The sequence below is a fragment of the Pelodiscus sinensis genome, chromosome 30 (genome assembly GCF_049634645.1).
Source record: "Pelodiscus sinensis isolate JC-2024 chromosome 30, ASM4963464v1, whole genome shotgun sequence".
Classification (NCBI taxonomy): Eukaryota; Metazoa; Chordata; order Testudines; family Trionychidae; genus Pelodiscus; species Pelodiscus sinensis.
In genome coordinates this window covers 11,360,665-11,431,537 of record NC_134740.1, presented here as the reverse complement: position 1 = coordinate 11,431,537, position 70,873 = coordinate 11,360,665, and the positions used below count along the sequence as shown (strand labels likewise).

Here is a 70,873-nt window from a genome sequence, read left to right as displayed (position 1 = left end):
GCCACAGGGCCCACAAGCATCAAGTATCGTGGTTCTAATCTTTCTTGTCTACTTGAAAATTCAAAAGGGTCCTTTCTTACCCCCTCCCTTGCTCCTTCCCTCCATGAGGACAGCCAGACAAGGCCAGAGCAAAGGTCCATCTAGCCCAGGGTCCTGTCTGCCCATGGTGGCTAATACCAGAAGCCCCAGAGAGAGTGAACAGAAGAGGGAAACATCAAATGAACCCTCCTCTCTCACCCTTTTCCAGCCCCTGACAAGCAAAGGTGAGGGAACCATCCCTGCCCATCCTAACAAGAGAAGCAATCACTGGTGTTGCAAAGTTCACTGCACAGAACACTTGAAAACACCTGTGAATAATATTCCCTAAATCCGGAGACCTGGAGGAGAGGTGGGAATTCCTCTGCCTCTCTGAAGAGCGACCTTGGGGAACCTGCACTGGCATTTGCGAAGACTTTCCTCAGCACACCCAGGGCAGGGGAAGCAGGGCTGGCTGGGAGATGGTGTTTCTGTCTCAGGGCAAATCCCGACAGGCGTTTTCACCAGAGTGAACCCGAAACATTCAAATAGCAAAAACCTGAATTGTAACTTAGAAGAGTTAATAAGAAATCAAATGGGAAATTGAAAGATGCCGTCACCATCCCTGTTTTCTCATGGAGGACATCAGTGCCCATGAAATCATCGGCCCCGAAGGGATTTTGATTGATTTCTGTATTTTTACCTGACAGTCAGACAGGTTCTGTACCAATGGAGCCATTTACTCACCATTCGCAAGAAGGTCTCTAGAGGTGCGTTTGGGTTGCGATACAGCAACGTCTTCAGTGCTCGTCAAGGCATCTGGACTCTCCATTTACATGCAGGAGATCATGGAAGCGACTAAATAAACACACGTTCTGTGGAGAGAGGGGAACGGAGCTAGAAGAAACCCACAAGTATCTGTAGGGCACCACGAGCAGAACATTGCCTGTGGTCAGATTCCAGGGTAGATAGATAGATAGATAGATAGATAGATAGATAGATAGATAGATAGATAGATAGATAGATAGATAGATAGATAGATAGATAGATAGGTGAACACACACTCAGCCCATGTGTCAGACACACACAAAGTTCTCTACACACGTACGGGAAATTCCGATGAAGAAACGGGCGCGTGATTTCCCGTAACTGCAGACCTGGGCATGACGCCGATTGGCTTCACTGGGCAGATGGCCGGGGACCGTAGTCACTGATTTCTACCCTACCTTGTGTACGAAGGGTGGTTCCCTCTGCTCGTGGCAGGCGCTGGACTTGCAGAAGGAAACAGGGGTTTTTATTTCCTTCCCTGGCTTTTGGGACCACGTCCCTGTGGAAATGTTGCATCATGTTCCTCGGAGGTAGAACAGCCCTGCCTGTTAGTGCAACAAAACAACAGTCACTTGGTCAGTCGTTGCATAGGAAGTTGTAGCAACATCATCTTCCTTGTCATGGGGTCTGCTCTGTGGAGGAAAATCACCACAGGATTTACTGACTGTGGTAAATTTTGTCTCCCAGCAACACACCACACAGAGTGAGGGGCAGGGACAACCCCCAGGGCTCTTGACTCCAGGTCCCCGATGCTCGGACACTGGGCCCCGCTCTTGTCTGAGAACCATGATGGGAACCCAGGAGTTCTGACACTTGCTTTAACCATTACGCCCCACTGCTCTGTCAGGGCTGGGCACAGAACTCTGATGCGATGGTGCCTGGTGCAGATTAAGCTGAGCTTTCTACCCTACTTGTCATTCATCACACATATGTGGACACAAACACACACTGCGTGGGCTGCACACACACACAAACGCACACACACACACACGCAGATACAGACACAGTCTAGCGTTGCCATACGGTTTCACCAAGAATACTGGACACTCTTGACATTCCATCACAAGCGACGTTAAATCCTGTTTAGAAAATACCGGGCATTTCTATTTTCTCAATTTGTTTCCCAAACAGAAAGCTCAAATACTGGACTGTCTGGTTCAATAACAGACACATGGCAAGTCTAACACACACACAGGCACACACACACACACACACACACACGCACACACACACAGAGTTTGTATGTTGCATAAATTGTTCTTTATTGCCTTTCATGTTGGTTTCTCAGCGTTGCATGACATGGTCCATTCCGCCTCCCAGACCTGCCCCCTTCCCATTGCTCCATGACTCGGCCCACTAAGGACGTTTCTCTTTTCTGTCCAGGCTGAAATAGTCCCCAGGCCTGTGCGATGCGAGTTAACATGATGTGACCCAGAGCTGGCTGGACGGGATGACCCAGAGACCTTTGACCTTCCCTGCCCTGCCTCTTGGCCAATAGGCCATGAGACGCGCCTGTCAGTGCTCAGGGTGAGGCAGCCACCCAGCTGGGAGACGAAAATCTCACAGACAAACACGCAGCATCTTGAGGTGCCAAACGGCCTCTGGCGTGGTGCAGGGAAGGTTTCCTTTGTTCCAGGGACACCGACACCAGCTCAGGAGGGAAACGTTGTCGATGGCGTAAAAACGGTTGCGTTATCCTTGTTGCTTTGTAGGAAATGTCTCTGCTGGAACCCAGGAAGGGCCGGTTCTGCCCCGCCGGGGAACAGTTTGTGTCCTTCTTCCCCAGCCACCGATCAAATCTACAGGTCTGACTCCCAGCAACCCCTGAGACTCGCGTCCTGCCCGTCCAGGGGGTTGGTAACCTCTCTGCGAGTCCTGGAGTCCTGGAGGCCATAGTCTTCCAATTGGGGTGGGAGCCAAAGCCCGGAGGAGGGGAGTGGAAGGCCAGTCTGTGAGGGGCCTCCCGCTGGCACTGTTTTCGGTCAGGGAAGCTACTTACCTGCTCCATTATAAAGCCTCATCCCCAGCTGGCCAGTTTGTTTCTCATGCGGCTCCCCCCAGTGGTCACTCTGCAGTATCACTGCCCCCACACTCGCTGCCCCCAGTGGTGACTGTGAGTATGGCAACCCTCCTCTCTCTGCCCCCTCCTTTTCCCTGTTCTGGAAACCAGTCCCATTCTTGGCACCTCCTGATTCCCTGCCACAAGCATACCCTGACCAAGGTTTATGTTAGGGTAAGAGGAGGCAGCTTGCCATATTTGGTGGCCCTGACTCTCACGGTTTAAGAAGGGTTCCTGTGAATCTTTGTTAAATTCATCTCTCACATGGAAAATTTACACATTTCGGGTAGGAGGAACTCATGTGTTAAAACTCTTCACCTGTTAGGCTAACACAGCCGGTCTGCTCATCTCTGTTCCTTAATATCTTATTCTGAGCCTTTACCTTCCTAATCTTTATTTGGGATGTAGGATTGCAGGCCCTGGTCCAGGAACTTTCTCTGCAAGTGGGTGCTAAGTCATACACTTAAAGCCTCTTGACTTGGACAGGTTTTGTATCCGTTTGTGATACAGCGTAAGTGATAGGAGATAGTGGGGATCTAGGGTAGGAAGAGGGAATGAGCCACGAAGAAATAACATGTGTTAACACAGCTTGTGTAACTGCCAGGTATTCATAGCATGGCTTACAAACTACCCAAACACCTCTGTCTTCGCTGGAATGTCAAGGATAGTTGCTTTGCTTATTGCTACACAAGTGTGACACCCATAGTTATCACAGCTTAAATGCGAGAGAGTGTCCATTCAGTGTGGACGCTCACTTTCGAAAAAGCAGATCACTTTTTCGACGAGCTCTCTTTTGAAAGAAGTATTTTTTCGGAAGATCTCTATGGAAAAAGCTTCCTCCAAAAGAAGCCTGTTGTCTAGAGCTAGCCTCAGAGAAAGGGGATTTTTGATTTGTTCCTCAATATGTCTGTAGCGCATACTTATGTTTTGCAATGCGATACGATAACGTACCTTGTCCCCGAAATCGTTTTCAACAGTCTGCCTTGTCGATTCCAAATCTTCCTATGGGATCTTCAGCAGCCACTTCCGCTCCGTGATAACAACACCTGTTGCTAGCGGTGAACTCCACTGCCCAGGGTGCAGCTGGACAGGAAGCCCCTCCTCCCAAAATTTCCTTTCTTGGTGGCCCAAATGATAAGGACACTTTGTTGCTCTCCATTATTGAGTGTAACTGCCCTGTTGACTACACGTCCCACGCACTCCAGACACACTGCTGCTGGCAGCAATGGCTTACAGGGGCCCTTTTAGATTATCCAGGCCCCTGAGCAATTGTCTCTTTTGCTCCTACCGTCAGCAGGCCTGGCAGGGGATCCCCTTGGAGACCAGCTAGAGGGAGACAAAGGCAGACGAGACGAGCCCAGGGTAGAAGCAGGAAGTAGAGCAGATGTTTGTGTTTCTCCAACAGCAAATTGAGAGACTGCAGAGAATGGTGTGGCTGACGGTAACAACAAACCCTTTCTGGCCTCCTGCTGCAACCCATGAAAACCTCAATTTCGGGAACCCCCACCTCTCCCTATCAAAACCCCACATGGTATCTGTCCTCAGCTCACTGCCAGTGCTGCTCCACCTGTGGGGATGTTAAAACCCCGCATCACATACTGTGTCCTGAGACAGACTCTGTTGATGCACATGTACCAGGAAGGCAACGTTTCCCTGTTTTAATTTTGAAGATAACGACACGAGTTTGACAAAATCTTCTCGTTTGATGAATGAATGTTTTTAAAGAGGTGAAAGGCCCCAACTACGATATTTTCAGGTAAATGAAGAAAGTGAAATGTCGAGAATCTTTTTAATAACAACCATTTATCTTTTCAATATCCTGGCAAATTGAGAAGAGATCAAAGCCTTCCAAGTGACAACATTTGAATAAAAGTACAGAGAGACGTTGTGAGAGATATAACAAAATATTTGTCAGTTTTCCTTAATCCCCCCTTTGTGACGCACTTTACTTTTCATACTCTAATTTCTCTGGTTGTGAACAAAGATGCTCCTCACTACGGTTTTTCTCAAGGCTCCCTTCACCTCTTTGTTCCTCAGTGTGTATATCATGGGGTTCAACATGGGGGCCACAATGGTGTTCATGAGAGAAATCATTTGATCGCTCTCTATGGTGGATTCAGACTTGGGCACCAAGTAGGTGAAAAGGGCCATTCCGTAGAACAGAGTCACCACCATAAGGTGGGAGGAGCAGGTGGAGAAGGCTTTACGCCTTCCCTCTGCCGATGGCAGCTTGAGGATGGTGGAGATAATGCAGACGTAGGACAGGAGAATAAACAGAAATGGGCTCATGACAAATAGCCCTGTCAAAATGAACCCTACGATCCTAATGTTTGTTGTGTCGGTGCACACCATCTTCATCACTGGTGCAATGTCACAGAAGAAGTGTTGGATGCGGTGGGAGCCACAGAAGGGCAGGCTGAAGAGCCACGTTGTATGAGCTATGGCCAAGGAGATACAGATGATCCATGAAGCCCCCGCGAGCCGTGCACATGTCCGTCCGCTCATGATGGTTGTGTAGTGCAAGGGGCAGCAGATGGCCACATAGCGGTCGTAGGACATGGCCGTGAGGAGGCACTGTTCCGTGAAGCCCATGATGGAGTAGACGTACATCTGGGCCATACATCCCTCAATAGAGATGGTCTTTTCATTCACCAGGAGCTGAACCAGCAGGTGAGGGACCACGCTGGTGGTGAAACAGATGTCCAGGAAGGACAGGTTGACCAGGAAGAAATACATGGGACTGTGGAGGGTAGAATTTAGCATTATCAGAAGGATAACGAGCAGGTTCCCCATAAGGGTAAGTAAGTAGACGACCAGCAGCAGCAGGAACAGAAGGATATGAATCTCATGAAGGTAGGAAAACTCCACCAGGATGAACCCGGCATAGATGGTCTTGTTCTCTCCAGGGTCGCTCTCAGAATAGGTCATCTGCAAAGGTGACAGAGAGACACTTGAACGGAATCTAGTAAATACCAAACATGGGGATGTGGCTCCCACAATTCCTTCTGGTTTCCTTTCTGCTGGGCGTGTTCTGGATAAAACCTGGGGCAAATCTGCACAAAGACAAGTAGCCGGGCCCAGTCACTATCAGGTGTAAGCTGTTGTCACAGTTTGGATGCGTGGATCACCCGGGGAGATGACTCCTTGGACACCAGTGGAACTAGGGCTGATTTACAACCGATGAGGGTCGGATAAACTGACCCTAAAGGAGCTACATTGGTTTGTCCGAGCAATGGAGGCTGGGACAGACCTAAACCAGCAGCCTGCCACAGTCTGGTGGAAGGGAGGTATACAGGGCACTGGATAAGGGGTTTTCTCTTCCCAGCGTGATAACTACTGGGGTCTGCTGCAATAAAAGGAAGGCAGGAAAACACCTGGGGCTAATTAACTATTCAAGTCTCTCCTCACCAGCAGCCAATGAAGGTCTTTGATGCCGCTTTAACAAGCCTCCCCCCAGCAAAGAAGGGGGAAGTCATAGAGTGAGGAACCGGAGGGAGAAAGAGAGGAAGAAAAAGAGGTTGTGTGTGAACTGAGAGCTGGTTAACAGATCCCACAGGAAGACATTTTGCGGGGGTTGTTTGGTGATGTGGCCCAAAGGAAAAGCTGCCAAGTCGGAAGGAAAAACAACCTTGATGGCTCCTGCTACTTCAGGGGCTCTGGCCTGGAACCTGCAGTAGGTCCCCCAAAACCTTCCCCCATCAATACAGAACCTGTCTCAAGAAGGGAGACCAGGACTATCGGGGGGTTTCACCCCAAAACCAAGGACTAGCTTGTGAAGAGCATGGCTCACTGGACTTCAGACGCTGGCTCCTCTTTGGCTATTGGACCACTGCAAATCTCTGAGACTAACATTATCTGCCAGCAGCGAGAGATGCAGGTGGCATGGCCAGAACTTTGCCACAGGGCCCACAAGCATCCAGTATCGTGGTTCTAATCCTTTTTGTGTACTTGAAAATTCAAAAGGGTCCTTTCTTACCCCCTCCCTTGCTTCCTCCTTTCATAAGAAAGGTAGAGCAAAGGTCCATCTAGCCTAGGGGCCTGTCTGCCCACGGTGGCTAATGCCAGAAGCCCCAGAGGGAGTGAACAGAAGAGGGAACCATCAATTGATCCCTCCCCTCTCATCCTTTTCCAGCCCCTGAAAAACAGAGGCAAGGGAACCATCTCTGCCCATCCAACTTAATAATCTTTGAGGGACAAATCCTCTATGAATTTATCTTGCTCTTTTCAGCACCCTGTTAAAGTCCTGGCCTTCTCAACATCATCTGGCAAGAAGTTCCACAGGTTGACTGTGCACTGAGTAGAGAAAAAATTCCTTTGGTTTGTTTTAAACCAGCTACCTATTCATTTCATTGGGTGACCCCTAGTTCTTATATGATGGGAACATGTAAGTAATTTTTCCCTATTCACTTTTTCAGTCATGATTTTATAGGGCTCTGTCCTATCCCCCCTTGGTCTCCTCTTTTTGAAGCTTTTTTTAAGCTCTTTTCATGGGGGACCCGTTTCAAACCTCTAATAATTTTTGTTGCCCTTCTCTGAACGTTTTCCGATGCCAAGAGATCTTTTTTGAGACGAGGCGACCACATCTGTACTCAATATTCAAGATGTAAATGTACCATGCTTGTGTAGAGAGGCAATAAGATATTTTTTGTCTTATCCTGCCCCATGAGGGCAGGGGACTGGACTCGATGACCTCTCGAGGTCCCTTCCAGTCCTTGTATTCTATGATTCCATGATTCTATGATCCTCCCTCCCTTTTTAAGTGATTCTTAACATCCCATTTGCTTTTTTGACTGTAGCTGCACAGGGGATGGATGTTTTCAGAGAACTATCCACAATGACTCCAAGATCTCTCTCTTGAGCAGTTGTAGTTAAATTAGTCCCCACCATATTATATGTATAGTTGTGGTTATTTTTTCCAGTGTACTTTACTATATATTTATCCACATTACATTTCATTTGCCATTTTGTTGCCCAATCATTTTGGGTATGTCTACACTACCCCGCTAGTTCGAACTAGCGGGGTAATGTAGGCATACCGCACTTGCAAATGAAGCCCGGGATTTGAATTTCCCGGGCTTCATTTGCATAAGCGGGGAGCCGCCATTTTTAAATCCCCGCTGCTTCGAACGCCGTGCAGCGCGGCTACACGGGGCTCGAACTAGGTAGTTCGGACTAGGGTGCCTACTCCGAACTACCGGTACACCTCATTTCACGAGGAGTAACGGGAGTTCGGAATAGGAACCTAGTCCGAACTACCTAGTTCGAGCCCCGTGTAGCCGCGCTGCACGGCGTTCGAAGCAGCGGGGATTTAAAAATGGCGGCTCCCCGCTTATGCAAATGAAGCCCGGGAAATTCAAATCCTGGGCTTCATTTGCAAGTGCGGTATGCCTACATTACCCTCCTAGTTCGAACTAGGAGGGTAGTGTAGACATACCCTTAGTCTGGTGAGAACTTTTTAAAGCTCTTCATGGTCTTCTCTGGTCTTGAGCAGTTTGGTATCATCTGCAAATTTTGCCACCTCGCTGGTTACTCCTTTCTCTAGATCGTTTATGAATAGGTTGAATAGGACGGGTCCCAGGACAGAACCTTGGGGGACCCCACTAGTTACCTCTCTCCACTTGGAACACGGACCGTTTATTCCATGACTTTTGTCGACAAAACTATACCTGCGTCTTCACTATGGCAGTAAGAAAACAGCAGTTTTGAAGACAGTGGTAAACCTCATTCTACGAGGAATAACGCCTTTTGTCAATAGAACTCTGTCAACAGAAGGCGTTATTGCATTTACATTGTCCTTTGCATCTAGACCCTCATGTCAACAAAGCGGCTTGCTTTGTCGACAGAACTGGCTGTAGTCTTGATGCTCTTTGTCGACAGAAGCTTTGTCGACAGTATCTGTTGACTAAACCTATGTCAACAAAAGCCTGTAGTCTAGATGTACCCTGCGTCTGCATTTCCAGACATGGAGACTGAGTTCTCCTGAGACCTGAATTTCTGTATAATCGCACGACCATTCCCCTTGAAAATCTCTCTCTCTCTCTCTGCTCTCTCTTGACAGCATGACAAATCGAACAAGAGAAGCAATCACTGGTGTTGTAAAGTGCACTGCACAGAACACATGAAAACACCTGTGAATAATATTCCCTAAATCCGGAGACCTGGAGGAGAGGTGGGAATTCCTCTGCCTCTCTGAAGAGCGATCTTGGGGAACCTGCACTGGCATTTGCGAAGACTTTCCTCAGCACACGCAGTGCAGGGGAAGCAGGGCTGGCTGGGAGATGGTGTTTCTGTCTCAGGGCAAATCCCAACAGGCGTTTTCACCCAGAGTGAACACGAAACATTCAAATAGCGAAAGCCCGAATAGTGATTCAGAAGAGTTAATAAGAAATCAAAAGGGAAATTGAAAGCTGCTGTTGACTTCCATGTTTTCTCATGGAGAACATGAGTGCCCATGAAATCATCGGCCCCGAAGAGATTTTGATTGATTTCTGTATTTTTGCCTGACATTTTGTACCAATGGAGCCATTTACTCACCTTTAGAAAGAAGGTCTCTAGAGGTGCGTTTGGGTGGCGGTACAGCGACGTCTTCAGTGCTCGTCAAGGCATCTGGACTCTCCATTTACATGCAGGAGGACATGGACGTGAACACATGTTCTGTGGAGAGAAGGGAGAGGGGAATATAGCTAGAAGAGACCCACAAGTACCTGTTGGGCACCACGAGCAGAGCATTGCTCGTCATCAGATCCCAGGGTAAATCCCCGATAGATAGATAGATAGATAGATAGATAGATAGATAGATAGATAGATAGATAGATAGATAGATAGATAGATAGATAGATAGATAGATGAACACACACTCAGCCCATGTGTCAGACACACACAGAGTTCTCTACATACATATGGGAAATTCCGGTGAAGAAAGGGGTGACGTGATTTGTCGTAACTGCAGACCTGGGCATGACGCCGATGGGCTTCACTGGGTGGATGTCTGAGGACCATAGTCACTGATTTCTACCCTACCTTGTGTACGAAGGGTGGTTCCCTCTGCTCGCAGCAGGAACTGGCTTCTGGGACCACGTCCTTGGGGGAATTGTCTCATAATGTTTCTCAAAGGTAGAACAGCCCTGCTTAGAAGTGCAACTAAACAACAGTCACTTGGTCAGTCGTTGCGCAGGAAGTTGTACCAACGTCATCTTCCCTGTCATGGGGTGTGCTCTGTGGAGGAAAATCACCATGGGATTTATTGACAGTGGTAAATTGGGCAATACTTTTTTCTCCCAGCAACACACCACACAGAGTGAGGGGCAGGTACAACCCCCAGGGCTCTTGTCTCCAGGTCCCTGATGCTCGGACTCTGGTCCGCACTCTTGTCCGTGAACCGTGATGGGAACTCAGGAGTTCTGACTCCCCGTGACACTTGCTCTAACCATTACGCCCCACTGCCCTGTCACGGCTGGCCACAGAACCCTGATGCGATGGTACCTGGTGTAGATTACGCTGAGCTTGCCACCCTACCTGTCATTCATCACACACATGTGGACACACACACACACACACACTGCATGGGCTGCACACACACGTATAGAAAGACACACATACACGCAGCGTTGCCAGATGGTTTCACCAAAAATACTGGGCATACTCAACATTCCATCACAAGCTACATTACATCCTATTTAGAAAATACCGGACACTTCTATTTTCTCAATTTGTTTCCCGAAAAGAAAGCTCAAATACTAGACTGTCTGGTTCAATACCAGACACCTGGAAAGCCTAACACACACACACACACACACACACACACACACACACACACACACACACACACACACACACACACACACACACACACACACACACACACAGTTTGTATGTTGAACAAATTGTTCTTTATTGCCTTTCATGTTGGTTTCTCAGGGTTCCATGACATGGTCCATTCCGCCTCCCAGACCTGCCCCCTTCCCATTTTTCATGGACTGGGCCGATTAAGGGTTTTTCTCTTTTAGGCCCAGGCTGAAATAGTCCCCGGGCCTGTGTGATGAGAGTTAACATCACAGCTCAGCAGCGACAGGTTGCTGGCGACAGCGTAAAGACGGTTGCGTCATCCTTGTTGCTGTGCAGGAAATGTCTCTGCCGGGGCCCAGGAAGGGCCGGTTCTGCCCCTGTTGGGGGATAGTTTGTGTTCTTCTTCTCTGGTCACCGATCGGATGTTTGGTCTGACTCCCAGCAACCCCGGAGATCCGCATCTCTCCTGGAGCCCCTGAGCCCTCAGCCCCTTCCCAAAACGAGCCCAGGGTGAGCAGTGTGGGGTGGGAAATGGGCACAGGCCAGGCCAAGCCCAGACCTTGCTCCTGCGCTGGCCCCACGCACAAGGCACAGGCCCCAACAAACCCACAGGAAAGACACCCTGTTGCCGGAAGAATTCCCTTGGGATTCATGAATCCTCCGAGCTGCTCTGAGGCTGGGGATTGCCTCTGACAACAGGGGAACACGATGTGTGTGGGGATAACACAGCCTAATGGGGAAGACACTGAAGAATCAAAGTCTTCGGCATCCTGTTTGATACTGCCTCGTTCTGGAGGCTGCCTGCTGCCTCCACTGGCCCCCTCATGGCCTTCAGCCTGTCCAGGGGGTTGGGAACCTCTCTGGGAGTCCTGGAGGCCACGGTCTTCCAGGTGGGGTGGGAGCCAGGGCCGGGTGGGAGGGGAAGGCCGGGCTGTCAGGGGCTTCCGCCGGCTCTGTTTTAGGTCAGGGAGGCCACTGACCTGCTCCGTTATAAAGACCCATCCCCAACTGGCCAGGCTGTTTCTGGTGCAGCTCCCCCAGTGGTCACTCTGCAGTATCACTGCCCCACACTCGCTGCCCCCAGTGGTGACTGTGAGTATGGCAACCCTCCTCTCTCTGCCCCCTCCCTTCCCCTGTTCTGGAAACCAGTCCCATTCCTGGCACCTCCTGATTCCCTGGCACAACCACACTCTGACCTAGGTTTAAGTTAGGGTACGAGGAATCTGCCTGCAAAATTTGGTGGCCTGGCTCTACGGTTTAGGAGGAATTATTGTGAATTTCTTTGTTAGATTCATCTCATGAGCAGTGAATTTACACATTTTGGGCAAGAGTAACTCTAGTGACAAAGCTCTTCACATGTCTTCACAATCCAACCTGTCTGCTCATCTCTGTTCCTGAATGTCTTATTCTGAGCCTTTACCTTCCTTATCCTCATTTGGAACACACAGTTGCAGGCCCTGATCCATGAACTGCAAGCGGGTGCTAAGCCATAGAATTAAAGCCTCTTGACGTTAACAAGTTTTGTATCCGTTTGGGATAAAGCATAAGTGATATTATAGGAGGATAGTGGGGGATCTAGGATAGGAAGAGGGAACAAACCATGTGCTAATGCAGCTTGTGTAACGGCCAGCTATTCATAACATGACTTATATACTGACCCAACACCTATGTGTTTGCTGAAATGTCAAGGACTATTGCTTTGATCATTCCTCCGTGAGTGTCACATTTTTGCAGGAATTGATGTGCAATGTAGTGTGGGATTTGCTCTGTTATATAAAATTTTGTGAATGGTCATTGGGTATGTATGAGGGGAAACTGAGTCACACATCCCACATTATGGCTTAACCAGTGTTGGCTTTATTCAGTACGATTACAGACAGAATTATTGTCACCTATAGGCTACGTCTACACTGGCATGATTTTCCGGAAATGCTTTTAACGGAAAAGTTTTCCGTTAAAAGCATTTTTGGAAAAATTGAGATTAGATTGGCAGGACGCTTTTCTGCAAAAGCACGTTTTGCGGAAAAGTGTCCGTGGCCAATCTAGACGCAGTTTTGCGAAAAAAAGCCCTGATCGCCATTTTAGCCATCGGGACTTTTTTACGCAAAACAGTCCTGTGCTGTTTCCACTGGCCCCCTTGCGCAAATCATTTGCGCAAGAGGGCTTTTGCCCAAACGGGAGCAGCACAGTATTTCCGCAAGAACTCTGACGATCTTACATGAGATCATCAGTTTTCTTGTGGAAATTCAAGCTGCCAGTGTAGACAGCTGGCAAGTTTTTCTGTAAAATCATCTGATTTTGCAGAAAAACTTGCCAGTCTAGACACAGCCATAGTGTCCGGACAAATTTCTGCCTGATAAGTAACAACAGGTAAGACAGAGTAGGTATGTGGGCCCAATTTACCACATTCAAGGAACACGTCCTTCCTTTTTCCATGATGGTTTTCACTTCCTTGGGTCTTCTGGTTTTGTCCATTTGTCTTCGCCGTTGGCTTCTGGTTGAGCATTTCTCCAGCCTTGGGCCTCTTTTTTATATGTATTCTCCTACATTTTCTTATTGTCATCTGCTTAACATCCCCCCCCATATTCACCCAATACATTATCTATTACATTTTACATTTCCCAAGAGTTATGCAAAAGTTTTGCCCGAATTTCCAGTTTCCGTGTCATGTTGCCCTGCTCTCTTGCTAAGTTTCTCAGAGAAAGGGGATTTTTGATGTTGAATGTCTGTAGCGCATACTTTCGTCTTGCAACTCGAGATGTTAAGACACCTAATCCCCGATATCATTTTCAACATTCTGCCTTGTCGATTCCAAAACTTTCGATGGGATCCTCAGCACCCACTTCCTCTCCACACCTGGTACTAGTGCCCGGTGACACATCTGGTCCAACCTTTCCGGTTACCTCACTCAACCTCCCTGTTGTTGGTCTCAGAGTTAGAACGCTTCAGACATTGGAGGCTGCTATTTGTGTTTCTCCAACAGCAAACGGAGAGGCTGTAGAGGCTGGTGGGCCTGGCCTTAACAACAAACCCTTTCTCACTTCCTCCTGCAGCCCATCAACACCTCAACATTGGGAACCCCCTGCCCATCTCTCCCTGTAAACACCCCACATGGCTTCGGTACCCAGTTCATTGCCAGTGCTGCTCCGATGGGGGGTGTCAAAGAGAACAACAACATCACATAGTCAATCCCATGACAGACACAGCTTGTGCACCTGTACCAAGAAGACAAAGTTTCCCTTCTTAATTTCATTGCAAATTTTGAAGATCACGACGCACTTTTGACTCAATCGTCTCCTTTGAGGAATGAATTTAGTTAAAGAGGTAAAAGGCTCCAACTATGATATTTGCACATAAATTAAGAAATGTAAATGTCTAGATTCTTTTTCAGAACTACGGCTTCTCTTTTCATGATCCCGGCAAGTTGAGATGAGATCAAAGTCTTTTGAAATGACAAAAGTTGAATAAAATAGAGAGAGCCGTTGCGAAAAATATAACTAAACTAGCTGGAGTCACCTCGCGTTACCCGGGAAACAAGAGGAACAAAATTTAGAAAAACAGTAGTTCATTATCTTTTTTTGATTGGTAGAAAAGTTGCACTGATTTCTATAGGGATTAAAATATAGGTCCGCATAATCCCTGGGGGTGGGGAAGGCGGGAAAGCAGGTCACTTACGTAACCTTGCTAGAGGGGGTGAGTCCCGGATGGCGCTAGGGGCTGCAGGCGGCAGGCACGGAACCTAAGGTGGGTGGGGCGGCCCCTGCAGCGTGGCGGGATATTTTTTATTTTTACAGCTTGAGATGAGGCCCGATTGGGTCCAAGAGTACCTTAAAATCTTCTCCTGAATGAAAGGCTATCCATGCAAAGTTTGGTTGCGGTACCTCTTATAGTGTCCAGGTTATTAGCGAACACACTTACAAACATTCTCCTTTCTATAGTAGATATTTGTGAATTTTCCTTAATCCTCCCATTTTGACTCAACTATTTTCATTCTCTAATTTCTCCAGCGGTGAGCAAAGATGCACTTCCCTACTGTTTTTCTAAAGGCTCCTTTCACCTCTTTGTTCCTCAGCGTGTATATTAGGGGGTTCAACATGGGGGCCAAAATGCTGTTCACAAGGGAAATCATTTGATCACGCTCCATGGTGGAGGTAGACTTGGGCACGAGGTAGGTGAAAAAGGAAATTCCATAGAATAAAGTCACCACCATGAGGTGGGAGGAGCAGGTGGAGAAGGCTTTACGCCTCCCCTCTGTAGACGGCAGCTTGAGGATGGTGGAGAGAATGCAGACGTACGACAGGATTATCAACAGGAAAGGGACCATGAGAAACAGCACTGACACAGTGAGGCCTACAATCTTCATCTTGGTTGTGTCATCGCAGACCTTCTTCATCACCGGCGGGATGTCGCAGAAGAAGTGGTGGATGCGGCGGGAGCCACAGAGGGGCAGGCTGAAGAGCCACATGGTCTCAACTACTGAGGCTGAGATACCGAAGGTCCATGAAGTCCCCGCAAGCTTTGCACACACCTGTCTGATCATGATGGTCGTGTAGTGCAAGGGGTGGCAAATGGCCACATAGCGGTCATAGGACATGGCTGCAAGGAGGCAGCATTCTGTGAAACCCATGATGGTGTAGACGTACATCTGAGTCACACATCCCTCAATAGAGATGGTCTTTTCCTCCACCAGGAGGTGAACCAACACCTGAGGGACCACACTGGTGGTGAAGCAGACATCCAGGAAGGACAGGTTCACCAGGAAGAAATACATGGGGGTGTGAAGGGTGGAGTTCAGTATTATCAGGAGGCTAACGAGCAAGTTCCCCATCAGGGTGAGCAGGTAGACAACCAGAAGCAGCAGAAAGAGAAGGATTTGCAGGTCGAGAAGGTATGAAAACCCCACCAGGATGAACCCACCGGAGATGGTCTGGTTCTCACCAGGGTCGTTCTCGGAAGACGTCATCTGCAGGGGTGACAGAGAGACTCTGGAACTGAATCTAGTAAATACCAAACGTGGGGATGTGACTCCCACAATCCCTGCTGGTTTCCTTTCTGCTGGGAGTCTTCTGCCTAAAACCTGCTGCAATTCTATACATAGTCACCGTCAGGTGTAAGGTGCTATCGCAGTTTGGATGTGTAGGTCATCTGGGGAGATGACCCCTTGGAGGCCAGTGGAACTAGGGCTGATTTACCCTAAAGGAGCTACATTGGAGAGGTCGGATACATAGGGGGTCGGATAACTTACCCTAAAGGAGCTACATCGGTTTGTCCGAGCAATGGGGGCTGTGACAGACCTAAACCAGCAGCCTGCCACAGTCTGGTGGAAGGCAGGTGTACAGGGCACTGGATATGTGATTTTCTCTTCCCAGAGTGATAACTACTGGAGTCTGCTGCAATAAAAGAAAGGCAGGAAACCACCTGGGGCTACTTAACTAGTCAAGTCCACACCAGCAGCCAATGAAGGTCTTTGGTGCCGCTTTAAAAAGGCTCCCCCCAGGCTAAGAAGGGGGAAGACATAGAGTGAGGGACGGTAGGGAGAAAGAGAGGAAGAAGAGGAAACTGTGTCAAAAAACAGGACCATGTAGCACTTTAAAGACTAACAAGATGGTTTAATAGGTTTAAAGCTTTTGTGGGCCAGACCCACTTACTCAGTGGGTCTGGCCCACGAAAGCTTTAAACCTATTAAACCATCTTGTTAGTCTTTAAAGTGCTACATGGTCCTGTTTTTTGTTTCAGCTACACCAGACTAACACGGCTACATTTCTATCAGGAAACTGTGTGAGCTGAGAGCTGGTTAACAGATCCCACAGGAAGACATTTTGTGGGGACTGTTTGCGGATGCAGCCCAAGGGAAAAGCTGCCAAGTCAGAAGGAAAAACAACCTTGATGACTCCTGCTACTTCAGGGGCTCTGGCCTGGAACCTGCAGTAGGTCCCCCAAAACCTTCCCTCATCAATACAGAAGTTGTCTCAAGAAGAGAGACCAGGACTATCGGGGGGTTTCACCCCAAAACCAAGGCCTAGCCTGCGAGGAGCATGGCTCACTGGACTCCGGACGCTGGCTCCTCTTTGGGTATTGGCCCACAGCAAATCTCTGAGATGAATATTATCCGCCAGCAGTGCGAGATGCAGGTGGCATGGCCAGAACTTTGCCACAGGGCCCACTACCATCCAGGTATCGCGGTTCTAATCCTTTTTGTCTACTTGAAAATTCAAAAGGGTCCTTCCTTCCCCCCTCTCTTGCTCCCGCCCTCCATATTCATGGTCCTACTAGGCCAGACCAAAGGTGCATCCAGCCAATGTCCTGTCTGCCCACAGTGGCCAATACCAGAAGCCCCAGAGAGAGTGAACAGAAAAGGAAACCATCAAGTGATCCCTCTCCTCTCATTCTTTTCCAGGCCCAGACAAACAGAGGCCAGGGACACCATTCCTGCCCATCCCAGCTAATAGCCTTTGAGGGACCTAACCTCCATGAATTTATCTAGCTCTTTTCAGCACCCTGTTAAAGTCCTGGCCTTCCTAACATCCTCCGGCAAGGAGTTCCACAGGTTGACTGTGCGCTGGGTGAAGAAAAACTTCCTTTTGTTTGTTTTAAACCAGCTACCTATTCATTTCATTGGGTGACCCCTAGTTCTTGTCTTATGGGAACATGTAAGTAATTTTTCTCTATTCACTTTTGAAGTCATGATCTTATAGGTCTCTGTCCTATCCCCCCTTGGTCTCCTCTTTTTGAAGCTTTTTTTTTACCTCTTTTCATGCGGGAACCGTTCCAAACCCCAACTAATTTTTGTTCCCCTTCTCTGAACCTTTTCCAATTCTAAGAGATCTTTTTTTAGATGAGGCGATCACAACTGTACACAGAATTCAGGATGTGGTCGTACCATGATTTTGCATAGAGGCAATAAGATATTCTTTGTCTTATTCTCTCTCCCTTTTAAAATGATTCTCAACATCCCGTTTGCTTTTTTGACTGTAGCTGCACATGGGCTGGATGTTTTCAGGGAACTATCCACAATGACTCCAAGATCTCTCTCTTGAGCAGTTGTAGTTAAATTAGTCCCCATCATATTACAGGTATTGTATTTTTTCCAATTTGAATTACTATATATTTATCCACATTACATTTCATTTGCCTTGTTGTTGCCCAATCACTTAGTTTGGTGAAAACTGTTTAAAGCTCCTCGTGGTCTGTTCTGGTCTTGAGCGGTTTGGTATCATCTTCAAATTTTGCCACCTCACTGTTACTACTTTCCATGGATCATTTATAAATATGCTGAATAGGATGGATCCCAGGACAGACTTTTGGGGGACCGCAGAAGCTACCTCTCCCCACTTGGAAAGCTGACCATTTTTACCTGCGTCTACACTGCCGCTGAGTTCTGTTGACATAGCATCGACAGAACTCAGCAGTTTTGTTGACAGCGCTAAACCTCATTCTACGAGGAATAATGTCAACAGAAGGCGTTGTTGCATCTACATTGTCCTTTGCATCCACACTGTCCTTTGCGTCTACACTGTCATGTCGACAAAGCGGCTTGCTTTGTCAACAGAACTGGCTGTAGTCTACATGCTCTTTGTTGACAGAAGCTTTGTCGACAGTATCTGGTGACAAAGCCTTTGTTGACAAAAGCCTGTAGTCTAGACGTTCCCTGAATCTGCATTTCCAGACATGGAGACTGAGTACTCCTGAGACCTGAATTTCTGAATAATCGCACGACCATTCCCCTCGAAAATCACTCTCTCTCTCTCTTGACAGCACAACAAATCGAACAAGAGAAGCAATCACTGGTGTTGTAAAGTGCACTGCACAGAACACATGTAAACACCTGTGAATAATATTCCCTAAATCCGGAGACCTGGAGGAGAGGTGGGAATTCCTCTGCCGCTCTGAAGAGCGACCTTGGGGAACCTGCACTGGCATTTGCGAAGACTTTCCTCAGCACATCCAGGGCAGGGGAAGCAGGGCTGGCTGGGAGATGGTGTTTCTATCTCAGGGCAAATCCCATTAGGTGTTTTCACCCAGAGTGAACCCGAAATGTTCCAATAGTGAAAGCCCGAATTGTGACTCAGAAGAGTTAATAAGAAATCAAATGGGAAATCGAAAGCTGCCGTCACCATCCCTGTTTTCTCATGGAGAACATCAGTGCCCATGAAATCATCGGCTCCGAAGGGATTTTGATTGATTTCTGTATTTTTGCCCGACATTCAGACAGGTTCTGTACCAATGGAGCCATTTACTCACCGTTAGGAAGAAGGTCTCAAGAGATGCTTTTGGGTGGCGGTACAGTGATGTCTTCAGTGCTCGTCAAGGCATCTGGACTCTCCATTGACATGCAGGAGGACATGGATGTGACTAAATAAACACACGTTCTGTGGAGAGAAGGGAGAGGGGGACGTAGCTAGAAGAGACCCACAAGTACCTGTCGGGCACCATGAGCAGAGCATTGCCTGTCATCAGATCCCAGGGGTGGACTCTCTTCTTAAAAGAGCTCAAACCGGGCCCCCTCAGCCGACTGGGCTCAGCTCCACACACAAGATCCGTGTCAGGTACCAACATTTCCCTTCACATGCAGTGGGTAAGGAGGAGAGTTGAGGAACAGAGGAGAATAAAAGCAAGGAAAGGTTGAAGAAAGAAACAACACCCCGAACATTTCTCTCTGGTGGGCACTATGGAAATCAGACAGATAGATAGATAGATGGGGTGTATGGGGATAGATAGATAGATAGATAGATAGATAGATAGATAGATAGATAGATAGATAGATAGATAGATAGATAGAGGGGGTGTATGGGGATAGATAGATAGATAGATAGATAGATAGATAGATAGATAGATAGATAGATAGATAGATAGAGGGGGTGTATGGGGATAGATAGATAGATAGATAGATAGATAGATAGATAGATAGATAGATAGATAGATAGATAGATAGATAGATAGATAGATAGATAGATAGATAGATAGATAGATAGATACCCGATATGCTCAGGCACTCACCAAGTTTCTCTTTGCATGTCTGGAAAACTGAAATGAAAACCCAGTGTCATGACTGTGCTCCAATTGCAGCCCTCGGGCACAGCACCGATTGGCTTCCAGGGGAGTGTGTTTCGGGGCTGAAGTTGCTTGTGCAGATCCTACCTCACTTGGGAGGAGCGGTTCCCTCTGCTCGCGGCAGGTGCTGGAGGTGCGGAAGGGAGCAGGGCTTTTGTTGACCTCACTGGCCTCTGGGATGAGTCCCCGGCGGACGTGTCTTGCCCAGTTCCCCATGAGAAGAGCAGCCCCGCCTGGAACTGCAACCAAACAGCGTTCCCCCGGCCAGTCACCTCACAGGGAATTGCACCATCATCCTCCCTGCCCCCACGTGTGTTTCTAGGTGACAGTCCCCCTGGGATTCACTGGCTGTGGTACGTTCTGTGACTCTTGTTGGTCTGTCCCAGGCAACACAACACACAGAGTCAGGGGAAGCTGTAGAGACAGGGGCAGGGACACCCTAAGGGCTCATGGCTCCAGGTGCCTGAGGCTCAGACTCTGGGTCCCGCTCTTGTCCTGGAGCTACAATGGGAACCCAGGAGCTCTGGCTCCCAGCCCCACCTGCTCTAACCATTACACCCCACTGCCCTGCCAGGGCTGGGCACAGACCCCAGGAGCCCTCACTCCCAGCCCCCTGCCCTGCCCACGGGTCCCATTTCTCTCCTCGAGGGCTGGAGGGCATGGGGGTTGTGGGGTCAATGCAGAAGAAGGGGGTTCAGGGTGGGGGTGCCTGCAGACCAGGCTGGGGTGGAGGGTTCAGAGCAGTGGTTTGGGTATGAGGGGCTCGGAGAGGGGGTGCAGTCGTGAGAGCAGGGGGCTGGAAGGTATGAGATGCTCAGGGCAGGGGGTGGAGTTGTGGGGCAGGAGGTGGGGGGGTGCCTGGATCAGGGCAGGGAGCTTGTGTTGAGGAGAGACGCAGAGCAGGGGGTGAGTGTGCAGGGTGGGGTGAACTTTCAGTGCAGAGGAGGGGCTCAGGGCAGGGGGTTGGGAGATGCGGGGGGGAATTAAGGCAAGAGTTGGGGATGCAAGATCCGGGGAAGGAGTTTGGGAGGCAGTCTCCAGCTGCCCCCCTGCCCTCCAGCTGCTCCATTGTCTCCTGCAGGGGTGGGGTCTCCTCTAGGTGGTGCCTGGCCACTGTTTCTAGCCCTGATTTGCCTCGCGGTTGTCTGGGAGGAGAGCTGAGCATCGGCTCCTGGCCCCTAGCCGTGGGGGGGGGGGGTCTCTTGGGGAATCGCTGCGATGTGCTTCCTGTCCCAGGGAGACCCCAACAGGGGGACAGAGCGGTTTCCCCAGCCTGGCACTGTTTGGGGTGGAAGGCCCCCTTATTTGGTCTGGCAGCTGGCAATGTAGATATCTAAGGCCTCAAGTGGCCATGCGCTCGGTGGTGTGGCCAATCCCTTCTGGTCACTTGGTAGCATATCTGTCCCTCTGATCAGCCCCCTTTCTTTCCGTTGTATGGAAAACAATCCCATTCTGGGCATATCCCATTGTCCTGGCACAACCAAACTCTGACCTTGGTTTAAGTTTGGGGAAGAGGAAGCTGCCTATCAAATTTGGTGGTACTAGCCCTTACGGTTTAGAAGTTCTTGAACAAACTCACCGACAAACCGACGGACAAAGTTTCTATCTATTCCCTCTTGTCTGTGATTACTCGTCAGGCAGAAAATTATCTCCAGACACTTCAAGAGATACTAATTCTGTCTGAAATGAAGCCAAAACTGATTAGACCTAAATTGGATGGACCCGTGACTCAGTTTCCCACCATACGCGCCCAACAACCAGGGTAAATATCACTTAAGGGCCTTCAACCCAGCGTCGTACGTTAATTTAGCAAAGGCGTGAGCCTCCTACAACCATAATCAGAGCAAGACGCAATGGCTGTCGGTGAGCACAGACATGCTCGGTTAGGGCGTAACCCCATTTCTCTCATTGTTTGGTTCACTCCCACTAACCTATGTCCTCCAAGACCAAACAACGGTGTAATGCTGCGTTTACTGGAGTTTGACAGAGAATATGTCAATGTTAAGACAGGTTCTCTCCTGATCACAGCACCCGCACGTAGAAGGCCTCCATTGACTGGGACCTAAAATACTTGTGTCCAGAACCAAAAGATAAGGAATATAAAGTTTTAAAACAGGTCAAGGAAAAGGGATGAATTGCTAGGGCGCAGTTCTGTGACAGGAGCAAACATTTGTACACTTATACAAGCACACAGGCTACGTCTAGACTGGCATGATTTTCCAGAAATGCTTTTAACAGAAAACTTTTCCATTAAAAGCATTTTCAGAAAAGAGCATCTACATTGGCAGGATGCTTTTCCGCAAAAGCACTTTTTCCAGAAAAGCGTCCGTGGCCGATCTAGACACGCTTTTCCACAAAAAAGCCCCGATTGCCATTTTTGCAATCGGGGCTTTCTTTGCAGAAAACAAATCTCTGATGTCTACACTGGCCCTTTTGCACAAAAGTTTTTTGGAAAAAGACTTTTGCCCGAACGGGAGCAGCATAGTATTTCCGCAAAAACACTGACAATCTTCCATGAGATCATCAGTGCTGTTGCGGAAATTCAATCGGCCAGTGTAGACAGCTGGCAGGTTTTTCCGGAAAAGCATCTGCCAGTCTAGACACAGCCATACTGTACAATGGGCACTAGGGCAGCAGAGGGTGTGGGTGGGGAAGGGGCGGCTATACTGTATAATGGGCACTAGGGGGCAGCAGAGGGTGGGTGGGGAAGGGGCGGCTATACTGTATAATGGGCACTAGGGGGCAGCAGAGGGTGTGGGTGGGGAAGGGGCGGCTATACTGTATAATGGGCACTAGGGGTGGCAGAGGGTGGAGTGGGGGAGGGGCGGCTATACTGTATAATGGGCACTAGGGGGCAGCAGAGAGTGGGTGGGGAAGGGGTGGCTATACTGTATAATGGGCACTAGGGGGCAGCAGAGGGTGTGGGTGGGGAAGGGGCGGCTATACTGTATAATGGGCACTAGGGGTGGCAGAGGGTGGAGTGGGGGAGGGGCGGCTATACTGTATAATGGGCACTAGGGGTGGCAGAGGGTGGGCGGGGAAGGGGTGGCTATACTGTATAATGGGCACTAGGGGGCAGCAGAGGGTGGGTGGGGAAGGGGTGGCTATACTGTATAATGGCCACTAGGGGGCAGCAGAGGGTGGGAGGGGAAGGGGCGGCTATACTGTATAATGGGCACTAGGGGGCAGCAGAGGGTGGGAGGGGAAGGGGCGGCTATACTGTATAATGGGCACTAGGGGGCAGCAGAGGGAGGGCGGGGAAGGGGCGGCTATACTGTATAATGGGCACTAGGGGGCAGCAGTGGTGGGGGAGGGGCAGCTATACTGTATAATGGGCACTAGGGGGCAGCAGTGGTGGGGTGGGGAAGGGGCTGGCGATGGTCTCACACTTTTTCAGGTCCTTCGACTGTCTTGTTTGCACAGAGCCGTGTATCCCCCGTTGCCAAAGGCATCCCTGGCCTGAGAACCGCTTGGAACATTAATTAAAGCCAAGGGGACTAATTACATCGACAGTGCGACTCTTTGTTACAGCCAGGGGAGAAGTTCTTTGTTTTGCTCAGGTCTGTGCCCTGTGTGGGGGGGGCCAGGCAGGAACCAGGCCTGGGCCGGGCCTGGCCCTCGGCCAAATTCTGTCCCGCACAGCTCACCTGGGCTCGGTTTGCGAAGAGGCGGAGGGCTCGGGGCTCCAGGAGAGATGAAGTCTCCAGGGCTGCTGGGAGTCAGACCGAAGATTCGATCGTTGGCCGGGGGAGAAGGACACAAACTGTTCCCTGCAGGGGCAGAACCGGCCCCTCCTGGGCTCCGGCAGAGCCATTCCCTGCAGAGCGAGGATGAGGCAGTGGCCTGCAAGCTCCCACTGAACAGCATGTCCCTGCTGAGTTTAGTGTATTTTGTGACTATGGAAAAAGGGGACACTCCCGTCTCCGGTTCTGGGGCATCCAGAGATTGCGTCTGTTTGTCTTTCACATTCACTGCTGCCAGGCCTGCGCTTGTTCCCCCGCAGACAGTCACACCTCAGCGGGGTGTTCAATAGCGTCAGTCAGACATTTTAATGACAAAAGTGACCTCTAGGCCGTCTCCTCTGACGTCCTCTGCCTCACGTTGTCTTCAGTTCCATCTCCCAGGCCCACCGAGCGCCTGGGCCGCCCATCGAACCCAACCCCAGTGAGAAATGGACGGGGCAGTCCCCGGAGCCGAGCACTGACGCGGAGACAGCTCTGGAATGCAGAACGGAGAAAGTCATTCCCCTCTGGGAACAGCTGAGCCAGCCTGTGCCAAATAGAAACTCTGTGTGTGCGTGTGTGTAGAGAGAAACCAGTGTGTGTGTGTGTGTGTGTGTGTGTGTGTGTGTGTAGAGAGAGAAACCAGTGTGTGTGTGTGTGCGTGTGTGTAGAGAGAAACCAAATACAGGACTGTGTGTGTGTGTGTGTGTGTGTGTGTGTGTGTGTGTGTGTGTGTGTGTGTGTGTGCAGAGAGAAACCAGTGTGTGTGTGTGTGTGTGTGTGTGCGTTAGAGAGAAACCAGTGTGTGTGTGTGTGTGTGTGTGCGTGTTAGAGAGAAACCAGTGTGTGTGTGTGTGTGCGTTAGAGAGAAACCAGTGTGTGTGTGTGTGTGCAGAGAGAAACCAGTGTGTGTGTGTGTGTGTGTGTGTGCAGAGAGAAACCAGTGTGTGTGTGTGTGTGTGCGCGTTAGAGAGAAACCAGTGTGTGTGTGTGTGTGTGTGTGTGTGTGTGTGTGTAGAGAGAGAGAAACCAGTGTGTGTGTGTGTACGCTAGAGAGAAACCAGTATGTGTGTGTGTGTGTGTGTGTAGAGAGAGAAACCAGTGTGTGTGTGTGTGTACGCTAGAGAGAAACCAGTATGTGTGTGTGTGTGTAGAGAGAGAAACCAGTGTGTGTGTGTGTGTGTAGAGAGAGAGAAACCAGTGTGTGTGTGTGTGTGTGTAGCGAGAGAAACCAGTGTGTGTGTGTGTGTGTGTGTGGAGAGAGAAACCAGTGTGTGTGTGTGTGTGTAGAGAGAGAAACCAGTGTGTGTGTGTGTATGCAGAGAGAGAAACCAGTGTGTGTGTGTGTGCGTGTGTGTGTGTGTGTGGAGAGAGAAACCAGTGTGTGTGTGTGTGTGTGTGTGTGTGTGTGTGGAGAGAGAGAAACCAGTGTGTGTGTGTGTGTGTGTGTGTGTGTGTGTGTGGAGAGAGAAACCAGTGTGTGTGTGTGTGTGTGTGTGTGTGTGGAGAGAGAAACCAGTGTGTGTGTGTGTGTGTGTGTGTGTGTGTGTGTGTGTGTGGAGAGAGAAACCAGTAGCCCATGCAGGAAGTATCTAGTCATACAATAATAACGGTTCTCTCTCTCTCTCTCTCTGTCTCTCTCTGTCTCTCGTGACAGGCTCAGGCTAGAGGGCCGGGTTAGAAGGGGAGAGAGGCAACTCCCAAAAGCAGAGACCCCTCTACTCATCAGCTGCCCCAGAGTTATCACGGGCGGAGTGAGAGCAGCTGAGACAGGGCTGCTATGAACCAGTTACGGGCCAGCTGGTCTGTCTTCAGGCTGCCAGGGGCCTTCGAAAGCCGTCCCTGCCGGGGGACAGGGGAGAGTGGAAGAGGCGCTTGGAGGGAGGTGGAGAGGAGCTAGAGCTAGTAAGGAGACGTCAGCGTTGCCAGAGACGGGGCAGGCGGGGGGCTCCGACAGGGAGTCTTTGGGCTCCCGTCCCCGAGGGCGTTTTTAGCCAAGGGACAGAAGCCCGAACCATGGCCAGGGCAAGCAGGCCCCCTGCCGCAGGACTTAGACCGCCAGAGCGTGGGCTGAACAGGGGTCTGGGACCAGGAGTGGGACTGACCCAGCCACACTTTTAGAAAGTTTGAGCATCTGTCCGTGTGTCCGTAAGTCCGTCCATCCCTCCGTGGGTGAGTCCGTCTGTTGAAGAACTCCTCCGAATGCAGGGTGGACAAACAGGGTCTTCCAGCCCCTCGCAGGCCCCTCCACTGCCGTGGTCCCCTGCGCCTCTGCAGGGACGGGGGACTGCAGCTCCCATGGGCCTTTGACTGCCGTTCCCAGCCAGTGGGAGATGCGACTGCCCGGACCTGCAGGGGGTCGGGTAAATAGAGCGGCAGTGGCCTACCCGGGGCTCACCCCGGTGAGCTGAGCGGTTTTATTGCCCACCCCTATCCAAAATGCAAAGAGCTAAGCCCTCCCAATTGGGAAAGTCCAAATTAGGCAGCTGCCTCTTCTCCTCACTTACAGCAAGGGTGGGATGTAGTTGCCATGGCAATGGGATGCACCTCGAATGGGACTGTTTTCCAGCACGTGGAAAGGGAGGGGGCTGATAGGAGGGACAGCAACACTGCAGAGGGACTGCCAGGGACAGCACGTTCAGCTGACAGCGACACTGCCGAGCCACCAGAGGAGGCCACAGCAGGAAGAGAGTAGCCAGCGGGGGCTGGGGTTCTGAATATTGCAGGCCCATAGCCCAGGTAAGCCCCACCCATCCCCATGAAAAGCTGGAGGCCAGGGGGCGGCCCCGCCCCACCCCCACCCCCAACTCAACTGGGGAGGGGGTGGCTGGTGGAAAACCCAGCTCTGGCCCTTCCACCCCTGCCTGGGCGACAGGGGAGGGATCACGCGAGGATTACCTGTTGAGTTCCCTCCCTCTGGGCACCTGGTATTGGCTGCTGTGGGCAGGCAGGGCTCTGGGCACCTTTGGTCAGACCCAGTCTGGTCGTTCTTCTGTTCTTATGGCCTGGGAGGGCAACCCATCCTCACCTTGCCCCCCAGGAGGAGCCTGGAGCAGCACCATCCTCGCTGCCACACCATCTCCAGATAGCATCCCCTGTCCTGAGCCCCCATAACTCGCACCCCCACCCTGAGCCCCCTACACCTCTTACTCCCTGCCCTGACTCCTGCACCCCCTTGCCCTGAGCCCTCTACACCTCCCCTCCTCCGAGCCCCCGTTCTGATTCCCCCCTGCCCTGACCCCTGCACCCCCCTTCCGCAGCCCCCTGCCCAGAAGGCTCTGACCAACGCCCAGTGAATCTCCCAGTACAAGAGTAGGGTAAGTAAAGGACAAAGGGGGCTGAGAGCACAAACGCAAGAGACCCACAGGCCTGGACCCATCAAAGGAGAAAAGACGCGCAAGGTGGGGGAGGCGCGTCTCTTCTTACGGGTGGCAGAGACAGAAGCTGGAGCAGGAAAAAACGCCACCTCCCCTGCCTTGGCTTTCCGGTGCCCCGGGACCCTGCTGGCCCCAGCAGCTACGCACAAGAACGGCGCATGCTGTGAGCACCTTGGAGTGTGAACAGTAGCACGTGCTGATCATGCTGGGCCGGACCTTGGACAGGAACCTACCATGTTAGATCCACCTGCCTGAGACCGTCCTACAGAGCCCTCCCGGCCCAGCCCCTCAGCGCCCCCTAGTGACAGCCTGGGGCATTGGGATCCACCTGCCTGAGACGGTCCCACAGAGCCCTCCCGGCCCAGCCCCTCAGCGCCCCCTAGTGCCAGGCTGGGGCATTGGGATCCACCCGCCTGACACCATCCCACAGAGCCCTCCCGGCCCAGCCCCTCAGCGCCCCCTAGTGCCAGGCTGGGGCATTGGGATCCACCCGCCTGACACCATCCCACAGAGCCCTCCCGGCCCAGCCCCTCAGCGCCCCCTAGTGCCAGGCTGGGGCATTGGGATCCACCTGCCTGAGACAGTCCCACGGAGCCCTCCCGGCCCAGCCCCTCAGCGCCCCCTAGTGCCAGCCTGGGGCATGGCCAGCAGCACTGCCTAAGGAGGAAGCCCCCACACTGAACTCCCACACCTGGAACCCAGCCCTGTACAGCCCTGCTGGAGCAATGAGGTTAGTGGGTCTGAGACATGAGACCTCCCAATTACATCATCCCCCCACTCCCTCCAGCACCCGGCCCTCCATCCCCTCTGCTCCCACACAGAGTTTGTTCTAACATCCCTGGGAGGTCGTCCTGACTCTGGTCCCACTGAAAATAGACTGGATCCAAGGGGACCCATCCCCCTGCCTGCTCTGCGCTGTGGGGTTGGCCCTTGAGGAGGGACATGGGCTCTGTGGGCAGGGCAGGGGGTCTGAGAGTGAGGGCTCCTAGGGTCCGTTCCCAGTTCTGGCAGGGCAGTGGGGTGTAATGGTTAGAGTGGGTGGGGTGGAACTCAGAGCTCCTGGGTCTCATGGCTCTGGTACAAGAATGGGGCCCAGAGTCTGATCGGGAGGGAGCCAGGAGCCCTGGGGGTTGTTCCTGCCTCTGCCCCCAATTCTGTGTGTTGTGTTGCCTGGGGCAGCCCATCCCTCCTGCTAGGCATAAAAAGAACTTTCAAGAGCTAGTCAATCCCAGGGTGATTTTTAACTAAACAATGCACACGAGGATGAGACAACTTGTTATGGTGTGACTGACCTGGGGAATCTTGTTTGGCTGCAGCTCCAGGCAGGGCTGTTCCTCCTCCGAGGAGTATAAGGAGACGTTGCCATGAGGGACTCGGTCCCAGGAGACAATGAGTGCAATAAAAACCCCTTTGTTCTCTTCAGCACGTCCAACGCCTGCAGCGAGAAGATGGAACCGCTCTGCTCAAACAGGGTAGGCTATGAACGAATGACTCAAGCCCTCAGCCATTCACCACATGAAATCCATCAGTATGATGCAACTAGATCAAAATATCACAAGTTTCTTCATTCAAATTTTCCAGACATGGATAGAGAACCTGGCGGCCAGTGTAGAGAGCTGGCAAGTTTTTCCGGAAAAGCGGCTGATTTTCCGGAATAATTTGCCAGTGTAGACACAGCCCCTTTGTATCTAATCTGACCAATCTATTTACCCACGTACAGCCCTTCTATCTATCTACTCCACCCCACCTTGCGGTCTATCTAGTAGTATTTCTATTGATCTCTCGGCCTCTGAATGTATCATTGTGAATTCAACTAACTGAACGATGATGGGTCAGGTCAAGAACCTGACTTTGCAGGTGTTTACCTCAATTACCACGGGTATCGTTCTGATCCCAGATTTCCACAGTGCCCCCAGAGTGAGAGATGCGCGCCAGACGTGCTTATCACCAAACCACAATTCTGTTTGGTCTTGTTCTTGTGCCGGGAGTGTTATTTCTTGCTTCTCTCATCTTTACGCCCCTCTGTTCCCTACGCTCATCATTGTCCTCAGAATCTAAAGGCAAATGTGGTTGGAGGGGTGTGTTGGATTAGGCTTGGAATACAGCCGTCTGGCTGGGCTCTCTCTGATCGCTTGTCCTCCACTCCCAGGAGACAACCACAGCCCACGCTCTGCACCTGGTGCCCACTCAGTTTAAGATGGCATCTTTTAGCGGAATTGAGCGGAATCCCCTCTCTGCGTAACGTACATGTCTTTCATGTCTTTCATGTTCCCCTATACTCAGTGGAGTGTCTAGATAACTTCAAAAACAACGAGAAGTCCTGAGGCAACTTATAGACTAACAGATGTATTGGAGCATAAGCTTTCATGGGCAAAGACCCATTTTTTCATGCATCTGATGCAGTGGGTCTTTGCCCACAAAAGTTTACGGTCCAATAAATATAAGGTGCCACAGGACTTCTTGTTTTTTATGCAGATACAGACTAACTGATGACTTCCAGAACATTGAAACTTCCATTCATCTTCCAGTGACAAGAATCTATAAGGACTTCATATCTAAAGGTAAGTGACTCCATTTACTCAAACCCGCTCCAAATGTCAGCCGGCATTGTAAGACATCAACCAAAATCTCTTCTGAACAAACGATTTCATCTCTACTGGTGTTTTCCATGAAAAAATGTTGATGTGGATGGAAGTTTTCAGTTTTCCATTCCGAATCGAAATGGGGCATTTTTTGCTATTCCAAACTTTGGTATGGATCCTGGGTGAAAGCAAATATGGGAGCATCGGCATGTGTCATAAGATGGAAATTGCACCTGCATATTTGGAGAACCTCATTTGCATTTGCTTGAAATTGCTCCATGCAGTGTGCTTAGTGCACTACCGCAGTTGGGGTGTGTATGAGAGAGAGAGAAAGAGAGAGAGAGAGAGAGAGAGAGTGTCTCAGTCTTTCCCAGTTTCCCAATTACTAGGTCATTATAATTTGATGCATTGTTTTGAGATTTCCCCTGTTAAGGAAGTGAAGTCATACAAAATACAATATTCATTATGGCTCATTTTAAATTCAACTCCTTCACCTCACTGGCATGCCCGTTATTATGAAGTTCCTTGTGAACAAATAACCATGAAATAAAACATTGGAATTGTCGAAGCAAAAAAAAAAATGCTCCTCTCTGTTTAGGCAGCTAACAAACAGCTTTATTAATTAATAAAGCACAGCATGAGCCAAACGTGGTCCCAGCAAAGCCGGGCCCAGTAAAGCTGCTAATACAATCAATCCTAGTATCTTTATACCCTTAGCCAAACAGTCTGACGTCAGGGCATCCAATTACAGAAATCCTTAATTAAATTTGGAAAAACAAAGCCTTATCAACAAGATGGCGGACAGGTACGAGGGGGTACATCTCCTGTCCCAACCAGCCCAATTAACACATCCCAATAGCCCATCCTGTAGGCCTCTTCTCACGGGGTGACAGAAAGTCCACTCTGGTCTACGTGCTTGAGAGAAAAGCTGAAATGGTTTCTGATATACAGGATGGCTTCTAGCTAAATATGAAAATGGTTTCTACAGCTTCTACAGAAGGGAATGTCTGTTACACTGTAGGATCTTCCTTTTTATAAAACTCTTTAATAGCAAGGTCATAGGAGAAAACCCCACAACTGGTGTAAGTTGCTATTGCCCCTTGTGTATCTATAGGGTACGTCTAGACTACAGGCTTTTGTCTGTTGACAAAGCCTCTGTCGACAAAGAACGTCTAGACTACAGCCAGTTCTGTCGACAAAACAAGTCACTTTTTCGACAGAGAGAGTAGATGCTCTGTTTTGGAAAAGCACAGTGTGGATGCAGGCGGCAGTGTAGATGAAGGAATAGTTTGGTTAACAAAACTCCGCTTTTGACAACAAAACCTTGTAGTCTAGACACACCCTATACAGTCACGAAGATTTACATCAGCTACAGCATCCGAGGGGTAGCCGTGTTAGTCTGAATCTGGAAAAGCAGCGAGGAGTCCTGTGGCACCTTATAGACTAACCGAAGTGTTGGAGCATAAGCTTTCGTGGGCAAAGACCCACTTCGTCAGATGCAAAGACTCACTTGGTCATGCATCTGACGAAGTGGGTCTTTGCCCACGAAAGCTTATGCTCCAACACTTCGGTTAGTCTATAAGATGCCACAGGACTCCTTGTCGCATCAGCTACAGCTACAACCCTAGGTCTCTTTACGTCTATTGACACACACCAATGTATTTACGAAGTTGCGATGATAGAAGCAGGAATGATGTAAATTGTTCTGTAATACTGAGGGAAGAATAACCATTTATAGAACTCAAAAGGCCCAAATCCCCCATTGTTTACAACTTTCAACCTGCTCCTCATTCTTCAAATGATTTCAACCACATTTTGGCATCAGACTGAGATGATAACGTGACCTCATTTGCGAAATCCTGTTTGGCGAATGTGGTTTTAGGGTAACATTCCGTAAGGAAGGAAGAGATGCCTTTTTGAACTTTAAAGTGGGGGGTATGTCTACACTACCCCGCTAGTTCGAACTAGCGGGGTAATGTATGCATACCGCACTTGCTAATGAAGCCCGGGATTTGAATTTCCCGGGCTTCATTAGCATAAGCGGGGAGCCGCCATTTTTAAATCCCCGCTGCTTCGAACCCCGTGTAGCGCGGCTACACGGGGCTCGAACTAGGTAGTTCGGACTAGGGTCCTATTCCGAACTACCGTTACTCCTCGTGAAACGAGGAGTAACGGTAGTTCGGAATAGGCACCCTAGTCCGAACTACCTAGTTCGAGCCCCGTGTAGCCGCGCTACACGGGGTTCGAAGCAGCGGGGATTTAAAAATGGCGGCTCCCCGCTTATGCTAATGAAGCCCGGGAAATTCAAATCCCGGGCTTCATTAGCAAGTGCGGTATGCATACATTACCCTCCTAGTTCGAACTAGGAGGGTAGTGTAGACATACCCAGAGAGAATAAGGCCAGGTCTACATGAGACCCTGCAGCTTGGCTTAAGGTATAGGCCTCCAGCCACGTAAAATACATAGCTGGAGTTGGCTTACATTAAGCGAAGTTTGGTGCCATCGTCACAGTGGGAGGCTGACTGCTGAGCAACAGTTTAGCAAAAAAGGCCCTGAGGATGACAGTGGATGAGAAGCTGGATATAAGTCAACAAGGCACCCTTATAGCCAAGAGGGATAATGGAATATTGGGGTGCATGAAGAGGAGCATTGTGAGCAGATCTGGGAAGTCATTATTCCTCTTTATTCGGCACTGGGGAGCCAACACGTGGAGTATTGTGTCCAGTTCCAGGACCCTCCAGGATAGAACGGATGTGGATGCATTGGAGAGGGTTCAGCAGAGGGCAACCAAAATGATGAGGGGTCTGGAGCACATGACCTACGAGGAGAGGCTGAGGGATTTTGGTTTGTTTAGTCTGCAGAAGAGAAGAGTGAGGGGGGATTTGGTAGCATCCTTCAACTCCCTGAAGGGGGTTCCAAAGAGGCTGTAGAGAGGCTGTTCTCAGTGGTGGCAGATGGCAGAATGAGGAGCAATGGTCTCAAGTTTCAGTGGGGTAGGTCTAGGTTGGAGATAAGGAAAACTATTTCCGTAGGAGGGTGAGGAAGCACTGGGATGGGTTACCTAGTGAGGTGGTTGAATCTTCATCCCCAGAGGTTTTTAAGTCCAGGCTTGACCAATCCCTGGTTGGGTTGATTGAGTTGGGGTTGGTCCTGCTTTGGGCAGGGGGCTGGACTCGATGACTCCTGAGGTCTCTGCCAATCCTGGGATTCTAGGGTATGTCTAGACTACATGGCTCCCTTGATGGAGCTATGTAGAGAAGTTTACTAGACATAGCAAAATGAAGCGTACCGGAGCGGTCGATAAAGGCTTCCCTTGTCAACCGCAGAGCGTCCAGACTGCCCGCTGTGCCGGATCAGCTGATAGTCGGCACAGCGCGGTGGCCATTTTGATGTAAATGAAGTGGTGATGATTTAAATCGCCGCTTCATTTTGCTATGTCTAGTAAACTCATCTACATGGCTCCGTCGATGGAGCCATGTAGTCTAGACATACCCCCAGAGTCTACATGTTTGATTTTCCTCTGATGTAGTCTTTGTCACCCCACAGATGACCTATTCTGAGAGTGACCCTGGCGAGAATGAGACCATCTCCAGTGGATTCATCCTGGTGGGGTTTTCGTACCTTGGTGAGCTGCAAATCCTTCTGTTCCTGCTGCTGCTGGTCACCTACCTCATCACCCTGATGGGGAACCTGCTCGTTATCACCCTGGTAATGCTCAGCTCATCCCTCCACACCCCCATGTATTTCTTCCTGGTGAACCTGTCCTTCCTGGAAATCTGCTTCACCTCTGGTGTGGTCCCCCAACTGCTAGTTCACCTCCTGGTGGAGGAAAAGACCATCTCCATTGCAGGCTGTGCAGCTGAGATGTACGTCAACACCATCATGGGCCTCACCGAATGCTGCCTCCTTGCGGCCATGGCCTACGACCGCTATGCAGCCATTTGTCACCCCTTGCACTACACGACCATCATGAGTGGCCGGGCGTGTGCACAGCTCGCGGGGGCTTCATGGGGCATCGGGATCTCCCTGGAGGTAGCTCAGACCACGTGGATCTTCAGCCTGCCCTTCTGTGGCTCCCACCGCATCCACCACTTCTTCTGCGACATCCCACCGGTGATGAAGATGGTCTGCGCCGACACATCAAAGATTGATATTCTAGGGTACTTTATCACAGTACTTTTTATCATGGGCCCTTTCTTGATGATAATCCTGTCCTACGTCTACATTATTTCCACCATCCTGAAGCTGCCATCCGCAGAGGGGAGGCGTAAAACTTTCTCCACCTGCTCCTCCCACCTCATGGTGGTGAGTTTGTTCTATGGAACGGCCCTTTTTGCCTACGTGTTGCCAAATTCTAGCCCCACCGTCGAGAATGATCAAATAGTTTCTCTGCTGAACACAATAGTGTCACCTATGTTGAACCCCATAATATACACACTGAGGAACAAAGAGGTGAAGGGAGTCTTGAGCAAAATACTTGAGAAGAGAAGACAAAGAGCAGGTTAAGAACTATTTAGAAAAGTTAGACATACACAAATCCATGGGCCCGGATTTAGTGCATCCGAGGGTACTGAGGGAGTTGGCAAATGTCATTGCAGAGACTTTGGCCATTATCTTTGAAAACTCGTGAAGACCAGGAGAGGTCCCAGATGATTGTATAAAGGCAATTGTAGTGCCCATCGTTAAAAAGGGAAAGAAGGCCAATCCAGTGAACTACAGCTGGTCATCCTCACCTCAGCCCCTGGAAAAATCATGGAGGGGATCCTCAAGGAATCCATTTTGAAGCACTTGGAAGAGGGGAAAGTGATCAGGAATAGTCAAAATGGATTCACCAAGGGTAAGTTATGCCTAACCAATCTGATTAGCTTCTATGATGAGGTAATTGGATCTGTGGATATGGGAAAGTCAGTGGATGTGATCTACCTTGACTTTAGCAAAGCTTTTGATACGGTCTCCCACAATATTCTTGCCAGCAAGTTAAGGAAGTATGGACTGGATAAATGGACTGTAAGCTGGATAGAAAGCTGGATAGACTGTCAGGTCCAATGAGTAGTGATAAATGGCTCGATGTCTGGTGGATGGTCGGTTTGAAGTGGCGAGCCCCAAGGATGGGTTCAAAGGCTGGTTTTCTTCAACATCTTTATTGATGACCTTAGTGAGGGGATGGATTGCACCCTTGGCAAGTTTGCGGGTAACACTAATCCAGGCAGAGAGGTAGATAAGCAGGAGGGCAGAGAAAGGGTCTAGAGTGACCCAGACAAATTACAGGAATGGGCCAAAAGAAATCTGGTGAGGTCCAAGAAGGACAAGTGAAGAGTCCACCCTCGGGATGGAAGAATCCCAAGCATTGTTACAGGCTGGGGACCGACTGGCTAAGTAGGAATTCTTCAGAAAAGTACCTGGGGATTGCATTGGATGAGAAGCTGGATAGGCATCAACAGTGCACCCTTGTCGCCAAGAAGGCTGATGTCATTTTGGGGTGCATTAGGGGGAGCATTTCTAGCAGATCTAGAGAAATGATTATTACCCTTTTTTGGCACTGGTGAGGCCACATCTCCAGATATGCGTGCAGTTCTGAGGCTCCCCACTACAAAAGAAACGTGGACGCATTTGAGAGGGTCCAGCGGCGGGTGACCAAAATGATTCGGGGGCTGGAGCACATGACCTACGAGGAGAGGCTGAGGGATTTGGGTTTGTTTAGGCTGCAGAAGAGAAGAGTGAGGGGGGATTTGAGAGCAGCCTGCAACTTCCGGAAGGGGGTCCAAGAGAGGATGGAGAGAGGCTGTTCTCAGGGGGGGCAGGTGGCAGAACAAGGAGAAATGGGCTCAAGTTGCAGTGGGGGAGGTCTAAGTTGGAGATTAGGAATCACTATTTCCCTAAAGGGTGGGGGAGCACTGAGAGGGGTTCCCTAGGGAGGGGGTGGAATCTGCATCCCAAAAGAATATTTAGCCAAATAGCATCCTGATTTTAGATCTTCCAAGTTCTAAATGTAAAAGAAGAATAAAGCTTTCAATGAGAAAGATTGCAGTCCATGTATACATCCACCATCCGGGAATTACTCTGGTTAGGATACGTCAAGTTGTTTTCTTCACTATCCCCGTGAGCTCTGATGTGGGATGTCAACAGGAGAGGTGTGTGAGTGATTTGTGAGGGGGGTTCCGATATCGACCTGATGGGCAGCGGAAGAATGGAACTTTGTTGTTTCTCCAGGCCCACTAGCCTGTAGCATCTCAGTTTATTCTCTGAGAAACGCCAACAGGCCCTATTCAACTTCCCTCTGCTTTACTTGGGTCTTTCTCTTCAGCACGCTGTGCTTCTCCGGGCTGCCTCTGTCAGACCTGCAGACATGGGTCGGGTACAAATAGTAACTGCCCAGAGGTCTGGGTGGATTAAAAAGGGCCCAGGGACCCCTGGATGTTGTTGCCACCAACATCGGCAATGAGACCTAGCTAAGGCATGTTCCCTGCCCCCCTTCACTCCACACCAATCTCTGAAGTGGCCAGCATCTACCTGTGGGACTGCAGGGGGCAACTTTGCACACGGTCCCTACCCCAGGCGATGACTTTGCAGCTCCCATTGGCTACAATATGCGGCCAATGGGAGTTATGGGGTTTGTGCCTGAGAATACCACCGCACTGAGCCCAACTGGCCACCACACACCAGAGCCTGACCCCACACACCAAACTGCACCCAGGGCTGGATTACGGTCTTCATAGACCCTAGGCATTCTCACAATTGTAGGCCCTTAAATTAGACTATACAGAAGGGAGAAATGCACGATCATCTACACTCCTAATGTCTCTCACTGTAATTTCCGCTCTAAAAAAATGGTGCACCGTATGAGGAATTCATGGTCCTTCATTCTAAAATAACATCCAGTTTGTTGTTCACTGAAATTATACTCAGGATTCACCTGGTCATTAAATGGATGAAGTAAGGTGAAAAGTAAGGTGATGGTGCCACCATCTATAAAATCCACAGACGAATGCATTGTGCTGAAGAGCTGATATAACATGTCTCAAGATCATTCACTGTCATTTACGAAATAACAGTATTCTGGCTGACTTTGGCCAGTCATTTCCGCCAGAAAGTATTACGTGGGAGCCTAGGGTGTTTAAAAAACAACTTTGAAATGAAAACAACTGTAGTAACAATCAGTGTTCCCTCTAGCATTTTCCATCCTTGGGTGGGTCGAATTTTCTTACGTGCACCAACAGTACAAACAAAAAAAACATAGATATAAATATATTTTTAAACAGCTTGTAGGTATGTAAAATAAATATTTTTAAAAAGGATGGATAATTAACAAGGAACAATGCCTATGATGTGTATGTAATATCAAATAAAAAGAAAATTGACACGACCTTGGGACTACATGTATTTTATCATCCTTTCTAACAACTCAAGCTAGTAATCAATCAAAATGCGTATTATCCACATATAGCTCAGCTTTAAGATGCTAAACAAATCTATGAGTCAACTGGAAACAGTCATGTCCTTACTTACACTGGAAAGGCGGGAAAAAGTCATACTGTTTCTCTGGGATGTCAACTCTTAATTTGATTAACAGTGCACAGACATGGAAGAGTAAAAATCAGCATCAAAGCAACACAGAAAGCAACTAAAGCCACAAATGTGAAAATAGGAAGGGAACTAAAACATCGAGTGGTTGGTGATGGGTATTTTAAATGAACGTCTAAGATCACTATACAAGAGAAACAGAGACCTGAAAAGCACAAATAAAAGTTCTCCTGTTTTGAAACTTTCAGAATACCACCAACTCAACAAGTAGTCACTGCAGAGCAGCACGTTATACATGGCTTCAGAGTTTGTAGACAGATCTGTTTTTTAAAGCGCTTGCAAATACAACCTTCATCCTACAACACATCTAGCATTACATCTAGATCATCCATGGACTCGTGAGTGCCAGAATTATACCATCTAGAAAAGATCTGGCTTTCATGCCCCTCCCCAAACAAATTCTAAAATTTGATGCATTTATTGACATATTGGTTTCCAATGTTATGATGCAAATAATCTCTGAAATCAAGAAGGCAAAGTATTACGGAATCAATATCAATTCATTCCCTGAGATTGGTTACACTGAGTATCTTACAGAATTACATGCAAGATCCCCATCTGAGACCGCCATACAGAGCGCTCCCATCCCAGCCCTGTCTCTCAGCGCCCCCTAGTGCCAGGCTGGGGCATGGCCAACGGCACTGACTAAGGAGGAAGCCCCCACATCTAGCCCCCACGCCTGTTACCCAGCCCCCTATGTTCTGCTGGAGCAATGAGGTCAGTGGGTCTGAGACATGAGACCTATCAGCCATCTCCCCACTTCCTGGCGCACCCAGCCCCCCCAGCTCCTGTCCTCCCTCACAGAGTTTGTTCTAACAACCCTGGGAGCTCGCCCTGCATCTGGTCCTGCTGCAAACATGCTGGAACCAAAGGGACCTGCCCCCTGACTACTCTGGGCTGTAGGGCTGCCTCTGAAGGAGGGAAATGGGTCCTGTGGATAGGGCAGGGGGTCTGGGAGTGACGACCTCTGGTTTCTGTGCCCAGTTCTGGCAGGGCAGTGGGGTGTAATGGTTAGAGCAGGTAGGGGGGGAGTCAGAGCTCCTGGGGTCTCATCGTGGTTCTGAGTCAAGAGTGGGGCCCAGAGTCTGAGCCTCAGGGACCTGGAGCCATGAGCCCTGGGGGTTGTTCCTCTCTCTGTCCCTGATTCTGTGTGTTGTGTTGCCTGGGGCAGATCATCCTTCCTGCTAGACATAAAAGGAATTTCCAAGAGGGAGTCAATCCCAGGGAGATTTTAATCGAAAATATGCACACGATGAGACAACTTCCCCTAACCTGACTGACCTGGGGAATCTTGTTTGGCTGCAGCTCCAAGCAGGGCTGTTCCTCCTCCGAGGAATATGAGGAGACGTTGCCATGAGGGACTCGGTCCCAGAAGCCAACGAGTGCAATAAAACCCCTCAGTTCCCTCAGCACTTCTAGCGCCTGCAGCGAGGAGCTGGAACCGCTCTGCTCAAACAAGGTAGGATACGGATGAACGACTCAAACCCCCATTCACCAAGTGAAATCCATCAGTGTCCTGCAATTGGAGCAAAACGTCACAAGTGTCTTCATTCACATTTCCCAAACATGCATAGAGAACCTTAGTATCTAACCTGACCAATCTATTTACCTACGTACACCCTCTATCTTCCTATCTACTTACATACACCCCTCTATCTACCTATGTGCCTACATACACCCCTCTATCGTCCTATATACTTACATACACCCTTCTATCTACCTATATATCTACATACACACCTCTTTCTACCTATCTATCTCGTCCACCCCACCTTGCGGTCTATCTGTATTTCTATTGATCTGTTGCTCTCCAAATGTATTATTGTGAATTCAGCTAACTGAACAATGATGGGTCAGGTCAAGAACTTGACTCTGCAGGTGTTTTCGTAAATTACCACACGTGACGTTCTGATCCCAGATTTCCACAGTGCCCCCAGAGTGAGAGAGGCGCGCCAGACGTGCTTATCACCAACCCACGATTCTGTTTGGTCTTGTTCTTGTGCCGGGAGTGTTATTTCTTCCTTCTCTCATCTTTACACCCCTCTGTTCCCTACTCTCATCATTGTCCTCAGAATCTAAAGGCAAATGTGGTTGGAGGGGTGTGTTGGATTAGGCTTGGAATACAGCCGTCTGGCTGGGTTCTCTCTGATCGCTTCTCCTCCACTCCCAGGAGACAACCACAGCCCACGCTCTGCACCTGGTGCCCACTAAGTTTAAGATGGCATCTTTTAGCGGAATTGATCGGAAGCCCCTCTCTGCATAATGTGCACGGCTTTCATCACTTTTTAATGCCTCTGACAAAGTGGGTCTTTGCCCACAAAAGCTTATCATAGAACCATAGAGCTGGAAGAGACCTCAGAAGGTCATCAAGTGCAGCCCCCTGCTCTAGGCAGGACGATCCCAACCAAATCAACCCAGCCAGGGCTTTGTCAAGCCGAGATTTAAAAACCTCTAGGAATGGATCCTTCGCTACTTCCCTAGGTATCCCATTCCAGTGCTTCACCACCCTCCTAGTGAAATACTTTTTCCTAATATCCAAACTAGACCTCTCCCATCTCAACTTCAGACGATTGCTCCTTGTTCTGCATCTGTCACCACTGAGAACAGCCTCTCTCCAGCCTCTTTGGAACCTCCCTTCAGGAAGTTGAAGGCTGCTATCAAGTCCCCCCTCACACTTCGCTTCTGCAGACCAAATAGACCAAAATCTCTCACACTCTCCTCGTAGGTCATATGCTCCAACCCCCTAATCATTTTGGTCACTCTCCGCTGGAGGTTCTCCAATGCATCCACATCCTCTTTGTAGTGGGAGACCTGGAACAGGAGACAATACTATAGATGTGGCCTCACCAGAGCCGAATAAAGGGGAATGATGACATCTCTGGATCTGCTGGCAATGCTCCTCTTAATGCAACCTAACATGCCATTAGTCTTCTTGGCTACAAGGGCGCCCTGTTGACTCATATCCAGCTTCTCATCCACTGTGATCCCCAGGTCCTTTTCTGCAGAACTACTATTTAGCCAGTCGGTTCCCAGCCTGTAGCAATACTTGAGATTCTTCTGTCTGAAGAGCAGGACTCTGCACTTGTCCTTGTTGAACGTCATCAGATTTCTTGTGGCCCAAACCTCCAATTTGTCTAGGTCACTCTGGACCCTCTCCCTGCCCTCCAGCGTATCTACCTCTCCCACAGCTTAGTATCATCTGCAAACTTGCTGAGGGTGTAATCCATCCCCTCATCCATGTCACTAATAAAGATGTTGTACAAAGCCAGTCCTAGAACGAAACGTTTCTTGCACTCCACTAGAAACCAACCAGCATCCTGACATTGAGCTGTTGATCACTACCCACTGGGCCTGACAGTCTAGCCAGCTTTCTATCCACCTCACAGTCCATTTATCCAACCCATACTTTCTTAACTTGCTGGCAAGAATATTGTGGGAGACCGTATCAAAAGCCTTGCTAAAGTCAAGGTATATCTCATCCACTGACTTTCCCACGTCCACCAAGCCAGTTACCTCAGCATAGAAGCTAATCAGATTGGTCAGGCACAACTTGCTCTTTGCGAATCCATGCTGAGTATCCCTGATCACTTTCCCCTCTTCCAAGTGCTTCAAAATGGATTCCTTACGGCTCCCTTCTGTGATGTTTCCAGGGACTCAGGTAAGACTGACCGGCCTATAGTTCCCTGAATTGTCCTTCTTCCCTTTTTAAAAGATGGGCACTACATTTGCCTTTTTCCAGTCATCCGGGATCTCTCCCGATCTCCGTGACTTTTCAAAGATAATAGCCAAAGGCTCCTCAATGACATTATGCTCCAATAAATCTTCCACAAGACTACTCATTATTTATGCAGATTCAGACTAACATGAGTCTGAATAACCCCTCTGATAGGTGACTTCAAGAGCACTGAAAATTCCATTCAGCTGCCAGTGACGAGAATCTATCTGGGCTTCATTTCCAAACGTGAGTAAATGACTCCATTTACTTAGAGGCTGTCCAAATGTCAGCCGGCATTGTAAGACATCAACCAAAATCTCTTCTGAATAAACGATTTCATCTCTATTGATGTTTTCCATGAGAAAACATTGTGAATGGAAGTTTTCAGTTTTTCATTCTGAATCGAAATAGGGAGGTTTTTTTTTTTTCCTGTTTCAGACTTCGGCATTGATCCTGGGTGAAAACAAATACAGGAACGTTGGCATGTGTCGTGAGGTGGAATTTGCATCTGCATGCTTAGAGAACCTCATTTGCATTTGTCAGAAATTGTTCCATGCTGCGTGCTTAGTTCACCTTCACAGTTGGGGGGTGTGTGTGTGAGCGAGAAAGAGAGTACAAGAGAAAGAGAGAGAGAGAGAGAGTCTCAGTCTTTCCCAGTTTCCAAATTACTCACTCACTGTAACTTTATGCAATGCTTTGAGATCCCCCCATTAAGGAAGTGAAGGCATGCAAAATACAATACTCACTTTGGCTCCTTTTTAATTCAACTCTGTCACTTCACTGGCATGCCTGTTATTATGAAGTTTCTTGTGAACAAACAGCCATGAAGTAGAACACTGGCAGGGAATGTATGTTACACTGTGGGGTCCTATGCATAAAACTCTTTAATAGCAAGGTCATAGAATAAAGCCCCACAACTGGTGTAAATTGCTGTTACTCCTTTTATACCCATTGAGTCATTAAGATTTACACCAGATACAGCACCAACCCGAGGTCTCTTTATGTGTATTTTACCAGGAGTCCCGTGGCACCTTGTAGACTAACAGATGTATTGGAGCTTAAGCTTTCGTGGGCAAAGACCCACTTCGTCAGACGCATCTGATGAAGTGGGTCTTTGTCCACAAGAGCTTATGCTCTAATACATCTGTTAGTCTATAAGGTGCCACGGGACTCCCTGTCGCTTTTGCAGATCCAGACTAACGTGGCTACCCCTCTGATAGTTCACGTATATTGACGCACACCAGTATATTTATGAAGTTGCGATGATAGAAGCAGGAATGATGTAAATGGTTCTATAATATCTTGAATTCAAAAGGCCAAAATCCACATTGTTGGCAACTTTCATCCTGCTCCTTGCTCTTCAAATGGTTTCACGCACATTTTGGCGTCAAACTGAGATCAGAATGTGCCCGCATTTGAGAAATCCTGTTTCGTGAATGTGGTTTTAGAGTAACTTTCGGGAAGGAAAGAAGGAAGGAGGGAGAGGGTGGATGGGAATAGGAAGAAAGGAAGAGATGCCTTTTTGAAATTTCAAGTGGAGAGACTAAGGTCAGGTCTACATTAAACCCTGCAGCTTGGCTTAAGGTATAGACCTCCAGCCACGTAAAATACATAGCTGGAGTCTGCTTAAATTAAGTGAAGTTCCGTGGTGTCATCACAGTGGGAGGCTGACAGCTGAGCTACACTTTGGCAAAAAATGCCCTGAGGATGAGAGCGGATGAGAAGCTGAAGATGAATCAACAGGGCGCCCTTGTAGCCAAGAAGGCGAATGGCATATTGGGATGAATTAAGAGGGGCATTGTGAGTAGATCTGGGAAGTCATTATTCCCCTTTATTTGGCACTAGAGAGGTGACATATCAAGTGTTGTGTCCAGTTCTGGGCCCCTCCTGCATAAAAAGGATGTGGACGCATTGGAGAGGGTCCAGCGGAGGGAACCAAAAGAATTCGGGGGCTGGAGCACATGATCTACGAGGAGAGGCTGAGGGATTTGGGTTTGTTTAGTCTGCAGAAGCGAAGAGTGAGGGGGGAGTTGGTAGCAGCCTTCAACTCCCTGAAAGGGGTTCCAAAGAGGCTGGAGTTTGTTCTCAGTGGTGGCAGATGGCAGAATGAAGAGAAATGCTCTCATGTTGTGTTAGGGGAAGTCTAGGTTGGATATTAGGAAAAGTATTTCCCTAGGAGGATGGGGAAGCGCGGGATGGTTTCCCTAGGGAGGTGGTGGAATCTCCATCCCTAGAGGTTTTTTGTGTCCCTCCTTGATCAACCCCTGGCTGGGATGTTGAGTTGGGGTTAGTCCTGCTTTGGGCAGGGAGCTGGACTCGTTGACTCCTGAGGTCTCTGCCCGCCCTGGGATTCTAGAATCTACCTGTTTGATGTTCCTCTGATTCAGCCCCTCTCACCCCTACAGATGACCTATTCTGACAGCGACCCTGGCGAGAACCAGACCATCTCCAGTGGGCTCATCCTGGTGGGATTTTCCTACCTCGGTGAACAGCAAATCCTTCTGTTTCTGGTGCTTCTGGTCATCTACCTGGCCACTCTATTGGGGAACCTGCTCGTTATCCTCCTGGTAAAGCTCCACCGCTCCCTCCACACCCCCATGTATTTCTTCTTGGTGAATCTGTCCTTTCTGGAAATCTGCTTCACCTCTGGTTCGGTCCCTCAGCTGCTGGTTCACCTCCTGGTGGAGGAAAAGACCATCTCCATTGCGGGCTGTGCAGCCCAGATGTACGTCAATACCATCATGGGCCTCACCGAATGCTGCCTCCTCGCGGCCATGGCGTACGACCGCTATGCGGCCATTTGCCACCCTTTGCACTATACCACCATCATGAGTGGCCGGGTGTGCGCACAGCTCGCGGGGGCTTCATGGTTCATCGGTGTCTCGCTGGAGGTAGCTCAGACCACATGGATTTTCAGCCTGCCCTTGTGTGGCTCCCACCACATCCACCACTTCTTCTGCGACATCCCACCGGTGATGAAGATGATCTGCGCCGACACATCAAACATTAGTATTCTAGGGTTCTTTATTATAGCATTTTTTATGATGGGCCCTTTCTTGATGATAATCCTGTCCTATGTCTATATTATCTCCACCATCCTGAAGCTGCCGTCAGCAGAGGGCAGGCGTAAAGCCTTCTCCACCTGCTCCTCCCACCTCATGGTGGTGTGTTTGTTCTATGGAACAGCCCTGATCACCTACCTGTGGCCGAATTCTAACACCACCCTGGAGAATGATCAAATAGTTTCCCTGCTGAACACAATAGTGTCACCTCTGTTGAACCCCATGATATACACACTGAGGAACAAAGAGGTGAAGGGAGTCTTGAGCAAAACACTAGAGAAGAGAAGGAGCAGGTTAAGAACTATTTAGAACAGAAAGCCACACTCAAAGCCATGGGTCCGGACTGAATGCATCTGAGGGTATTAAGGGAGTTGGCAAATGTCATTGCAGAACCTTTGGCAATTATCTTTGAAAACTCGTGGAGTTCGGGAGAGATCCCAGACAAATGGAAAAAGACAATGGTAGTGCCCATCTTTAAAAAGGGGAAGAAGGCCAAACCACGGAACTACATCTTCAGTCAACCTTACTTCAGTTCCCAGAAACATCATGGAGGGGATCTTCAAGGAATCCACTTTGAGGCACCTGGATGAGGGGAAAGTGATCAGGAATAGTGAACATAGATTCACAAAGGGCAGGTCATGTCTGGCCAACCCGATTAGCTTCTATGATGGAGTAAATGGCTCTGTGCACATGAGGAAGTCGGTGGATGTGATGTACCTTGATTTTAGCAAAGCTTTTGATACCGTCTCCCACAGTATCCTTACCAGCAAGTTTAGGAAGTATGGATTATATAAATGGACGGTAAGATGGATAGAAAGCTGGCTAGACTGTCAGACCCAACTGGTAGTGATCAACAGCTCAATGTCAGGTTGGCGGGAGGTTTCTAGCAGAGTGTCCCAAGGATCTGTTCTAGGCCTGGTTTTGTTCAACATCTTTATTAGTGACATGGATGAAGGGATGGATTGCAACCTCAGCAAGTTTGCAGATGACACTAAGCTAGGGGGAGAGGTAGATACGTAGGTGGGCAGAGTCCTGCACTTGGGGTGGAAGAATCCCAAGTATTGTTACAGGCTGAGGACAGACTGGCTAAGCAGCAGTTCTGCAGAAAAGGAGGTGGGGATTCCAGTGGAACCCTTGTAGCCAAGCAATTAGAGTGAAAAGCAGAATGAGTCAAAGTGTTGTGAATGAGGCAAATTGATAAACATTTTCTTTAATTTCTCACAGTGACTCTCAAGTTTTTTGTTCAAATTTCACCCTTTGAAAGACGTCGATCTCTTCTATAGCTGTCAGGAAAATTGGAAGCGAAACTTTTCTTACCAAACTACCCCCTAAATTTTAAATTTTAAATTCCTGAATTTTTGTAGAAATGTCAGAACCTTTCAACCCGATGAATAATTCCTTGACAAATCAGAGGAGAATATTTAGCCAAATAGCGTCCGGACTTTTGATCTTCCGAGTTTGAAATGTTAAAGGAAAACAAGGCTTTCAAGGAGAAACATTGCAGTCCATGTATACATCCGCCAACCTGGAATGTCTTTGGTCAGAATACGTCGAGGTGCCGTGAGCTCTGATGCGTGAGGTTTACGAGTGTATTTCTGATATCAACCTGATAGGCAGTGGAAGGACGGAACTTTGTTGTTTCTCCAGGCCCACCAGAGCCTGTAGCATCTGTTTATTGTCTGAGAAACGCCAACAGGCCCTGCTTGACTTCTCTCTGCTTCTCTTGAGTGCTTCTCTTCCGCACTCTGTGCTTCTCCAGGCTGCGTCCCAGGGGAAACAGATCAGCCAACACGTGGAGGGTACAAATAGTAACTACCCAGGGGTCCAGGTGGATTAAAAGGGACCCTGGCCCCTCAGCTGCTGTTGCCACCTGCATCAGCAGTGCTACCTACTTAAGGCATGTTCCCTGCCCCCCTTCCCTCCACACCACTCCCTGAAGTGGCCAGCACCTACCTGTGGTCCTGCAGGGGACGTCTTTGCACACAGCACCCACTGCAGATGCTGACTTTGCAGCTCCCATTGGCTACGATATGCGGCCAATGGGAGCTATGGGAGTGGTCCCTGAGAATAGCAAAGCACTGATACCCGCTGGCCCACCTCAGAGCCCGAACACACACACACCAGCCTGCACCCAGGGCTGGATTAAAGTCTTTGTACGCATTAGGGACTCCCATAATATTAAACTCTTATATTAGACGATATAGAATTACAGAAGGGAGAAAAGCCCAATCATCTAAACACCTAGGCTGTGTCTACACTGGGCCACTTATTCTGGAAAAGCAGCCACTTTTCTGGAATAACTTGCCAGCTGTCTACACTGGCCGCTTGCTTTTCCAGAAAAGCAATGACGATCTACTGTAAAATTGTCAGTGTTTTTCCGGAAAAACTATGCTGCTCCTGAAAAAACTGTTCCAGAAAAGGGCCAATGTAGACAGCACAGTAGTCTTTTCCGCAAAAAAGCCCCGATTGCAAAAATGACAATCAGGGCTTTTTTCCGGAAAAGTGCGTCTACATTGGCATGGACGCTTTTCCGGAAAAAGTGCTTTTCCGGAAAAGCATCCTGCCAATGTAGACGCGCTTTTTCCGGAAATACTTATAACGGAAAACTGTTCTGTTTTAAGCATTTCCGGAAAAGGGTGCCAGTGTAGACGTAGTCCTACTTTATCCCACTGTAATATTATACTCTGGAAAGTGGTACATTTCATGGTCCTTCATTCTTAAATAAGAGCCATTTTGTTGAATACAGCAATTATACTCAGGATTCACCTGGTCGTTAATTAGCTAAAGTAAGGTGAACAGTAAGGTGATGTTGCCACCATCTGTAAAATCCACAAAGCAAGGCATTGAGCTGCAAAGATGATACATCATGTCTCAAGATCGTTCTATGACATTTACAAAATAACGGTACACTGGCTGATGCCGGCCAGATATTTCCACAAGAAACAGTGTTTATTAGGAGCCCAGGGTTTGTTGAAACACATATTTTAGACAGCTTGTATGTATGGAACATAAAACAAAATTAAAAGGGAGGGATAAATATGTTTATTTATTTGATGTTAGATGTGTATCTAATATCTAATATCAAATAAAAATAAAATTAATACTACCTTGGAACTACATGTATTTTACCATCCTTTCTAACAACTCAAGCTAGTAATCAATCAAAGTGCATATTATCCACACATAGCTCAGTGTAAGATGCTAAACAAATCTATGAGTCAACTGGAAACAGTCATGTTGTTCTTGCAAGTATTAATACAATATTTACTTACACTGGAAAGGTGCAAAACCGTCATAATGTTTCTTTGGGATGTCAACTCTTAAATTGATGAATGGCACACAGACATGGAAGAGTGAAAATCAGCAACAAACCAACACAGAAAGCAAATAAAGCCACAAACATGACATTAAACACCAGGTGGTTGGTGATGGGTATTTTAAATGAACGTCTAAGATCACTATACAAGTGAAACAGAGACCTGAAAAGCACAGATAAAAGTTCTCCTTGTTTGAAACTTTCACATTGTGTTTGACACCAATTCGACAAGCAGTTGCTGCAGAGTAGCACTTTAATACGTGGCTTCAGAGTTTGAAGACAGATCTATTTTAAAAGCACTTGCAAAGATAGCTGTCATCCTGCAACACATCTAGCATCCCACCTAGAACACCCATGTACTCGTAAGAGCCAGAACCAGACCACATAGAAAAGATCAGGCCTTCATGCCCCTCCCCCAACAATTTCTACAACTCGATGCTGTGATTGATACATCGGGATCTAAAGTGATGTCACAAATAACATCTGAAATCAAGAAGGCAAAGTATTATGGAATCAATATCAAGTCATCCCCTAAGACTGGCTACACTGAGCAGCTTACAGTATTACCTGTTAGATCCCCCGACCTGAGACCATCCCACAGCGCCCTCCCGGCCCACCCTGTCGCTCAGTGCCCCCTGGTGCCAGGCTGGAGCATGGACAGCAGCACTGACTAAAGAGGAAGCCCCCACACCTGGTACCCAGCCCCATACGGCCCTGCTGGACCAATGAAGGCAGTGGGACAGAGGCATGAGACCTCTCAGCTGAGCCATCCCCCCACCCCCTGATGCACCTGCCCCCCCAGCCCCTGTCCACCCACACATTTTGTTCTATCATCCCTGGGAGTTCACCCTACATCTGGTCGTGCTGCAAACCTGCTGGAACCAAAGGGACCCATCCCCTGCCTACTCTGAGCCGTGGGGCTCGGGGAGGGAACTGGGCTCTGTGGGCAGGGCAGGGGGTCTGGGATTGAGGACTCCTGGCTTCTGTGCCCAGCTCTAGCAGGGAAGTGGGGTGTAATGGTTAGAGCAGGTGAGTCTGGGAGTCAGAGCGCCTGGAGTCTCATGATGGCTCTGGAACAAGAGTGGGACCCAGAGTCTGAGCCTCAGGGACCTAGGACATGAGACTGGGAGGGGGTGTCACTGCCCCTGTCCCTGACTCTGTGTGGTGTGTTGTCTGGGACAGATCGTCCCTCCTGCTAGACATAACAAGAATTTCCAAGAGGGAGTCAATCCCTGGGTGATTTTCATCTACAAAATGCACATGATGAGACAACTTCCCCTGCCCTGACCGACCTGGGGAATCTTGTTTGGCTGCAGCTCCAGGCAGGGCTGTTCCTCCTCCGAGGAATATGAGGAGACGTTGCCATGAGGGACTCGGTCCCAGAAGCCAACGAGTGCAATAAAACCCCTCAGTTCCCTTCAGCACTTCTAGCGCCTGCAGCGAGGAGCTGGAACCGCTCTGCTCACACAAGGTAGGATACGGATGAATGACTCAAACCCCCATTCACCAAGTGAAATCCATCAGTGTCCTGCAATTGGAGCAAAGCATCACAAGTGTCTTCATTCACATTTTCCAGACATGCATAGAGAACCTTAGTATCTAATCTTATTGATGTATTTACCTATGTACACCCCTCTATCTAGTTATATATACCCATCTCCTTACCTATCTACCTACCTACACTTCTCTGTCTTCCTATCTACTTACATACGCCCCCTCTGTCTACCTATCTATCTAGTCCACCCCATCTTGCCGTCTATCTAGTAGTATTTCTATTGATCTGTTAGTCTCCAAATGTATCATTGTGAATATAACTAACTGAACAATGATGGGTCAGGTCAAGAACTTGATTTTGCAGGTGTTTCCGTAAATTATCGTTCTGATCCCAGATTTCCATAGTGCCCTCCAGCGTGAGAGAGGAGCACCAGATGTGTTTACCACCAAACCATGAGTGTGTTTGGTCTTGTTCTTGTGCCGGGAGTGTTATTTCTTGCTTCTTTCCTCTTAACACCCTTCTTCATTGTCCTCACAATCTAAAGGCAAATGTAGTTTGAGGGGTGTGTTGGATTAGGCTTGGCTCTCTCTGATCGCTTCTCCGCCACTCCCAGGAGACAACCACAGCCCATGCTCTGCACCTGGTGCCCACTCATTTTAAGATGACATCTTTAAGCGAAATTGTTCGGAATCCCCTCTCTGCATAACGTGCACGGCTTTGATGTCTTTCATGTTCCCCTCTTCTCAATGGAGTATCTAGATCACGTAAAAACAAAGAGAAGTTCTGTGGCACCTTATAGAGTAACAGATTTATTGGAGCATACGTTTTTGTGGGCAACGACACATTTCGTCATGCATCTGACGAAGTGGGTCTTTGCCCACAAAAGCTTATGTTCCAATAAATCTGTTACTCTATAAGGTGCCACAGAACTTCTTGTTCTTTATGCAGATTCAGACTAACACGGCTACCCCTCCGATAGGTGACTTCAAGAGCACTGAAACTTCCATTCAGGTTCCAGTGACAAGAATATCTCGGGCTTCATTTCCAAAGGTGAATAAATGACTCCATTTACTTAGACGCTGTCCAAATGTCAGCCGGCATCGTAAAACATCAACCAAAATCTCTTCTGAACAAACGATTTCATCTCTATTGATGTTTTCCACTAGAAAAATGCTGATGTGGATGGAAGTTTTCAGTTTTCCATTCTGAATTGAAATGGGGAGGTTTTTTTGCTGTTTCCAGCTTTGGTATTGATCCTGGGTGAAAATAAATATGGGAACATAGGCATGTGTCGTAAGATGGAAAGTTCTTCTGCATGTTTAGAGAACCTCATTTGCATTTGTTAGAAATTATTCCATGCAGTGTGCTTAGTGCTCCTCCACAGTTGGTTGGTGTGTGTGTGTGTGTGTGTGTGTGTGTGTGTGTGTGTGTGTGTGTGTGTGCGCGCACAAGCATACGCATGAGAGAGAGAGAGAGAGAGAGAGAGAGAGAGAGATTTCAATTCAGAGAATGTTTCCAATTCAGGAAATTATGACCCAATGTAAAACCCAGCCTCTTCTCTCAGTCTTTCCCAGTTTCCCAATTACTCGCTCACTATAACTGGATGCATTGCTTTGCGATCTCCCCATTAAGGAAGTGAAGTCATGCAAAATACAATATTCGTTATGGCTCATTTTTAATTCAACTCTATCACCTCACTGGCATGCCTGTTATTATGAAGTTCCTTGTGAACATATAGCCATGAAGTAAAACATTAGTGGGGAACATCACTTATACACTAGGATCTTCCCTTTTATAAACCTCTTTATTAGCAAGGTCATAGGATTAAAACCCCACAACTGGTGTAAATTGCTATTAGTCTTTTTGTACCCATAGAGTCATTAAGATTTACACCAGCTGCCGCACCAGCCCTAAGGGTATGTCTACACAACAGCGCTAATTCGAACTAAGCTAATTCGAACTAACGCATCCAGACTAAAAAACTAGTTCGAATTAGTGTTTTGCTAATTTGAACCAGCATGTCCACACAGAGTGGACACTGAACCGAGGTTAAGGATGGCCGGAAGCAGTGCCGGCAGGGCATCAGATGAGGAATTAGAGCGTGGAGCTGCTGTCTCAGGCTAGCCGAGGGCTGTGCTTAAAGGGACCCGACCCCCACCCCGGACAGACAGTTCTCAGGGGTGCCCCGCTTGCAAAGCAGTCCTGGCTTGGATTGCCCGCAGTACCCACACTGGGCACATCACAGCACTCGGCCATCAGACCAGCTGCACTTGCCGCAGGCTGCCATCTGGGGAGAGGGGGCAATTGGGGGGCTGCAGGAGAGCTTCCACCCCCAGAAGCCCGCAGAGCCAGCCCAGTCCTCCCCATCGGGGGCTCGTACCCCATTCCTCCCTCACCTCCTTCCACTTACCCCTCCCTAGCCCCCCTTCCTTATGTACAAAATAAAGGACAATTGTGTTCAAAAATAGAATCTCTCTTTATTGAACAAAACTGGGGGAGACTGGGAAAAGGAGGTGGGAGAGGGGAAGAGAGAGGTTGGGAGGGGGGAGGGCAACTACAATGATGAGGGGTTTGGAACAGGTCCCATATGAAGAGAGGCTAAAGAGACTGGGACTTTTCAGCTTAGAAAAGAGGAGATGGAGCGGGGACAGGATAGAGGTCTATAAAAGCAGGAGTTGGGTGGAGAGGGTGCATACAGAAAACTTCTTCATTAGTTCCCGTAATAGAAGGACTAGAGGACACCAAAGGAAAGGAATGGGTAGCAGGCTTCAAACTAGTAACAGAAAGTTGTTCTTCACAAAGCAAAGAGTCAACCTGTGGAACTCCTTGCTGCAGGAGGCTGTGAAGGCTAGAACTAGAACAGAGTTTAAAGAGAAGTGAGATAAAGTGATGGAGGTTGGATCCATGGAGTGGTATTAGCCAGGGGGTAGGAGTGGTGTCCCTGCCCAAGGTTTGTGGAAGGCTGCAGAGGGATGGCACGAGACAAATGGCTTGGTCACTGTCTTCGGTCCATCCCCTCCAGGGTCTCTGGGGTTGGCTGCTGTCGGCAGACAGGCTACTGGGCTAGATGGACCTTTGGTCTGACCCATGACGGCCATTGTAAGCTCAGGGTTCAGGGTCGGGGGTCTCAGTGGACCCCCTTGATTTTCATGCACACCTGCTCCTGGGTGGCCAGGCTGGCAGCTCTCCTGCCCTAGCCGGCCACTTTCCTGTGCCTAGTGTGGAGATCGTGGACGAGGTCCACGATGTCCGCACTAGACCAGGCAGGTGCCCGCCTCTTGCGGTCCCGGGCAACCTCCCGGGAGCCGCCAGCCTGGTCCCGGGAAGAGGGGGTGGGCTGGGGGGCATCGGGTGGGTGGCTCGAGCCGTGCCAGGTGCAGGGTCTGCTGGCTGGGTGCTGGCAGGCTTGCACCTGGCACGGGCACCGTAGCCAGCCCGTGCCCCTTTAAGGAGTCCGGGGCCGGGAGGGGGGCAATAGAGTTTCCCTGGTGTTGGCCAGAACGGCCACCAAGGAAAGCTGGGGAGGGCTAGCCTCCCACTAGTTCGAATTAAGGGGCTACACACTAGTAAGTTCGAACTAGGCTTAGTCCTCGTAGAATGAGGTTTACCTAGTTCAAACTAAGCGCTTCGCTAGTTCGATTAAGTTCGAACTAGCGGAGCACTAGTGTAGCACCTATCAAAGTTAATTCAAACTAACGTCCGTTAGTTTGAATTAACTTTGTAGTGTAGACATACCCTAGGTCTTTTTACGTACACTGACACGCACCAACGTATGAGACAGTTGTGATGAGAGAAGCAGGAATGATTTTCCAATATTGAGAGATGAATAACCATTTATAAAATTCAAAAGGTCAAAATCCCCCATTGTTTGCAACTTTCATCCTGCTCCTCGCTCTTCCAATGGTTTCAACCACATTTTGGCACGAGACTGAGATCAGAATGTGCCCACATTTGAAGAATCCTGTTTGGTGAATGTGGTTTTAGCATAGTATTCCAGAAGAAAGGAAGGAAGGGGTGGATGGGGATAGGAAGGAAGGAAGGAAGGAAGAGATGCCTTTTTGAACTTTCAAGTGGAGAGACTAAGGCCAGGTCGACATTAGACCCTGAAGCTAGGCTTAAGGTATAGACCTCCAGCCACATAAAATACATAGTTGGAGCTGGCTTAAATTAAGTGAAGTTTGGTGTTGTCATCCCAGTAGGAAGCTTATAGCTGAGCAAAAGTTTGACAAAAAATGCCCTAGGGAACGACAGTGGATGAGAAACTGGATATGAGTCAACAAGGTGCCCTTGTAGCCAAGAAGTCAAATGGCATATTCAGATGCACGAAAAGGAGGATTCGGAGGAAATTTGGGAAGTCATTATTCCTCTTTATTCAGCACTGGGGAGGCTACCTCTGGAGTATTCTGTCCAGTTCCAGGCCCATCCAGGACAGAAAGGATATGGATACAATGGAGAGGGTATGGCAGAGGGCAATCAAAATGATGAGGGTAATGGAGCAGAAGACCTATAAGGAGAGGCTGAGTGACTTGGGGTGGTCTACTCTGCAGAAGAGAAGAGTGAGGGGGGATTTGAGAGCAGCCTTCAACTCCCTGAAGGGGGGTTCCAAAGAGGATGGAGAGAGGCTGTTCTCAGTGGGGGCAGAAGGCAGAACAAGGAGCAATGGTCTCACATTGAAAGGTGAGAGGTCTAGGTTGGAGATTAGGAGAAACTATTTCCCTAGGCGGGTGAGGAAGCACTGGGATGGGTTCCCTAGGGAAGTGGTGGAATCTCCATCCCTAGAGGTTTTCAAGTCCCGGCTTGACCAAGGCCTACCTGGGATGATTGAGTCAGGTTGGTCCTGCCTTGGGCAGGGGACTGGACTCGATGCCTCCTGAGGTCTCTGCCAGCCCTGGGAGTCTGTGACTCTACATGTTTGATGTTCCTCTGAATCAGTCTCTGTCACCCCTGCAGATGACCTATTCCGAGAGCGACCCTGGCAAGAACCAGACCATCTCCGGTAGGCTCATCCTGGTGGGGTTTTCCTACCTTAACAAGCTGCAAATCCTTCTGTTTCTGCTGCTGCTGGTCACCTACCTCCTCACCCTGGTGGGGAACATTCTCGTTATTATCCTGGTAAAGATCAACCCTTCCCTCCATACCCCCATGTATTTCTTCCTGGTCAACCTGTCCTTCCTGGAAATCTGCTTCACCTCCAGTGTGGTCCCTCAGCTGCTGGTTCACCTCCTGGTGGAGGAAAAGACCATCTCCATTGCGGGCTGTGCAGCTCAGATGTTGGTCTTCAGCATCATGGGCCTCACGGAATGCTGCCTCCTCGCAGCCATGGCCTACGATCGCTACGTGGCCATATGCCATCCCCTGCACTACACCACCATCATGAGTAGCAAGGCGTGCGCACAGCTCACGGGGTCTTCATGGATCATCGGCATCTCTCTGGAGGTAGCTCAGACCACGTGGATCTTCAGCCTGCCCTTGTGTGGCTCCCACCGCATCCACCACTTCTTCTGTGACATTGCACCGGTGGTGAAGATGGTCTGCACCGACACACTGAAGATTGATATACTAGGGTTCTTTATCACCGTGATTTTTATCATGGGTCCTTTCTTGATTATAATCCTGTCCTACGTCTATATTATCTCCACCATTCTGAAGCTGCCGTCGGCGGAGGGGAGACGTAAAACATTCTCCACCTGCTCCTCCCACCTCATGGTGGTGAATTTGTTTTATGGAACGAGCCTCATCACTTACCTGTGGCCAAATTCTAGCCCCACCCTGGAGAATGATCAAATAGTTTCCCTGTTGAACACAATAGTGTCACCTATGTTGAACCCCATGATATACACATTGAGGAACAAAGAGGTGAAGGGAGTCTTGAGCAAAATACTTGAGAAGAGAAGACAAAGAGCAGGTTAAGAACTATTTAGAAAAGTTGGACATACACAAATCCATTGGCCCAGATTTAATGCATCTGAGGGTATTGAGTGAGTTGGCAAATGTCACTGCAGAGACTTTGGCCATTATCTTTAAAAACTCCTGGAGATCACGAGAGGTCCCAGATGATTGGAAAAAGGCAAATGTAGGGCTCATCTTTAAAAAAGGGAAGAAAGCCAATCCAGGGAACTACCGACTGATCAGCATCACCTCAGTCCCCGGAAATCATGGAGGGGATCCTCAAGGAATCTATGTTGAAGCACTTGGAAAAAGGGAAAGTGATCAGGAATAGTGAACATGGATTCACCAGGGGCAAGTCCTGCATAAGCAATCTGATTAGCTTCTACGATGAGATAACTCGTTCTGTGGATGGGAAAGTCGGTGGATGTGATCTACCTTGACTTTAGCGAAGCTTTTGATACGGTCTCCCACCGTATCCTTGCCAGCAGGTTAAGGGAGCATGGAGTGGATAAAAGGACTGTAAGAGGGACAGAAAGCTGGCTAGATTGTCAGGCCCAATGTGTACTGATCAATGGCTTGATGTCTGATTGGCGGTCGGCTTCAACTGATGAGCCCCAAGGATGGGTTCTAGCATTGGTTTTCTTCAACATCTTTCTTTACGACCTCAGTGAGGGGATGGATCGCACCCTCAGGAAGTTTGCATGTGACACTAAGCTGGGGGAGAGGTAGATACAGAGGATGACAGGGATATAGTCCAGAGTGACCTAGAGAAATTATAGGATTGGGCCAAAAGAAATCGGGTGAGGTCCAAGAAGGACAAGTGCAGAGTCCTGCACTTGGGACGGAAGAATCCCAAGCCTTGTTACAGGCTGGGGACCAACCAGCTAAGTAGCAGTTCTGCAGAAAAGGCCCTGAGGATTGCAATGGATGAGAAGCTGGATATGAGTCAACAGGGCGCCCTTGTAGCCAGGAATGCTAATGGCATTTGGGGCTGCATTAGGAGGAGCATTGCCAGCAGATCTAGAGAAGTGATTATTCCTCTTTTTTGGCACTGGTGAGGCCACAGCTGAAGATATACGTGCAGTTCTGGGACCCCCCCACTACAAAAGGAAGGAGGTCTAGATGTAGGCAACCAAAATGATTGGTGGGCAGGAGCACATGACCTACAAGGAGAGGCTGAGGGAGTTGGGTCTGTTCAGTCTGCAGAAGCAAAGAGCGAGGGGGGATTTGAGAGCAGCCTGCAACTACCTGAAGAGGGGTGGCAAAGAGGCTGGAGAGAGGCTGTTCTCAGTGGGGGCAGATGCAGAACAAGGAGCAATGGGCTCAAGTTGCAGTGGGGGAGGTCTAGGTGGGATATTAGGAAAAACTATTTCCCTAGGAGGGTGGGGAAGCACTGGAATGGGGTCCCCAGAGGTGTTTACCTCCCTGCTTGACCAAGTCCTGGCTGGGATGAATGAGTTGGGTTGGTCCTGCTTTCAGCAGGGGGTTGAATTCGATGATTCCTCAGAATTCTTCCAGCCCTGGGATTCTAGGGTCTTTTTACAAAGCCAGAGAAATTAGAGTGAAAAGCAGAATTAGTCAAAATGGAGCGAATGAGGGAAATTCATAAACATTTTGTTTAATTTCTTACAGCGACTCTCAAGATTTTTGGTTTAAATTTCAGCATTTGAAAGAGTTTGCCCTACTCTAAACCTGTCAGGAAAATCGGAAGAGAAACGTTCACAGGAGGCTGTGAAGACTAGAGCTATAACAGAGTTTAAAGAGAAGCTAGATAAATTCATGGAGGTTGGGTCCATAAAAAGCTATTCACCAGGGGGTAGGAATGGTGTCCCTGGCCTCAGTTTGTCAGAGGCTGGAGAGGGATGTCAAGAGACAAATCACTTGATCATTGTCTTCGGTCCACCCCCTCTAGAGCACTTGGTGCTGGCCACTGTTGGCAGACAAGCTACTGGACTGGACAGACCTTTGGTATGACCCAGTTTGGCCATTCTTATGTTCTTACCAAACTACCCCCTACATTTTAAATGTCTGAATTTTTGTGAGAATGTTAGAACCTTACGACCAGATGAATAATTCCTTGACAAATCAGAGGAGAATATTTAGCCAAATAACTTCCTGATTTTAGATCTTCCATGTTTGAAATGTTAAAGCAAAATAAAGCTTCCAATGAGAAACATTCCAGTCCAGGTGCACATCCACCAAACGGGAATTTCTCTGGTCAGAATACGTCAAGTTGTATTCTTCACTGTCCTCTGTGAGCTCTCATGCCATGTGGGATGTGGACAGGAGAGGTGTGTGAGTGTGTTTGTGCGGGGGAGTCCGATATCGACCTGACGGGCAGCAGTAGGAGGGGAGCGTTGTTGTTTCTCCAGGCTCACCAGGGCCTGTAGCATCTCAGTTTGTTGTCTGAGAAACGCCAGCAGGCCCTACTCGACTTCCCCCTGCTTTTCTCCGGTCTTTCTCTTCCGCACTCTCTGCTTCTCCTGGCTGCCTCTGTCAGACCTGCCGACATGGGTCGGGTACAAATAGTAACTGCCCAGAGGTCTGGGTGGATTAAAAGGGCCCAGGGAACCCCGGGTGATGTTGCCACCAGCATCGGCAGTGCGACCAAGCTAAGGCATGTTCCCTGCCCCCCTTCACTCCACACCACTCCCTGAAGTGTCCAGCACTCACCTCTGGTCCTCCAGGGGGCGTCTTTGCACACGGCTCCCACCCCAGGTGCTGACTTTGTAGCTCCCATTGGCTACACTGTGTGGGCAATGGAAGCTATTGGGGTGGTCCCTGAGGATAGCAGCGCCCTGAGACAACCTGGCCACCCTGCCTCAGAGCCTGACCCCACACACCAAACTGCACCCAGGGCAAGATTATGGTCTTCATAGGCCCTAGGCATTCTCACAATCGTAGGCCCTTAAATTAGACTATACAGAAGGGAGAAATGCCCGATCATCTATACTCCTCATGTCTCTCACTGTAATTTCCGCTCTAAAAAATGGTGCACTGTGTGAGGAATTCATGGTCCTTTATTCTAAAATGAAAGCCATTTTGTTGTACACTGAAATTATACTCAGGGTTCACCTGGTCATTAATTGGATGAAGTAAGGTGAAAATTAAGATGATATTGCCACCATTTCAAAATCCATAGAGCAAAGCATTGGGTTCCAGAGCTGATATATCGTGTCTCAAGCTTGTTCATTGTCATTTACGAAATAACAGTATTCTGGCTGACTTTGGCCAGACATTTCCGCCAGAAAGTGTTAGGTGGGAGCCTACGGTCTTTAAAACACCACTTTGAAATGCAAACAACTGTAGGAACAAGCAGTGTTCCGTCTTGCATTTTCCATTTTTGGGTGTGTTGAATTTTCTTATGTGCACCACCAGTACAAACAAAAAAAACCTTGATTTAAATATATTGTAAACAGCTTGTGGGTACGGAAAATAATTTTTTTTAAAGGAACAATGCCTATGATGTGTATCTAATATCAAATAAAAATAAAATTAACACGACCTTGGTACTCCATGTATTTGATCATCCTTTCTAACAACTCAAGTTATTAATCAATCAAAATGCATCCTATCCTCACATAGCTCAGTTTAAGATGATAAACAAATCTATGAGTCAACTGTTGTCCAGGCAAGTATTAATACAATCTTTACTTACACTGGAAAGGTGAGAAACAGGCATACTGTTTCTCTGGGATGTCAACTCTTAATTTGATTAATAGTGCACAGACATAGAAGAGTAAAAATCAGCATCAAAGCAACACAGAAAGCAAAAAAGCCACAAATGTGAAAATAGGAAGGGAAATAAAACACCGGGTGGTTGGTGATGGGTATTTTAAATGAATATTTAAGACCACTATAAAAGTGAAACAGAGACCTGAAAAGCACAGATAAAAGTTCTCCTTATTTGTAACCTTTACATTGTGTACGACACCAACTCGACAAGTAGACGCTCCAGAGCAGCACTTTAATACATGGTTTCAGAGTTTGTAGACAGATCCACTGATTAAAGCGTTTGCAAATACAACCTTCATCCTACAACACATCTAGTAACAAACCTAGAACACCCATAGACTCGTAAGGGTCATAACCAGTCCATAAAGAAAAGATCTGGCCTTTATGCCCTCCCCAAACAAATTCTAAAATTCAATGCATTTATTGACGTATTGGTTTCCAAAGTTATGTCTGAAATCAAGAAGGCAAAGTATTATGAAATCAATATAAATCCATCCCCTGAGATTGGTCACACTGAGCAGCTTACAGAATTACATGCTACATCCTCTGGCCTGGTGCCCAGCCCAGTACAGCCCTGCTGGAGCAATGAGGTCAGTGGGTCTGAGACATGAGACCTCTCAGCTGAGCCATCCCCCCACTCCCTGAGACACCCGGCCACCCAGCCCCTCTGCTCCCACACAGAGTTTGTTCTAACATCCCTGGGAGCTCGCCCTGACTCTGGTCCCACTGCAAACTGGCTGGAACGAAAGGGATCTGTCCCCCTGCCTGCTCTGGGCTGGCCCTCAAAGAGTGAAATGGGACCTGTGGGTCGGGCAGGAGTCTGGGAGAGAGGACCCCTGTCTTCCATGCTCGGCTCGGGCAGGGCAGTGGGGAGTAATGGTTAGAGCAGGTAGGACTGGGAGTCAGAGCGCCTGGGACCTCATCATGGCTCTGAGACAAGGGTGGGGCCCAGAGTCTGAGCCTCAGGGAACTGGCACCATGAGCCCTGAGGGTTGTTCCTGCCCCTGCCCCTGACTCTGTGTGTTGTGTTGCCTGGTCTGGGACAGACCATCCCCCCTGCTAGACATAAAAAGAATTTCCAAGAGTGAGTCAATCCCAGGCTGATTTCCATCCACAAAGTGCACACGATAACGAGACAACTTCCCCTGACCTGACCGACCTGGGGAATCTTGTTTGGCTGCAGCTCCAGGCAGGGCTGTTCCTCCTCCGAGGAATATGAGGAGACGTTGCCATGAGGGACTCGGTCCCAGAAGCCAACGAGTGCAATAAAACTCCTCAGTTCCCTCAGCACTTCTAGCGCCTGCAGCGAGGAGCTGGAACCGCTCTGCTCAAACAAGGTAGGATACAGATGAACGACTCAAACCCTCATTCACCAAGTGAAATCCATCAGTGTCCTGCAATTGGAGCAAAACATCACAAGTGTCTTCATTCACATTTTCCAGACCTGCATAGAGAACCTTTGTATCTAACCTGACCAATCTAATTACCTACGTACACCCCCTCTATCTTCCTATCTACTTACATACACCCCTCTATCTACCTATGTGCCTACAAACACCCCTCTATCATCCTATATACATATATATACCCCTCTATCTACCTATTTACACCCCCTCTATCCATCTATCTACCTCCATACACCCCTCTATCTACCTATCTACCGATTTATACCCCCTCTATTTACCTAGCTATCTACATACACCCCTATATCTTCCTATCTACTTACATATACCCTATTATCTACCTACATATAACCCACTCTGTCTTCCTATCTGCCTACATATACCCCTCTATTTACCTATCTACCTATTTACACCCCCTCAATCAACCTAGCTATCTAGTCCACTCCATCTTGCCGTCTATCTAGTAGTATTTCTATTGATCTGTTGGTCTCCTAATGTATCATTGTGAATTCAGCTAACTGAACAATGATGGGTCAGGTCAAGAATTTGACTCTGCGGGTGTTTCCATAAATTATCACGGGTCACGTTCTGATCCCAGATTTCAATAGTGCCTTCCAGCGGGAGAGAGGCACGCAGGACGTGCTTATCACCAAACCACAAGTGTGTTTAGTGTTGCTTTTGTGCCGGGAGTGTTATTTCTTCCTTCTCTCATCTTTACGCCCCTCGGTTCCCTACCCTCATCATTGTCCTCAGACTCTAAAGGCAAATGTTGTTTGAGGGATCTCCCAGGAGACAACCACAGCCCACTAATTTTAAGATGGAGTCTTTTAGCAGAATTGAGCAGAATCCCCTCTCTGCATAATGTGCATGGCTTTCATGTCTTTCATGTTCCCCTATTCTCAATGGCGAGTCTAGATAACTTCGAAAACAATGAGAAATCCTGTGGCACATTATAGAGTAAGAAATTTATTGGAGCTTAAGCTTTTGTGGGCAAAGACCCACTTCATCTTCCATCTGACGAGGTGGGCTTTTGCCCACAAAAGTTTAAGCTCCAATAAACCTGTTAGTCTTTAAGGTGCCAGAGGACTTTTCGTTATTTATGCAGATCCAGACTAACACGGCTACCCTTCTGACAGACGACTTCAAGAGCACTGAAATTTCCTATCAGCTTCCAGTGACAAGAATCTATACGAACTTCATTTCTAGAGTTGAGCAAATGACTCCGTTTACTTAGATCTGCTCCAAATGTCGGCCAGCATCATAAGATATCAACCAAAGTCTCTTCCGAAGAAACAATTTCGTCTCTGTTGATGTTTTTCCATGAGAAAACTTTGATGTGAATGGAAGTTTTCAGTTTTCCATTCTGAATTGAAAGGGGGCATTTTTTCTGTTTCATACTTGGGCATTGACCCTGGCTGAAAACAAATATGGGAACATGGGAATGTGTTGTAAGATGGAAATTGCATCTGCATGTTTAGAGAACCTCATCTGCATTTGTTAGAAATTGTTCTATGCAGTGCGCTTAGTGCACCACCCCAGATTTTTTTGGGCGGTGTGAGGGGTAATTGAGACTCAAAGACCTTTTCAAATTCAGGAAATTCCGACCCAATGTATAAATCCAACCTCTTCTTTCAGTCTTTCCCAGTTTCCCAATTACTCACTCACTATAATTTCATGCATTACGTTGAGATCCCCTGTATTAAGGAAGTGAAGCGCATGCAAAATACCATATTCGTTATGGCTCATTTTAAATTCAACTCCATCACTTCACTAGAATGCCCATTATTATGAAGTTCTTTGTCAACAAATAGCCATCAAGTAAACCATTGGTGGAGAATATCATGTACATGCTTTTTATAAAAATTGTTATTAGTAAGTTCATAGGATTAAAACCCCACAACAGGTGTAAATTGCTATTTCTCGTTTTGTACCCACCGTCATTAAGATTTACACGAGCTAAGACGCACTAGGTCTCTTCACCTATATTGACACACATCGATATATTTATGAAATTGCAATGATAGAAGCAGGAATGATGTAAATTGCTCTGCAATATTGAGGGACAAATAACAATTTATAAAATTCAAAAGGCCAAACTCCCCCATTATTGGAAACTTTCATCCGTCTCCTCACTCTTCAAATGGTTTCAGGCACATTTTGGCATAAGACTGAGATCAGAATGTGCCCTCCTTTGGGAAATGCTGTTTGTTGAATGTGGATTTAGGGTAAAATTCCGGAACAAAGGAAGGAAAGAAGGGGTGGATGGGGACAGGAAGGAAGGAAGGAAGGAAGAAGGGATGCATGGGGATAGGAAGGAAGGAGGGAAGAGATGTCTTTTTGAACTTTAAAGTAGACAGAATAAGGCCAGGTCTACATTCGACCCTGCACCTTGGTTAAGGTATCTAACTCCAGTCATGTAAAATCCATAGCTGAGGTTGGCTTAAATTAAGTGAAGTTTGGTTCTGTCATCACAGTGGGAGGCTGACGATTGAGAAAAAGTTTGGCAAAAAAGGCCCCGGAGAATTCCAGTGGATGCGAAGCTGGATCTGTGTCATCAGGGTGTCCTCGTAGCCAAGAAGGCTGATGGCATATTTAGGGTGCATTAAAAGAAGCGTTGTGAGCAGATTTAGAGAAGTGATTACTCCCCTTTATAAGGCCCTGGGATGGCAAAATATGTAGTATTGCACCCAGTTCTGGTCCCCCACTATAGAAAGGACGTGGACGCATTGGAGAGGGTCCGGTGGAGTGAAACTAAAATGATGAGGCGGCTGGAGCACATGACCAAAGAAGAGAGGCTGAGACATTTGGGTTTGTTTAGTCTGCAGAAGAGAAGAGTGAGAGGGGATTCTACAGTGGCCTTCAACTCTCAGAACTGGTTTCCAAAGAGGTTGGGGGAAGGCTGTTCTCAGTGGGGCCGATGACAGAATAAGGAGCAATCGTCTAGAGTTATAGTGGGGGAGGTCTAGGTTGGAGATTAGGAGAAAAAAGTTCTCTAGGAGGTTGGGGAAGTACTAGGATGGGTTTCTTAGGGAGGGGTGGAATCTCCATCCCTAGAGGTGTTTAAGTCCCAGCTTGAAGAAGCCCTGACTCGGATGATTGAGTTGGGGTTGGTCCTGATTTGGGAAGGAGGCTGGATTCGATGACTCCTGAGGTCTCAGCCAGCCCTGGGATTCTACAGTCTACCTGTTTTATGTTCCTCTCATTCAGTCTCTCTCACCCCTGCAGATGACCTATTCTGAGAGTGACCCTGGTGAGAACCAGACCATCTCCGGTGGGTTCATCCTGGTGGGGTTTTCCTACCTCGGTGAACAGCAAATCCTTCTGTTTCTGATGCTCCTGGTCATCTACCTGGCCACTCTATTGGGGAACCTCCTTGTTATCATCCTGGTAAAGCTGAACCTCTCACTCCACATCCCCATGTTTTTCTTCCTGGTAAACCTGTCCTTCCTGGAAATCTGCTTCACTACCAGTGTTGTCCCTCAGCTGCTGGTTCATCTTCTGGTGGAGGAAAAGTCCATCTCTCTTGTTGGCTGTGCAGCCCAGATGTACGTGTTCAGCATCATGGGCCTCACGGAATGCTGCCTCCTCGCAGCCATGGCCTACGACCGTTACGTGGCCATCTGCCACCCCCTGCACTACATGACCATCATGAGCGGCCGGGTCTGTGCCCAGCTCGCGGGGGCTTCATGGTTCATTGGGATCTCAATGGAAGTAGCTCAGATCACGTGGATCTTCAGCCTACCCTTGTGTGGCTCCCACCAAATCCACCACTTCTTTTGTGACATCCTACCCGTACGTAATATAGCCTGCACTGACACATCCAAGATTCATATTCTAGGACTCTCTATCATAGTGCTTTTTATCATGAGCCCTTTCTTCATGATAATCCTGTCCTACGTCTACATTATCTCCACCATCCTCAAGCTGCCATCCGTGGAGGGCAGGCGTAAAGCCTTCTCCACCTGCTCCTCCCACCTCATGGTGGTGAGTTTGTTCTATGGAACGGCCCTTTTCACCTACCTGTGGCGGAATTTTAGCTCCACTCTGGAGAATGACCAAATTGTTTCTCTGATGAACATAATTGTAGCACCGGTGTTGAACCCCATAATATACACACTGAGGAACAAAGAGGTGAAGGGAGTGTTGCGAAAAACACTAGAGAAGAGAAAGAGCAGGTTAAGAACTATTTAGGAAAGAGAGACATACACAAAGTGATGGGCCCGGATCTAACGTGTCCGAGGGTACTGAAGGGGTTGGCAGATGTCATTGAAGAGCTTTTGGCCATTATCTTTGGATGATTGGAAAAAGGGAAATGTAGTGCCCATGTTTAAAATGGGGCTGAAGGATAATCCAGGGAACTACAGCCCAGTCAGGCTTACCTCAGTCCCCAGAAAAATCTTTGCGGAGATCCTCAAGGAATCCATTGTGAGGCACCTGGAAGAGGAGAAAGTGATTAGGAGTAGTCAACATAGATTTACATAGGGCAAGTTGTGCCTGACCAACCTGATTAGCTTCTATAATGAGGTAACTAGCTCTGTGGACATGGGAAATCAGTGGATGTGGTAAACGGTCTCCCACAATATTCTTGTCAGCAAGTTAAGGAAGTATGGATTGGATAAATGGACTGTAAGATGGATAGAAAGCTGGCTAGACTGTTGGGCCCGGCGGGTAGTGATCAATGGCTCGATGTCAGGTGGGTGGTCGGCCTCTAGCGGAGTGCCCCAAGAATCTGTTGTAGGCCCAGTTTTGTCCAACATCTTTATTAACCTGATGAAGTGGGTCTTTGCCCACGAAAGCTTATGCTCCTACACTTCAGTTAGTCTATAAGGTGCCACAGGACTCTTCGCCATGTTTAGTAATGATCTGGATGAGGGGATGGATTGCACTTTCCCTAATTTTGCTCATAATAGTAAGCTAAGGGAAGAAGTAGGGCAGGGATAGCATCCAGAGTGACCTAGAGAAATTATAGGATTGGGCCAAAATAAATCTGATGAGGTCCAACAAGAGCAAGTTCAGAGTCCTTCTCTTGGGAGGGAAGAATCCCAAGCACTGTTACAGGCTGGAGACCGACTGGCTAAGTAGCAGTTCTGCGGAAGAGAACCTGGGGATTACAGTGGATGAGACGCTGGATGTGAGTTAGCAGGAGGCCTTGTAGCCAAGAAGGCTAACGGCATATTAGGGTGCTTTAGGTGGAGCATTGCCAGCAGATCCAGAGAAGTGATTACTCCCTTTTTTTTTTTGCATTAATGTAGCTACATCTCAAGATAGGCCTGCAGTTCTGGGGCCCCCGCTACAAAAAGGATGTGGATGCTTTGCAGAGGGTCCAGCGGAGGGCAACCAAAATGATTGGGGGGCTGGAGCACATGACCTATGAGGCGAGTCTGAGGGATTTGGGCTTGTTCAGTCTGCAGAAACGAAGAGTGAGGGGGGATTTGAGAGCAGCCTTCGTCTCCCTGACGACGTTTCCATAGAGGCTGGAGAGAGGCTGTTCTCACTGGGGGCAGATGGCAGGATGGCGACAATGGTCTCACGTTACAGTGGGGGATGACTGAGTTGGGGTCGGTCCTGCTGTGGGCAGGGGGTTGGACTCCATGACTCCCGAGTTCTCTCCCAGCCCTGGGATTCTAAGATTCTGGGATCTTTGCCGACAGCCAGAGACATTAGAGTGAAAAGCAGAATTAGTCAAAATGGAGCGAATGAGGCAAATTCAGAAACATTTTGTTTAATTTCCCACAGGGACTGAAGTTTTTTGTTCCAATTTAACCCTTTGAAGACATTGATCTATTATCCTGTCATGAAAATCAGGAGAGAAACTTTTCTTACCAAAGTGCCCCCTACATTTTACATTTCTCAATGTTTGGGAAAATGTCAGAACCTTTCAACCACGTGAAAAATTCCTTGTCAAATCAGAGGAGACTATTTAGCCCAATAGCGTCCTACGTTTAGATCTTCCAACTTTGAAATGTTAAAAAAATAAGGCATTACAGGAGAAACATTGCAGTCCATGTACACAGTCACCATCCAGGAATTTCTGTGGTCAGAATACGTCAAGTTGTTTTCTTCCTTTTTCCCCGTCAGCTCTGCTGTGGGAGGTCGACGGGGAGAGGTGTGTGAGTGATTTGTGTGTGAAGGTCCCAATATCAACCTGATGGGCAGGAGAAGGAGGGGAACATTGATTCTCCAGGCCCACCAGCGCCTCAAATTTCTCAATTTATTGTCTGAGAAATGGCAACAGGCCCTGCTCGACTTCCCTCTCCTTTTCATGGGTCTTTCTCTTCCGCACTTTGTGCTTCTCCAGGCTGCCTCCCAGATCTGACAGATCTGCCTCTATGACATCTGCCAACATAGGGTAGACCCAATAGTAACTGCCCAGTTGTCCGGGTGATTTGAAAGGACTCAGGGACCCACAGCTGCTGTTGCCACCAGCATCAGCAGTTCTACCAACCTAAGGCATATTCCCTACCTGCCTTCACTCCACGACACTCCCTGAAGTGGCCAGCACCTTTCTGTGGTGCTGCAGGGGGCATCTTTGCACACCCCCCGCAGGTGCTGATTTGCAGCTCCCATTGGCTACACTATGCGGCCAATGGGAGCTATGGGGTTGGTCCCTGACTATAGCAGCACCCTGAGAACACCTGGCCACCCCTCCTCAGAGCCTCACCCCACACACCAAATTGTACACAGGGCCAGACTGATCTGAGGAAGTGGGTCTGGCCCACGAAAGCTCATCACCTAATAAACCATCTTGTTAATCTTTAAAGTGCGACATAGTCCTGTCTTTTGTTTCATGGTCCCTAGGCACACCTATAATTGCAGGCCCTAAAATTAACCTATACAGAAGGGAGAAATGCCCAATCATCTGTACAGCTAATATCTCCCACTGTAGTTTTCACTCTGGAGAGTGGCACACCACGTGAGGAATTAATAGTCCTTCATTCTGAAATAACAGCCATTGTGTTGTACCCTGCAATTATACTCAGGATTCACCTGGTCCTTAATTGGATGAAGTAAGGTGAAAAGTAAGGTGATGTTGGCACCATCTGCAAAAGCTACAGAGGAATGCATTGCGCTCCAGAGCTAACACATCGTATCTGAAGATTGTTCATTGTCATTTACAAAATAACAGGATTCTGGCTGACTTTGGCCAGATATTTCTGCCAGAAAGTGTTACGTAGGAGCCTAGGTTTTTTAAAACACAATTTTGAATTGGACAGAACTGTAGTAACAAGCAGCATTCCCTCTTGCATTTTCTATCTTTGTGTGTGTGGAATTTTCTTACGTGCACTACCAGTACAAACAAAAAACCTTGATATAAATATATTTTAAACAGCTTGTGGGTATGGAAAATAATTTTTTTTAAAGGAACAATGCATATGATGTGTATCTAATATCAAATAAAAATAAAATTAACACGACCTTGGTACTCCATGTATTTGATCATCCTTTCTAATAACTCAAGTTAGTAATCAATCAAAATGCATCTTATCCTCACATAGCTCAGGTTAAGATGATAAACAAATCTATGAGTCAACTGGAAACAGTCATGTTGTCAAGGCAAGTATTAATACAATCTTTACTTACAACGGAAAGGTGAGAAACAGCCATACCGTTTCTCTGGGATGTCAACTCTTAATTCGATTAATAGTGCACAGACATGGAAGAGTAAAAATCAGCATTAAAGCAACACAGAAAGCAACTAAAGCCACAAATGTGAAAATAGGAAGGGAACTAAAACACCGGGTGGTTGGTGATGGGTATTTTAGATAAATATTTAAGATCACTATACAAGTGATACAGAGACCTGAAAAGCACAGATAAAAGTTCTCCTTGTTTGAAACGTTTACACTGTGTGCGACACCAGCTCGACAAGTAGACACTCCAGAGCGGCAATTTAGTACATGGTTTCAGAGTTTGAGACAGATCCACTTATTAAAGCGTTTGCAAATACAGCCTTCATCCTACAACACATCTAGCAACAAACCTAGACCCCCCATAGACTCGTAAGGGTCATAACCAGTCCATAAAGAAAAGATCTGGCCTTTATGCCCTCCCCAAACAAATTCTAAAATTCAATGCATGTATTGACGTATTGGTTTCCAAAGTTATGTCTGAAATCAAGAAGGCAAAGTATTATGAAATCAATATAAATCCATCCCCTGAGATTGGTCTCACTGAGCAGCTTACAGAATTACATGCTACATCCTCTGGCCTGGTGCCCAGCCCAGTACAGCCCTGCTGGAGCAATGAGGTCAGTGGGTCTGAGACATGAGACCTCTCAGCTGCGCCATCCCCCCACTCCATGAGACACCCGGCTGCCCAGCCCCTCTGCTCCCACACAGAGTTTGTTCTAACATCCCTGGGAGCTCACCCTGACTCTGGTCACACTGCAAACTGGCTGGAACCAAAGGGATCTGTCCCCCTATCTGCTCTGGGCTGGCCCTCAAAGTGTGAAATGGGACCTGTGGGTCGGTCAGGAGGCCGGGAGTGAGGACCCCTGTCTTCCATGCTCGGCTCAGGCAGGGCAGTGGGGTGTAATGGTTAGAGCAGGTAGGGCTCGGAGTCAGAGCACCTGGGACCTCATCATGGCTCTGAGACAAGGGTGGGGCCCAGAGTCTGAGCCTCAGGGAACTGGCACCATGAGCCCTGAGGGTTGTTCCTGCCCCTGCCCCTGACTCTGTGTGTTGTGTTGCCTGGTCTGGGACAGACCATCCCCCCTGCTAGACATAAAAAGAATTTCCAAGAGTGAGTCAATCCCAGGCTGATTTCCATCCACAAAGTGCACACGATAACGAGACAACTTCCCCTGACCTGACCGACCTGGGGAATCTTGTTTGGCTGCAGCTCCAGGCAGGGCTGTTCCTCCTCCGAGGAATATGAGGAGACGTTGCCATGAGGGACTCGGTCCCAGAAGCCAACGAGTGCAATAAAACCCCTCAGTTCCCTTCAGCACTTCTAGCGCCTGCAGCGAGGAGCTGGAACCGCTCTGCTCACACAAGGTAGGATACGGATGAACGACTCAAACCCCCATTCACCAAGTGAAATCCATCAGTGTCCTGCAATTGGAGCAAAGCGTCACAAGTGTCTTCATTCACATTTTCCAGACATGCATAGAGAACGTTAGTATCTAACCTGACCGATCTATTTACCTACGTACACCCCCCTCTATCTTCCTATCTACCTACATACGCCCCTCTATCTACCTATTTACACCCCCTCTATCCATCTATCTACCTATATACACCCCACTCTGTTTTCCTATCTACTTTCATAAACCTCTCTATCTACCTCTTTGCACTCCCTCTATCCATCTAAATACCTACATACACCCCTCTATCTACCTATCTACCTATTTATACCACCTCTATTTATCTATCTATATACACCCCTCTCTCTTCCTATCTACTTACATATACTCTATTATCTACCTACATACACCCCACTCTGTCTTCCTATCTACTTTCATAAACCCCTCTATCTACCTATCTATCCATTTACACCCCCTCTATCAACCTATCTATCTAGTTCACTCCATCTTGCCGTCTATCTAGTAGTATTTCTATTGATCTGTTGGTCTCCTAATGTATCATTGTGAATTCAGCTAACTGAACAATGATGGGTCAGGTCAAGAATTTGACTCTGCGGGTGTTTCCATAAATTATCACGGGTCACGTTCTGATCCCAGATTTCTATAGTGCCCTCCAGCGTGAGAGAGGCACGCCAGACGTGCTTATCACCAAACCACAAGTGTGTTTAGTGTTGCTTTTCTGCCGGGAGTGTTATTTCTTGCTTCTCTCATCTTTACGCCCCTCTCTTCCCTACCCTCATCATTGTCCTCAGACTCTAAAGGCAAATGTTGTTTGAGGGATCTCCCAGGAGACAACCACAGCCCACTAATTTCAAGATGGAGTCTTTTAGCAGAATTGAGCGGAATCCTCTCTCTGCATAACGTGCACGGCTTTCATGTCTTTCATGTTCCCCTATTCTCAATGGCGAGTCTAGATAACTTCGAAAACAACGAGAAATCCTGTGGCACATTATAGAGTAACAGATTTATTGGAGCTTAAGCTTTCGTGGGCAAAGACCCACTTCATCTTCCATCTGACGAGGTGGGTTTTTGCCCACAAAAGTTTAAGCTCCAATAAACCTGTTAGTCTTTAAGGTGCCAGAGGACTTCTCGTTATTTATGCAGATCCAGACGAACACGGCTACCCTTCTGACAGATGACTTCAAGAGCACTGAAATTTCCTATCAGCTTCCAGTGACAAGAATCTATACGGACTTCATTTCTAGAGTTGAGTAAATGACTCCATTTACTTAGACCTGCTCCAAATGTCGGCCGGCATCATAAGATATCCACCAAAGTCTTTTCCGAACAAACAATTTCATCTCTATTGATGTTTTCCATGAGAAAACTTTGATGTGAATGGAAGTTTTCAGTTTTCCATTCTGAATCGAAATGGGGAATTTTTTGCTGTTTGAAACTTGGGCATTGATCCTGGGTGAAAACAAATATGGGAACATGGGCATGTGTTGTAAGATGGAAATTGCATCTGCATGATTAGAGAACCTCATTTGCATTTGTTAGAAATTTTTCTATGCAGTGCACTTAGTGCACCACCCTACGTTTTTTGGGGCGACGTGGGGGGTAATTCAGACTAAAAGACCATTTCCAATTCTGGAAATTCCGGCCCAATGTATAAACCCAACCTCTTCTCTCAGTCTTTCCCAGTTTCCCAATTACTCGCTCACTATAATTTCATGCATTCCTTTGAGATCCCCTGTGTTAAGGAAGTGAAGGGCATGCAAAATACCATATTCGTTATGGCTCATTTTAAATTCAACTCCATCACCTCACCATTATTATTATATTCGTTGTCAACAAATAGCCATCACGTAAACCATTGGTGTGGAACATCATGTACATGCTTTTCATAAAACTCTTCTTTATGAAACTTTTTGTTAGCAAGGTCATAGAATTAAAACCCCACAACTGGTCTAAATTGCTATTTCTGGTTTTGTACCCACAGTCATTAAGATTTACACGAGCTAAGGCGCACTAGTTCTCTCCCCCTATATTGACACACATCGATATATTTACGAAGTTGCGATGATAGAAGCAGGAATGATGTAAATTGTTCTGCAATATTGAGCGACGAATAACAATTTATAGAATTCAAAAGGCCAAAATCCCCCATTGTTGGCAACTTTCATCCGGCTCCTCGCTCTTCAAATGGTTTCAGGCACATTTTGGCATAAGA

General features: G+C 48.2%; 6 protein-coding genes across 6 annotated transcripts; 4 read left to right on the top strand and 2 right to left on the bottom strand.

Moving 5' to 3' along the window:
* Positions 1-4,861: 4,861 nt before the first annotated feature.
* LOC102449247 (olfactory receptor 10A4-like) lies at positions 4,862-5,830 on the bottom strand. The gene has a single exon (XM_006112308.2). The coding sequence runs from the start codon at positions 5,828-5,830 to the stop codon at positions 4,862-4,864; it is 969 nt and encodes a 322-aa protein (XP_006112370.2).
* An 8,851-nt stretch (positions 5,831-14,681) lies between these two features.
* On the bottom strand, positions 14,682-15,650 carry LOC102448762 (olfactory receptor 10A4-like). Its single transcript, XM_006112306.2, has one exon. It carries the CDS (start codon positions 15,648-15,650, stop codon positions 14,682-14,684), a length of 969 nt encoding a protein of 322 aa, XP_006112368.2.
* Positions 15,651-32,965: 17,315 nt separating this feature from the next.
* On the top strand, positions 32,966-33,925 carry LOC102448521 (olfactory receptor 10A4-like). Its single transcript, XM_006112305.2, has one exon. It carries the CDS (start codon positions 32,966-32,968, stop codon positions 33,923-33,925), a length of 960 nt encoding a protein of 319 aa, XP_006112367.2.
* A 9,195-nt stretch (positions 33,926-43,120) lies between these two features.
* Positions 43,121-44,086, top strand: LOC106732637 (olfactory receptor 10A4-like). The gene has a single exon (XM_014578171.2). The coding sequence runs from the start codon at positions 43,121-43,123 to the stop codon at positions 44,084-44,086; it is 966 nt and encodes a 321-aa protein (XP_014433657.2).
* Positions 44,087-53,496: 9,410 nt separating this feature from the next.
* LOC102448284 (olfactory receptor 10A4-like) lies at positions 53,497-54,498 on the top strand. The gene has a single exon (XM_014578163.2). It carries the CDS (start codon positions 53,497-53,499, stop codon positions 54,496-54,498), a length of 1,002 nt encoding a protein of 333 aa, XP_014433649.2.
* An 8,342-nt stretch (positions 54,499-62,840) lies between these two features.
* On the top strand, positions 62,841-63,806 carry LOC102447787 (olfactory receptor 10A4-like). Its single transcript, XM_014578149.2, has one exon. It carries the CDS (start codon positions 62,841-62,843, stop codon positions 63,804-63,806), a length of 966 nt encoding a protein of 321 aa, XP_014433635.2.
* The last annotated feature ends 7,067 nt before the right edge of the window (positions 63,807-70,873 follow it).

What these genes read in the sequence shown, in the direction of transcription:
- LOC106732637 (XM_014578171.2), top strand. Translation starts at nt 43,121, where the DNA reads ATGACCTATTCTGACAGCGACCCTGGCGAGAACCAGACCATCTCCAGT.
- LOC102448521 (XM_006112305.2), top strand. Translation starts at nt 32,966, where the DNA reads ATGACCTATTCTGAGAGTGACCCTGGCGAGAATGAGACCATCTCCAGT.
- LOC102448762 (XM_006112306.2), bottom strand. Translation starts at nt 15,650, where the DNA reads ATGACGTCTTCCGAGAACGACCCTGGTGAGAACCAGACCATCTCCGGT.
- LOC102449247 (XM_006112308.2), bottom strand. Translation starts at nt 5,830, where the DNA reads ATGACCTATTCTGAGAGCGACCCTGGAGAGAACAAGACCATCTATGCC.
- LOC102447787 (XM_014578149.2), top strand. Translation starts at nt 62,841, where the DNA reads ATGACCTATTCTGAGAGTGACCCTGGTGAGAACCAGACCATCTCCGGT.
- LOC102448284 (XM_014578163.2), top strand. Translation starts at nt 53,497, where the DNA reads ATGTTTGATGTTCCTCTGAATCAGTCTCTGTCACCCCTGCAGATGACC.